Here is a 72,089-nt window from a genome sequence, read left to right as displayed (position 1 = left end):
TTGATATTTAGTGTTCTAGCAATCATGCATGTTTGGAGAAAGGCTGTAGTTCAGAGTTTTAGTGTATGCATTACATGCAAAAGATCCCAGGTTCAGTCTCTGTGAGAATCTGTGGCACAGAGGGTCAGTGCAACTCGCTATTAGCCAGTTTCAAAACCGTGCAGTTTCAAAACAGATCCTGTCAAAGGTGGGCAATGGGATCTGTACTGATCATTCACATCACACTCAGCACATGATATTTTCCAGTAATCACTTCTTGGGCTATGCACACTGTGGTGTGGTTAATGTGTTCAATGTTGTTGTTGTTGTTTAGTCGTTTAGTCGTGTCCGACTCTTCGTGACCCCATGGACCAGAGCACGCCAGGCACTCCTGTCTTCCACTGCCTCCCGCAGTTTGGTCAAACTCATGTTCGTAGCTTCGAGAACACTGTCCAACCATCTTGTCCTCTGACGTCCCCTTCTCCTAGTGCCCTCAATCTTTCCCAACATCAGGGTCTTTTCCAAGGATTCTTCTCTTCTCATGAGGTGGCCAAAGTATTGGAGCCTCAGCTTCACGATCTGTCCTTCCAGTGAGCACTCAGGGCTGATTTCCTTCAGAATGGATAGGTTTGATCTTCTTGCAGTCCATGGGACTCTCAAGAGTCTCCTCCAGCACCATACCTAGTTAGGTTTTGACAATCCGAGAATGACGTTTCCTCATCTGAGGAGATTAATCACCTATGGCAGACCATTATTTCTTCCCTGTTTCTATTGACATAAACAGGGCTGAGGAGTTTCTTTCAGCCAGAGGACTGCATTCTCTTTTGGAAAATCTTGGGCACATGTGTTCAGAGGCAAAAGTGGGCAGAGCAATGAATGCAAATGTAGCCTTTATTCAGTAATAATAATAATAATGATAATAATAATAATAATAATAATAATAATAATACAACATTTTAATAATAACAAAGCAAAAGAACAGATTACTTCCCAGCTGCACCCACAATTGTGTGGTCTGAGGAGTAATCAATGATGCCTCCCCAGCTGTTGCCATTGGCTGTGGATTGCCTGTGATGTCACAAAAGCACATGGCAACTGAGTGGATATAAACATGGTCCAAGGGGAAAGGCTTTCTCCCTTCCCTAACAGAGCACAATAGGTAACAGCTGTGGCATTCAGGACTCCTGGATTTCACATGGAATTCACAGGCAGAATGAGGAGATCATCCAACAGCAAGTTGCTATGGAGTGATAGAAAGCAAGTTTGCTTGCTGAGTGGGATTGCAACATGGAGGGGGCCGATAGCCATGGTTGGGAAGCTGCCAGGAGCCTGGCGGTGGACCTAGTGGAAGCTGGCAGATGTTGGTGGGTGGAAGCTGGTGGAGTTCACATTTGGAAGCTAGTGGGTGGCACGAAGCAGGTTGTTGCTTGCAGATGTAAGAGGGTTGGAATTTACCTTCGGAAGCTGGTTGACATAAACTGTGTGGATATTTGCGTATTGAACTGAGAGTGGCTGACGAGCGAATGTGTCTGCTGGCGTTCTTCCTGGAAGTCAGCTGGTGTGTGTCTGTGTGCATGACGGGGAGGTTTTGAATGTGGTCGAGGCAAATGGTGTGTGTCCGGGTGCGTTCATGGCAGGGGCGGAGGAAGGGGTGTGTGGTGGGGGCAGTCTGCCTTGGGTGTCACCACTGAGGGGGGGTGACAAAATGCCAGGTGGCCTGCAGTGTGCCTGAGCCACGCACCTCTCCTGGTAGTGACACGGTGGCTTGGGCGCCCACAGGTTCCGTGCTGCCCCAAACAGTCCGCCCGCCACCTCCCCCTCAGCTGTAGGGTGGCTGAGTGGGAGGAGGCAGGCAGATACCTTGGAGGCCCTCCAGAGTGTCCTGCCCTGGCTTGCCCCACCCTACAGCTGGCCCGCCCCACCCCTGGGCACCACGCCACCCCCAGGTGCCCAATTGGCTTGCTCCGCCACTGGTTCAGGGGGCGATGGAGGTCACCTTGCAGACACAAGATAAATGGATGAGGCTGTGGACATTCATGGGTGGAAGCTGGTGGGAGCAGGCAGGCAGAGGCTAGGGATGACGTTGCTAGTCAGAAGCCAGTGAAGATGTCTGAGCGACCCTGTTGGATAGTAGCCATCCCTCTCACTGTTCCTGTGTTTGCTTTCCAGGATGCCTGAAGATGGGAAGGCTTTCCTCGAGGCCACCTGTGGAAGTAATGAAGAGAACCACAGGGCTTAAGCCAGCCAGCTTCTATTTCTAAGGAAATGTCTTTCTAAATACACTGTTCATTACACCTTCCCCAACCCCCCACAAGATGAATACTGTACTGGGAGGCTGTTCAGGTGCTTCTCCAGGTGTTGCCATTGGCTCTGGACTGCCTGTGATGTCACAACAGGACATGGCGGCTGAGAAGAGACATGGCAGCTGAGGGAGGGAGAAGCTACAGGAGGAAGGGACTCAGGATAAGTTAGGTCACATGGCCATCTGGAGACACAGAAAGGAAATCTGGGTTGACTCCCTCCTGTCTACTTAGGTTGCCAAGACATTGCTCTCTCAGGGCTCCTGTATCCTGTCATTGGCTCCACCAACTGTTGGGTTCCTTGACTTCTGCTCCCATTAGGCATCAGCCACCACTGCTGGAAGGCCATGCCTGGCCTGAAGTAGCCCCTGTCTGATTTACAGTCATTTATATTCCACTCTTCAGGTTACAAATCTTTCTGAGGCAGCTTACAAATAATGTCAGAAACATCTGAAAAATGCAGTAATTGATATTGACATGTGTATACCAGTATCAGGATCCTTCCCACAGAGCAGTTGGTGATAGGTGGCCCTGTGGGTGAAGAGGGTGGCAGTTCAGCTGGAGTAAACCCTGAGGTCTTCTTCAACCGCTTGCCTGCCTCCCTCCTTCCCTCTCTCCTACAATCCTTACCAGTTTTTGAGTATTTAAGAAAGATTTGGTACAGCTCAGCTGTGAGAGAAAATAATTGTCAGCTCTCAAGTAACTAAGCAGGTGGCACATGAAGGGAACAGGTTTTGCACGTATTCTTGTGTGTATTAAGAAAAAGAGAGAGGGGGAGACAGAAGCTCTTTTCTAAAGGAAAGAAAACTGCACAGGTCCAAGTTCAAAGGGAAAAGTGAGATCTGGAAGAAAATTCTCACTGTGCTGTGACTATGTGCAGAAACTCCTATGGTAAGAACATGACAATAAAATTGTAGGTTCATGCTAGCATAGGCTACTCTAAGGCTATACCCAGGAGCTCTTTACAATGTATTTCCCTGTCACTTTCCTACCTGCAAAAGGTTGTTTTTTTAAAAAAAAAAAACTGGATTTAGGGCAACAGAGTGCTTTAGTCCACTTTAATTGCACAAATGCCAGTTTCCCAATACATGCTTGAATCCTTGCAAAATATTGAGAGACTGGAGATGTCAGTAGTTTATTAATAGAACCATGAATTGTAGAGTTGGAAGGGACCCTTAGGGTCATCTAGTCCAACCACCTGCAATGCTAGAATGCATCTCAAACAACATACTACCGTATGTCTGCTGAATACCTGATCCTATGCTTACTTATTGAAAATAGGGTAAGTTCCACTTATTTCAGTTGAGTTTACTTTCAAGGAAGTGTAATATATATGGTTTCCACCACTGTAATCCACCATTTGTTTAGTTATATCTCCTGTTAATCCCAGTTCACCCCATTGCTGTAACCCTGTTTAAAAATGACCTTCCCAAGTTCTAAATGCAATTTTCCAAGTGTTTGTGATGTCATGAGGGACAGGCAGACCTGCTGGCTTTAATCTGCCTGCCTCCCACAAATATGGGGTCTGCTATTAAGTGCTCTGCTGAACTGTGATATTTCCAGCAAAGTGATGGATGCAGAACTGGGGGCGTAATTTTCAGGAAAAGGTCCTTGTTTACATAGGTGTTTGGGCTGTGCAAGAATCTGTGGATTCCTCTTTTTAGTGACTCATGGAGACAAAATAGCCTTAAGTGTAATATTCTGCTGCTGTGCTCCCTGGGGATTGCCCAATAAATTGTTGGCTGATTCTTCATCTAGGCATTCCTGCCATAATTGGTAAGTCCTGGGTCTGTTTATTCTTCCTCTGTATTCTACTATGAAATGAAGTCAGGATAGGCTGAGTGTGGCACCCTACTCACATTAAGGGCAGCAACAAACTTCCTATTGATGTTAACAAAACTAATGAAACTCCAAGCTGCTTTTCAGTTAAAACAAATAAAGTAACCAGGGAGATAAATGCTGGGGAAGGTTCCACAGTGCTTTATGCAAACATTTGCCATTGTTTGACACTGCCATTTTTTCTTCCTACATCCCCCTTTTACTTGAACTTCTACCATCACTTTCCCCCTCTTGGGGCTCATTCATACTTCTGCTTGTCCCATGTCTAGAAAGTGTTGGTTCAAAAAAGAGAAGAGAAAAAAAATAAAGATTTCCTTGGATGCCAAGATCCAAGTTTGGGGCAACTACTGTTTGGTTATAGAACTCCAGCAGAGATTTTAAATCACAAAATATGCAGCAAAGTAAAGCATGGAAATATAGGCTGTAAAACCTTTAAGATATGCCCTTCCAAGTGAATTCCAAATTTGTCTCCTTTAAAAGTTCCTTCCAAAGTTTCCCTCTTCCCCCACCATAGGAACAGATCACGCATTTGGTAAGTTAAACAATAGTTTACTTACAAACTCTCTTAACAAAGGTCAGGTTGATGTGCTTTTCTATACATCAGTCAGAAAAAGCTGCACAGGCAGTAAAACATAGTTTGGTTACAAAGTGGTAATACTAGTTCCTAAACTATTAAAGGTAAAGGGACCCCTGACCATTAGGTCCAGTCGTGACCGAGTCTGGGGTTGCGCGCTCATCTCGCATTATTGGCTGAGGGAGCCGGCGTATAGCTTCCAGGTCATGTGGCCAGCATGACAAAGCCGCTTCTGGCAAACCAGAGCAGTGCAGGGAAACGCCGTTTACCTTCCCGCTGTAGCGGTTCCTATTTATCTACTTGCATTTTGACGTGCTTTCGAACTGCTAGGTTGGCAGGAGCTGGGACCAAGCAACGGGAGCTCACCCCGTCACAGGGATTCGAACCGCCGACCTTCTGATCAGCAAGCCCTAGGCTCAGTGGTTTAACCACAGCGCCACCTGGGTCCTAAACTATTGGTATATGTTAAAAAGCCATGTGGCCGAACTGGAGCAACCACCTCAGACCTCTTTCCATGGTGAATTTGCAGCTAGAGTGGGGGGCAGCAAAGGCTTGATTACCTATTTCCTCCCAAGGTAAGGGGAAGTGACATAGCTAAGCTTGACAGGACAGCTTACTCTATGGCATTAACCCTTTCATGCAATAGACTTAAGCATGTTAGTTGTACGAGGCTGGTTATCCTACAGAAAGCAGGTTGTCTTAGCAGTTTTCTGCTTGTCCCACACTTTCTAGGCATGGGTCTGTGTGGGTTTTGCATTTGCCCCACAGCTTTCCCCTAGATAGCATGCTCTTTACCGCTGAATCAGAACAAATGACAGTCTATGGAAAACTCGATTGCCGTTTGTTCCAATTCAGCAGTAAAGAGCGTGTTTTCCCAGGGGGAAGTGGCAGGGCAAATGGAGGTGTGGACGGGCCCTTAGTTTTCCTCCCTTCTCACTCGCATGCCATGGCCATTGCTGTTGTGCAACCCACCTTCTCTTTTGCTCCCCGCCCCCACCCAAATGTCATTCAAATCCAGGACTGTGATGAGGCATTACAAATTCTTAAGGGGGCTGTGTGGTGACAGGATGCTACACAGATATATACAAGGCCTTCTTCCACCTTAAGGGAGCTGTGCCTGGAGGAAGAACTGTGAGGGGAGAGACTTCATCAGGCAAGACCTTCTTCCACCTGCCTTGCCCCACCCTCCAGTCTCTGCTTCTCAATTTGTATTGCATTTTTTTTTAACTGTGGCTTGCCGTTGTTTTATTGATTGTAGTTTAGAAATTATTTATTGTGGATTTCTGTTTAATTTTTACATATTATTCTGATATTATTCTGTACTATTCTAATGGTTGTTGAATGTTACTTATTGGATGTAGGTTGCTTATTTTAAAGTTATGTTTTATTATCACATTTTTGTATTGCATTTGATTGCTATAAGGTGTACATTCTTTGTTTCTTCTGCTTGTAAACCGTCTTGGGTATTGTAAGATAGAAAGATGGCATACAAATTAAAAATTATGATGATAATACAGTATAGACCAGTGGGGTAACTCAGGATAAGGGAACATATCTGATACCCAGACACCTCTGTTATTCATAGGATTAAGCTTATGGCTTTTCATTTTATCTACACAGCTTTTATCACTCATGTGAAGCCTATTAATCACCTACATAATTTAGTAACTTTGTTCATCCTTATCTTGTGTAAAAGGTCCATTCTTTCATAGCAATGTTTTCTAAAATGCAGCCTGTCTCTGACATGTCCTTCCTTATGATCCAAAATATGAGACAAATAAGTTTGCTCAGGACAATTAACTTTGCTGGGTTAGCCACCTTGGTTGCAATGCCTTAAGGTTGCTTGGTTTTCCGAGGATGGAAGCTCTGAACCTTTTGAGGTGTATTGAACACCCACTAAACACTTAAGTAACTAATAATTATGTAATGGCTGCAATTGTCCTGAGGGTTTGTCAGTCCTTCCCCTTGCTTGGAAAGTACTTCCCAGTCACTGGGTGGGGTGAATTAATCTTAAATGGAAGTTCTCATGAACTGGGGGAGGGGGGATACTAGGGCTGCAATTTACATCCTACCGTACTTGTGTTGAACCACCTTCTGCTTTTTGTAAGCTTCCTCTATACTGTACTATATATGGGCTACTGCGGAAGGCCATTGTTTCCTACTCCCTAACCCATTTTATGAAGTAGAGCAGCGGCCAAATGGTGACCTCAAGGTGTTGTTAGCAAACAAGTTAATGCCTATTTTTGCTCTTTCAGTAGATAAAGGTCTAACAGGGTTTATTATTTTCAACCCTATGACCTCTTCAAATGAGCTTTACTACTTTAAAAAACAAAACAAAACGCTTGATTGATCATTCCTTTATTTTACTATGTCTATGGTTGTTTCCAGCTGAGGTGTATATTGGGCAATCGTCCTAAGTTGTTTTCACAAAATCTGCACCGAGGTTATATGACATTGCCGCCAAGTGATTGTTATCCTGCACTTTCCACTGTAGTTTTCCATTGCTGTTTTTGGTGCAAAATGTCTGTTTTGTTTTTGTTTTTGGAAGAGCATCTGGGTACTACTTAGCCACTGTTATTTATCACAATGCACCCGCATTCTTAGTGATGGGCTATGGAGAAGCACTCAAAGGGCATACATTGAACTGTAGGAAAGATCTTTGAAAACGTGTGACGGTTTGGAAGTGCCCTGAATTTTCAGTCTCCACACTTTTCAGGGGAGAAAAAAACTATCTGCAGCAACAACACAAAGAAGTATAAAAATTAGCCCAAGCTTTGATGTCTTCTAGGTAAAGGTAAAGGGACCCCTGACCATTAGGTCCAGTCGTGACCGACTCTGGGGTTGCGCGCTCATCTCGCATTATTGGCCGAGGGAGCCGGCGTATAGCTTCCAGGTCATGTGGCCAGCATGACAAAGCCACTTCTGGCAAACCAGAGCAGCACATGGAAACGCCGTTTACCTTCCCGCTGTTGCGGTTCCTATTTATCTACTTGCATTTTGACGTGCTTTCGAACTGCTAGGTTGGCAGGAACTGCTAGGTTGGCAGGAGGTTGATGTCTTCTAGAATCTGGATAAACATGGGCTTTGCAGAGCTCTATCGTAAAGGAGCAAAATGTTATTTGTTGAACTTTGGCTGATCTCTTCCATACTGTTTTTTCTTTTTTAGTGGTTTGCAGAGCAGCTCTAGAACAAGTGAAAGTTACTCTTTACCTTCTCTCACCCTTTTTATCTATGGTGATGCAAAGGTTAGCAATTTCAAAGCAGCTGCAATAAGTAGCTTAAGCCACAGTCTGTTGACATGGAATAACCATGATTACCTAGTAAAGCTGGCTTTGTGAAGAGGAGGAGAAGAGGCTGCCTGTGCCGCTTGGCCTAACGCCATGACAACCAGTGATGGCCAGTTACCTACTGTCTAACCCAGAAATCTCCCTAAATCCCTTTTGCTACTGCTGCTAATGGTTCCTGTGGCACTTATTGCAACCACTTACCTGTTGCTCTCATAAAAACAGTTAGTGCATATTGATGTGCTCTGTTGTAAATCAATGGTATTACTGGACAGGTTGTGCGGCACGATTGATGAAGTTGCCTTGCCAATACATTACATGATGATGTACAGGCACTGCAGTATGCCTGTGCACATTTACGGTTTACCATGAAACAGAGCTTAGTTTATCTTAAGGCACAGATGATCTGCAGCATTATACTGGTAATTTATATACTGGGTGAAGCAGGAGCTTTAAAGAGCATCCTTTCACATTGTTCTGCCTTTGCAATAAAGATATTTCGTGCATTGAGATGGTCTATCTGCTGGGAGAATGGACAAAACAATGAGGTCATGTGCATGCCTTTGTGTGTGGGGGGGTGTTTGTTTTGTGCAATTTCACAGTTTAAGCAGGAGCATGCAATCAATCATGTTGTTTCAGAGTGGTTGGAATGTGCAGTGGTGCATTTATCTGAGCGGTATTTGCAAATGCCAATCTAGGAAGGTGTCAGGCAAGCAAATAGCACACATTTATCCTGCATAAACCTGAGATATAATGAAATGCCAAGAACTTCTCAGGATGGAGTCAGAAAGTGCCTCAAAATACAAACAGGTCCATGTGCTCTAGACACGACTGGTATCAATCACTTTACTCTCTTTTTAATTGCAGCCCATTCTGGGGATTAGCAAGTGAGACCTCTTGTGCTCTGGGATAGTACCATTCAGCAACACAGAGGACAGGGGAGATCGTGAATAATAATAATCTCTTAAGCGTCTTCCATTGAGGAACAACATGTGCTTTATAAACATGAATGAGTTAAGCTTCTTGAATCCTCGTGACGAAGGAGAGAAACAACACGAGCCTTCTCCATATGCTGGGGCTGCGTGTGAGAACATGTGTGTGTGCCAGCTGCCTTGCCCAGCCCTTGTTGACATGACACCATTTTTCACATGACCTTCACTGCTCTGCATTGTGGGCTTCCAATCGAACCTTGCCTACAGGGTAATGAAGGGGCTGGGTTTGTAATCATAAGGATATTATGAATGGCCCAGATTAAGAGGGTGCCTGCTGATAGAACAGGGAAAAGAAATCTCCATCGTGCTACTAAATCTTTCTCCACAATTTTGCTGAATGGGTTTAATAGCTGCACGTGCTACCCTGTTTCTCCGAAAATAAGCCGTAGCCATAAAATAAGCCGTAGCAGGAGTTTTAAGCATTCAGGGAATATAAGCCACACCGCGAAAATAAGACATAGTAATGGGCGCAGCAGCAATGCCAGCTGCGGCAGGAGAAGGAGGATATAATAAGACATCCCCTGAAAATAAGTCATAGTGGGTTTTTTTGAGAAAAAATAAATATAAGACAGTGTCTTATTTTCGGAGAAACACGGTATTTCTCTGCTGAAAGCTCCAGGCCCTGATGAAAAACTTTGCCCTATATGGACATTGCCCTTTCGTTCCTGGCCCTGCTGCAAAACTCTTCTATAAGAGTGTTTCACATCTGGCCCAGATCCAGCTGCGAGAAACCTATTAGATCCCAGGCTTCCCATTGTTTGTCAAAGATGGTTCTTGGTGAATGCAGGTTTACAACTCTCAAGAAGTTATCTAGGATGAGTTGTGAAGATAAGCCAAACTAGATTTCACAATGAGTTCATTAGCTGTGCCCACATACCATTTTCTTTAACTGCAAGGGAGTAGGAACCCTGGGATGTTTTCTAACAGAAGGTAACTGATATAAATCTATGCATATCTTTCTTGCTACACAGACAAGTGGTTTTCCATCCATTGCCTCTTTCTCCTCTGTACTGTATGAACCATGCCTGGTTCCCAGTATTGAGCATATGATTGATTAAGTTTATAGACCACTTTTCAGCCAATAATGCCTGCCAAAGTGGTTTTACAGCAACATTTGAAACACCCTGGACAAATTAAATTCACAATTTAAAATTTAGACAGGCACTTATGGATGGCAACAACCTGGAATACACCAAAAGGCACTGAACAACAGAAAAACCCACAGAAACATAACTTTAGCTACAGCCAAACAAACCTGTTGTTGTTTAGTCGTGTCCGACTCTTCGTGACCCCATGTACCATAGCACGCCTACCTATGGCCTAATTTCACAACCCAAATGCAAACATTTTGGCTGATAAATTCCGATCAATGGGCCACGTGAGAAGAATCTTTCTCAGTCCTAGCTTTATTGCCCCCCCTCTCTCATAGGTGCCAGGTCTCTGGGGCCCTGGCTGCCCAAGCACCATAAAGGGGCCGAGCACCCACAAATTTCAGTGCCAGGGCCAAGCACGCTTCATGGCACCTATCACCCATCACCCGGGCCCCCATGGTCACAGGGCCAAGTTGGCACTCTTGCTCTCTCACTTACATGAGCCCAACTACATTATCACACTTCCTGTCTCTGAATCCTAAAAGAGCCCCAATCTCACTTTTTAAACCTCCTAATTACCACCCTTGCAATTCTGTGCAATATTATACAGTGGTACCTCGGGTTAAGAACTTAATTCATTCTGGAGGTCCATTCTTAACCTGAAACTATTCTTAACCTGAGTACCACTTTAGCTAATGGGGCCTCTCGCTGCCGCCGCCGCACAAATTCTGTTCTCATCCTGAAGCAAAGTTCTTGACCTGAGGTACTATTTCTGGGTTAGCGGAGTCTGTAACCTGAAGCGTCTGTAACCCGAGGTACCACTGTACTTTCCCAATCACCATTTCTCTCCTATCCCACCTGCCTGTCTCATCCTTCCCTCCCCCCCCCCACTCCTACCCTGGTCCCTGACACAGCTGAAGATTAGCATACAGTGTATTATTTACATCGTTGCTAAATATTTAATTTAATCCTGGCTAGATTTGTTCTGCTGAGCCCTTAACCATGACCTGCTTTACTCTGTACTTACACATAATCCAAACCCAAAACTTTCCACCTTGGGCAGCTGATTCAGCCTACCCTGGCTGCCACCCGAGTGCAGCACCTTCTCTTAAGGACACAGTGCTGCTGGGATGGGGAGCAAAGCTTGTGTCTGCACAAAACTACACTTGGTACTTGGGCTTGCACAGCATGACCTGGCCTTTCCCCTCTTGTTGCTGAATGATAGCATATTTAGGGGTAGTGGTAGTTTTATTACCTGCTTCGGTGATTTTTGTCACAGCCAGTTGCAGCCTGGATGTCTGTTGCTTGGAATCACAAGTGGGGAGAGAGCTGTTGCACTTCGGTTTGGCTTTGGGGTTTTCTAGAGCAGTGTTTTTCAACTTTTTTGGGCAAAGGCACACTTCTTTCATGAAAGAAATCACGAGGCACACCACCATTAGAAAATGTTAAAAAAATTAACTCTGTGCCTATATTGACTATATATAAAGTAATTCTCCCACGGCACACCAGGCAACATCTCGCGGCACACTAGTGTGCCGCGGAACAGTGGTTGAAAAACACTGTTCTAGAGGCACCTGGTTGGCCACTGTGAGACCAATGGGAGCTTTCTTTCTTTTTTCTGTGATGATTTTAATGTCTATCCCGTTCTTCATGCCAAAGAGCCCAGGATGGGGAGGAAAGGGTTCAATCACCCCTCTCTGCTCACTACCCCACCCCACCCCCATGCCCAGGATTAAATTTTTGAAATCCCCTGACATGTCAGATCTTCATAAAATTGTAACATGACAGGTAGTTAGACCTCCAGGGACAGAATCTAGTGCGCTGTGCAGACAAAGCAAAGCAGCCTTAGGCTGAGCAATCTCCCATTCCAAGGTCCACTGCAGGTTTTCTTACTTAGAAATAGAACAACGGGTGCCAGAGGGAGACACAGAGGATCCCAATCAAACTGGATCCAGTGAAAACAAATCTGAAAAAGTGATGCAAGATTATGCAAGCCACTTTTAACAGGATTACAGCAACAGGGGAGGAATGCCAAACATTCCCAGACGGACAACCTTCCCCTGGGCTTGCCCCAAAGTGAGTGAGGCTGCAATTCCCCAGCTTCCCCTAAACAAGGAAATGGTATCTTTTAAAACACACTGCACACGATGTCCCCAGAGCTATACAAATGGGCCCCTCAGTTAACTGGATTCCCAGGCACTCAGACATGGCATGAGAGCCTGCAGCTGGCATTCCGCAGGGGTCTCAGGTGACAGTGATAAGAAGCAGATTGCAAGAGCATTTCTCCTTTCCCTCTTTGGTGCCATACAGTGCTCTAAAATGACAGTAAGCAGTGTGCTCATACAATGATGTGAGTCAACCCCACAACCTCAGGCACAGGACTCTCATGCCCAGACAGTGTCATGCGAGCTTGCTTGGTGGCAGGAAGCACACCTGGCATGTGAAAGGTCTCAGGTTCAGTTCCCTGAAATCTCTAGATACTTCTGGGAAAAGTCCCCTGCCCGAAACTCTGGAGAGATGTTTCCAGCCAGGGTAGTGATCTAGGTGAACCCACAGTCTGACTTTGAACAAGGCGGCTCCCTACGAATAGTAATACTGTAGTCTGGGAATAGTAAGAGCCTGGCTCTGTCACTCAGTTTGCATCAGCCGTCTTTCTGTCCTGAGTTTTATTGGCTGGGATCCTGTAAAACAATAGCTTCTAGATTCTGCAGGGAAGATGGATGAAATGTAAACTGCGCAGGTAAGGATGTGCAATTCAAACAATGCCAGTTTCATTAGAGAGAGATGGAGCTGTCAAACAAAAAGATCTGGTGGCTATTAGGATTTGGTTTTTTGTGATTTCTTGTTCAGATGTTTTTAAAGGGTTGTGCTGTCTCATGGCTTTTCATCTGGTTGCCTAAGCCACCTACCACTTGTGCAAAGGGTGGCGTATAAATCATCTTCTTTCCCAATAGTCCCAGGCCACAGATCAAAATCTCGCCTCTCTCAAGGCAAATCTTAAAAAATATAGTACTGTATAAACACTGACAACTGGGAAACACTGGCCTGCAAGCGCTCCAGTTGGAGAACAGCCTTTAACAAAGGTGTCATGGGCTTTGAAGACACTCAAACTCAGGACGCAAGGGAGAAACGTGCTAAGAGGAAGGCACGCTTGGCAAATCCACACCGTGATCAACTCCTGGCTGGAAACCAATGTCCCCACTGTGGAAGGACGCGCAGATCCAGAATTGGCCTCCACAGTCACTTAGGGTCTCATTGTTAAAACAGTGTTTATGGATGATAATCTTACTCGGCTACGAGCGATTGCCAAAGAAGGAGGAGGAGGAATAAATCATCTAAATAATTAAATGAAAGCGAGAAAAGCTGGCTGGGGCCATTAAACAGGAGCAGTAAGAAGGTCTTGGTGGGAATCAAAAGGAATAAGATCTGGATGCAGCACAGGCTTAATGGATGTAGAATTTATTGTTCTGGCTCCTTTCTAGCATAACAGTGACAAACAACCCCCTATTTCTCCCCACTAGAATACCTCTTGTCTTCCCAGGTTCATATAAGTCCTGGGATTGCTCACCCTGGGGTTCACAAGGCATTCTGAAATACTTTTGAGAATTCAGGCTGCTTGAAGGAGGAATAGGAACTGCAAGTTCCATGGTCAATAAACTTGAATTTAGGGAGAAGGACAACTAAGTCTATTAGGGGGTGTTTTCTGTAGGGCAGGAATAGTAACATAGTTACCTAACCATGTGTGTTAAAATTAATAAATGTGGAAACAGGATGGAATGGACTTGTCAGGGAATACATGCAAAAGTGACATGAGCCAATAATATTCTGATTTATCTATCCTTGCTTTCAACATAATTGCTTATGTCACAAGTGACAGAGACATCAGGCAATGTTATATGCCCATGCATAATTCTCTGGCTTAAATGCATGTTTATAAAATCCCTGAAAGTTAATCAATAATCTTGAATAGTAGAAGATGTGGCATGCAGAGCTTTCCTGCCTCAATACAGGAGCGTGTGCATCAGTGACAAAGTGATATTGATGCAACCCTTAGCACCATTGCCCATCAAAGTGGATCAGTCTTATCTTATGGATAAATGCACTGACTTGCCCTTTGCTAGCTAGCCTAGCAGAGATGACTGTTTGTTTGTGTTTTTTTTTTTAAAAAAAGTCAGTCAACAAACAAACAATATTTCTGCTTTCCACACTCCCCCTTGCACTAACCACTACATGATGCCCCCTGTTTCTTTTGTGCATGACCGTGATAAATTGCTGACTTTATGTTACTCAGAGTGAAAGTCCTCTTTATTTAGCATTCTAGTTCCATTTGGTACATATCAAGATATTTGCAGTAAATGACTATATGCAAGTCAGGACAATCTGCCTGGTTATGTAATGCAAGCAACGCTGCACTAATAATAGAATGCGGAAGAAAGCCTGGAGCAGGAAGAGCAGCGGAGAAGGGATAAATCAAACAAATGAAGTGCACAAGAAAATGTCATTCTTGGACAAATGGTGACAGCGTTCATTCTCTCCTTTTGGCATTTCCCTCGGCGCTTTCATCAGTTCCCAGGAGGATCTGCATTCAGGAGTATATCCAGGCAATTCTGATCCGATGGCATCAAGGTCCAAAGGCCAAAAAGCAAACAAATGTGTGGAGAGAACCCACATTTCCTTGGCCCGTATTTGTTTCCTGGCTTATGCAAGAGGTGGCTGCAATGCTAACTTGTTGCTGATTTAGGCTGTGCAGTCATGAATGAGCAAATCCCCTCAAAAACTCTGGGCTATTGGTGAATGAAGGGCTGGAGTCCATCCCACTGTAGAAATAAGCTAAACCATAGGAATATAGGAAACAGCCTTAGACTCTTGGTCCATCTAGCTCAGTATTGTCTACACTCACTGGCAGCAACTCTGCAAGATTTCAGACTGGGGACATTTGCTGCTCTACCTGGAGACCCTGAGGATTGAATGTGCAACCTTCTGCATGCAAAGCAGATGCTCTGTCGCTGAGCCGTGGCCCCATAGGGCTGTTTCCCAGCATGGAATGACATGCTACATTCAACACAGAGCTCCTGTCAAAACTGACAACTGTAGATTGACTTTGTCCATGCAGGCCCCCATCGTCTTTCGGCAGAGCTATGACGTTACCACGTTGTGTGCCTCTCTGCCAACATCCAATGCACGCCACTGAGCGGGATGGGAGAGGACAATGCGCAATGTGCTGGTGACACTGCAGCATGGCCAGCATGCCAAGGGTGGGAGATCTTGACATGATGCTGCTGCCTTTCTCTGAGGCTTCCGAATGTGGGTCTGTGTGGCAGAACAAGAGAAACATGTGTGCTCCCAGCACACAAAGGTGCGCATGCAATTCTTTAATGCAGAACTGATGTTTGTACAGGAAATTGACTGAATGAATGAATGAATTTATGTATTGCATTTCTGCTGAGGTGCTCAAGGTGGTTTGACAATTTGAAACTGCATGAGGGGCCATGATTCATGAAAATAATTTGGGAGCACTGGAAGAAGAGATTGTTGTCTATATCTGTATCGTTAGCAGTATCAAAGGTGTGCCGTCAGTGTTTTGCTTTATTGCTCAGACACCCACAAGCACTCACAGAGCCTGCCCCTCTAGTAGGTTGAGTGAGGTGGGTGCCTCAGATGGCAGATTCCAGGGGGCACCAGCAGCGTCTTCCAGCCATTTCCCCTTCACCCTGGTTTTCCCCATCTGCCTGAGCTGGCGTTACTGCTTTCTTGTGTGCTTGTTGTTTCAAAGGTGCTGCATCTGTGTTCAAAGGTGCTGCATGTATATTTTTTCATTATATTGTTAGTTTAAATAGGGAACATTTTTTAAAATACTGCTCCAGTGATTGGTGATGTGGGGGACAGGAAGGAAAGTTTATTAGTTCCATTTTGACTGTTAACCAATCAGTGCTGTGTACAGCCAGCATCTGTTGCAAACTTACAAAACCATTTTTTCAGATCTGGGCCCTGGAGAGAAGTGTGTGTGTTTATGTGTCCCAGATTGGGCCCCCTGCTTCAGGAATATAACATTTGTCTTCACCTTTAATCATACAAGAATGCTAGTATTCTTTCATTACAATTTGCTGGACTCAGCATTTCCTTAATGTGGGGGTTGATCTACATATGGAGTCTTAATGGGTCATCAAGCCCAACTGATTTCAATAGACTCATTTCTGTAGACTGTGCTGTTAGCGTATGATAGATGTTTTGAAATGCTTGCTGATTTTTTACAAACGTGAATTCTTATCAATAATTGGGTTTAGTAAACTGCTGCAAGAATTAATTTGATTATTCAGCAGGGTATTGCCCTTTGGAGAGAAGCAAATTAAAGTGTACAAATATTTCTAAAGAATAATGGTGGAAATCTGGTACTAGTTATATTCCAAATGAGTTTCACAATGTCCTTCTTTTTTGGTTAGTAATAAAAACTAGAGTATAAGTTCATTGGGATACATGCAGTATCCAAAAGCAATTGACCCTACAATTCTCCTGCCGTTTACTCTGTGTGAACTCACTGGAAACATTTGAATTAAACAAGACTATAGCAGCCTAAAGGTACATAAAGGATCTGGGATAGTCACCTCTTTACCCTGAGCTTTGACACATAAAGTTTTTTAAGGACCTGCCCTATGCTTCTGATGGTACTTAATTTGTTGTAAACAGTTTTCAATACTGTATTTTTAATTACTACAACCTATACTAGGACCTTATGGTGATGGGTAGGTAATAAATCCTAATAATAGTAATAACAATAGCAATAGCAATAATAATAGTATCAGCTGACATAGAAAAGCTACATAATATATCTTTTAATTTGAGTTTAAGGGTTGGGTTTAAGAATAAATCTAAATAAACAGAGCAGGTGTTTCTTTCCATAAAGGTAACCTGAAAAGACGAACAAAGGCAATGTTGTTAACCTAATTTTGGAGAGAAGGAGCAATGAAATGCAAGCAGAAGCTACTTTCCATCTTGGGCAGAGTTAGAAGAGCTGATGTTTCGGATATACCAAATTCCATCGCTTATTATCAGTTTGCTAAGCCAGCCAGTCGTGGTGTAACTGATACCATACAGAGTGTACATTTCAAGCCTCCTAGCTTTTTCTGGATTGTAATTTAGAAAACAAATACCTCTTAAATTGCACATTACAGATTAATTAGGATTTGGTTGGATATGATTAGGCCAATTAAATTGAGCTTCGAATCAGGCAGTGATCATCCATTAATTACAGCCCTAGGCAAGAAAAGTACAAATTAATCACCTGTGATTCCCCCATTCCTGGCTTATTGGAAATGGCAGCTGCCCACCTACCCACCCACTATCTCCAAAGCTTTGGGGAAATCCCTAAAGAGAATTTTCATGGTAGCAAACAAAGCCCTGAGCTACAGACATTTTTCAACTGCTTAAGGACACAAGAGCCCTTTTGATCAGACCAGAGGCCTATCTAGTCATACAGTCACCGAGTTGGAAAGCTCCACGAGGGTCATGTAGCTGAACTCCCTGCAATGCAGGAATCTCAGCACCCTGTTCCCAGTGGCCAACTGGATTCCTCTGAGAAGCCCCAAACTGGGGCATGTGTGCAGCAGCACTCTCTCACTTGTGTTTCTCCATAACTGGTATTCAGAGGCATGCTGCCTTTGAGAGCCCTCATGCCTAGTAGCATCACCCACCAGGCATTTATTTAATCCCCTTTCGAAGCCATCCTAACTGGTGGTTCTCACACTACAACTTGTAGCAGCAAATTCCCTAGTTCAGCTACGTGCTGAGAGAAGAAATCTTTCGCCATGACTGCTCCAAAGCTTCAACTGTTCAGCCTCACTGGATGCTGGTTGACCCCGGGTTCAAGTATTATGAGGAAGAAAAACTTCTCCCTATCTGTTTCCTCCATACCATGAATGATTGCATACGCACCTCTCATGTTTCCCATCACTTGCCTTATTTCCTAAAGGTGGCAAGCATTTCAAGCTTTTTTCATAGAGAAGTTGCTCCACCCCCTGATAATTTGGGCTGCTCTTTTCTGCACCATTTCCAGGACTACAATATCCTCCTTGGGGCATGGAAGCCAGAAGTGCACAATATTCTAAGCGCAGATACATTTGTATAAAGGCATTGTGATAATTTTAGTTTTGTTCTTTATTCTTTTCCTAATGATCTTTCGCAACAGCTTAGTAAATGTGTCTAGCTGAGACCTAGCTCTGCCAAGCAGTCCTTTCAGAATAATAATAATAATAATAATAATAATGACAGCCACTCTGGGCAGCCTCAAACAAATTAGAACAGCAAGACAGAAATGCTCTGGGCTCACTGAAATGACAGGTTCAACAGGTGTATCTGAAGAAAGTGTGCATGCACACGAAAGCTCATACCAATGACAAATTTAGTTGGTCTCTAAGGTGCTACTGGAAGGAATTTTTTTATTTAGGTTCAACAAAGCCAGCTTTCTCCAAGCTAGCGCCTTCATCTAGAGATTTTGAACTACAACTCTCATCAGTCTCATTCAGCATAACCATTTGCAGTTGTTTACAGTCGTCAACAGCTATCAGTCAGTCAATCACCCATTTCCACCACCCTTCTGAGTGATACCCCCTCCCCACCCTTTCTCTACATAAGCACCTGGGGACTTCTGTTTCAGTGTATCTGAAGAAGTGTGCATGCACACAAAAGCTCATACCAAAATAAAAACTTAGTTGGTCTTTAAGGTGCTACTGGAAGGAATTTTTTTATTTTGATTCAGCATAACTGTGAGCTATAATCCAAAACATCTGGAGGAGGGCACCAGGCTGGGGAAGATGAACTAAGCCTTTTTAAACCCTTCCACTTTTCGAATGACTTTGCTCTAATTATTATTTCATGAGCTCTTCATGGACCACAGAGAGAATTTGGAGGACATAGCATTCAGTCCTAAAGCACTCTTTTCAGCACATCACTCTTAATGGCTTCAGCTACAAAGGCAGCCTGTGAAATCAGGGCCAGTTAACTCTTTCATCACTCACGCACACACACACACACACACACACAAAAAACCCCTGAAACATTATTGTTAATGCAAAGTCCTTCCAGGGCCCTTAGCTGGTATGCACAATGCATTGACTGTGATAAAATGGATTCTGAAGGCTCATATTGTTACAGGCTATCAAGTGACTGAACTGGATAGGCTCCAGTGAGTGGGTACATCCATTTTTTAGAATGGAAGCTTATGTTCAATGTCATTAAAAAAACAACAACAAACCACCTGTAGCTCCATAGTCACAAAAATAGCCTTCAAACAGCAAACATAATCCACTATTAATAATTAGTCTGGCTGCGCAAGTCATGTTTCCGCACTCATATAACTGAGCAGCAGTGTCTTTCAGAGCTGTGTCAAAAGGGCATTGTGATCCCGAAGCCCAGCCTTGTAACTGGCAACTTGCTTTGCCACCCTAGGCGACAAGGAATTCCATCCAGGCGAGTGGGTGGGTGGGTGGGTGGAAGAGGGATGGGACACTCCACCCATCCTCTACTTGCTCACTTGAGTGATGAAAGGTCCTTGCCATGGCTGTGGACCCTCCAAAGTGCTAGGCGCTAAGAGAAGAGCTCTGTGCCTTGTGTTTTGCAGTGGCTGCCAATGGTCAAGTCTTAGGCGCATCAGGTTGGTCATGGTGAGAGGAAAGTGCTGCGCTAGATGTGCCCCTGGCCTGATTCAGCAGGGCACTTCTTCTGTTCTTAAGGATATAGGGCTCAGACGAAAGGGCATTGTGGAAGCGCTGTGTTACTGAGGTCTCATTCTACACGCCATTCTTCAGATGAAATCTGGAATTGCTAAGTAACGACAGATCCGAGGATTCTTGGGGAAAGAGGCCAACCAACTGTTCTCAAAGGGAACATGAAATGCATCTGAGCCAAGGGCAGAAGGGCAAGTCCTGAGAGCCAAGGGATGAGGACCGAGAGGTGAGCCATAACATCACACCTGCCACACAGGTTCTGATCTCATCCTCTTATTACACTCTTCAGCTACAGCGGCCGGTAAGCTGATCATTGGCAAGGTGGGGGTGGGGGGGTGGGGTCAAGGCATCTAAATGACCTGTGTAAGCTGCAACCAAATCCCACCTAGCTAATTAAGAAAGGCCGGGTGCAGTGGAGGGGGGGAAGCAGTTAAGACTGAAGAAATCTAATATGACTATAATAATGTGATAATTACCCTAAACCACACGGGAGTGTAAGATAATCTCACATCTTCCAATAATAGCTTCAAAGGGCTGTACATCAGCAGTCACTTTCCACTAATTGTTGAATTACAAACAAAATGAGCACATTGGGACAATTACATAATTTATAGTTTCTGAATAAAGTGTTTCCAGAAGAAAAACCCGGGTTGAAGGCCTGATCCAGTTCATTAAGGGAATGCACATTTCAGCTTTTCACTAACAGTCCCAGAATTCAACCCTCACTTAAAACTAATAATCAGGGTAAATGTGCTCATAATCTTCAATATACAAATATGAGTCTCTTTTTTTTAAGAAAAAGAAAAATTTCATAAAACGGAAAGATGTTGCTGCATGGGGACAGTAGCCATTCTCTTGTCTGAAGGACTGGATTAACAGTTGATGGACAAATGCAAGGCTTCCCTTATTCCTTCTTATGGATCTTTATATTTAAATTTGACTTGGACTGGATAAATGGAGGACTCTTCCAGATATAGAATTATCCTCCGTAATGTAGGATGCATGGCTGCTGAAATAGGTGACAGTAGTTTGTCAATGTTCTAACCCTTTGAGACAAGATAAATTAAATATATTTGCCTTCTGTCCATTACAGCATACTCTGGTATCTTGGGGGAAGAATCACATGCAATAAATCTAAAAACAGAAATGATGCTCTCGGTACTATGAAACAAACGAGTAATTATTGAGAAGAAATTGTGTCTCCAAACACAAGAAGCTCACAGCATACCACTAACTAATGACACAAAACTAGCAGTTCCACAACTGAACTGTGTTCATCTGTCACAGAGCATGACCTATGCAAAAGACCAAGAGAACAGAAAGATCTTAAAATCTTTTTGAGCTGAGATGGGGTGTGATGAGAGAGACACACAGATGGATAGGTGGGGGCGGAAGCTTTGAAGATTAGAGCTGAAAATGATCTGCTTTGCAGAAGGATTCATCTGAGGATTTTTGAGAATCAGCCCCCAGTTGGCCTTGCAGTACCAAGCGGCAAGAATGCAGGCAGGGAGCTTGGATCAAAAGTATACATGCTGCTCAAATCTCAAGGCTGTTCTGCCAATAAGAATGAACATAGTGCCGGGACTGTACTCCTAGTTTTTATCAGCAAACTAGGTGGCTGAATGCTAACAAGAACCAAAATGAGGTGACAGCATGTACGGCTGAATATTTTGAAACAACAACCCCCCACCCCACAAGAGGGCACACGTCTTCACCTTCCCCAATGGTCAAATATAGACTTAGTGGTCTCCAGAAGCCATAGAATGCTGAGTGTCAAATGGGGGGTGGGAATAGTAAACTGCTTAGGGGCAGAGGAAACCTGCCTGCTTGAGCCCTTTATAGCTTATAGTACTCTAGGGGAGGACATAAGATGGCTCCCTGAATGGGGGCACCAATTAGAAAGCAAGGACATTCTGCAACATTTTTGTTGCAGGGCCCACTTCAGAATGCTAATAATGTACAAGGGGAGTAGATCAGTGTTAAGAGCACCTGCCTTGCATGCAGATGGTCCCAAGTTCAATCCCCAGGTAGGACTGGGAGAGACTGCCTGCCTGAAAGGAGAGCTGCTGCCTGTCAATCAATACTCAGCTAGATGAACCTATGGACTTGAGCTTCCTATGTTCCTGTGTACAAGCCTGACAAAATGAAAGACCTGCTATTATTTCTTTATTATTAAAATTTGTATTTTGCCCTCCGACCCAAAGGCTCTCATGGCAGTACGTAACAATTGATCAAAATGCACAAACCAATAGAGAAATCAAAATGTATAAAACAGGTATCAAAAAACGAATCAACAACACAAATCCAAGCTATCCAGCATCAGTTTACATCACTTTTAATTTACATTGTCTAACAGGATAGCCTTTTTACCCATTAGTAAACCCTCACACGGGGTAGTGTGGGGCAGTGGCTTCATTTGACTATGTTCAAGGAAAAGTCTCTGCAACCTTTCTGGCAATCCATTCCATCGCTGAGCTACCCTTTGTTCCTAACGTTTCCTAATGTAAATGAACCCCCTCTTTTTCCCTTTTTTGTTTCGCATTTTGCAGAGGAGCACAAATGCTGTCCCTCTCCCTTTTGACATCCCTTCAAATATTTGACAACTGTCAAGCAATCTAATCTCCTCTTTCCTCCTTAAATAAATATGCCCAGTTGCTTCAGCTGTTCCCCAGACAACTTTGTTCTGTTTATCCATTCTTCCCCTTGTAGCTTCTCACAGAATCATTTCCCCTGCTTGTCTGCAGCCTTATGGAACTCTGAACCTTTACTGAACTAAATACAGTATTGCAAATATGTTCTTTGCCACTGCTGAGCAGAGATATAATATGACTTTTGGGGTCGTGGATGTTTCTATTAGCACAGTCCAAAATGTGCTACAGCAACTCATTGTTGACTCTTACAGTTCTCTACAAATGCTGGGCGCATTGTACTGCTGTTGTACATACTGAGTTCTTTATTATATGTGTTGTTAGGAGAGGGGGTGTATTTGCTTTGGCCCCTTTTACCCGGCTGACCTTTCAGATGTTTAATATTAGCACAAAATGCTAGCAATTTGGAACTGTGCAGTACTGTCTCATTCCATGAATGTGATTAATTAGGTGGCACAGCACAACTACGTTAATTGTCAGAGAGCCTGTCACTTGGCAAATACACCAGCAATGATCTTTTGCAGCTGCTGTTATTTCAGAGATGACATCTCTATTACAGCTGGCTTATTTAGATGGCTTCAGGAAGGATGTAATTCATACACCTCCACAGCATATCTGGACCAAAGCATCGTTTGCAATAGGATCAGAGCATGGATACCAATAATAAAACAGTACATCAAGAACAAAAGAGGTGCACATAGTATTATGTGGAATTTGGAGGGGGGGGATTCAGCTGATGTAAAATAAATGAAATACATTCGTTTTATTCTGTCAGTCTGAAAAACTTTGACATTAAAAGCTTCAGCTTAATGCATTATATAGTTCAGACTAGAAAAAAATGGAGTCGTGACTAAGACCATTGCTGTATTTAAACACTTTCATTTTTCGGGGGGGGGGGCAGAAAGACTTTACGATAACTTCCAGATAACTTGTTTATTGATCCTGCTGTGCTTGCACAGAGTTTGTGGGGAGGTTAGGTGATATTGACTATTTACTGAGCGTTCTTTCTTATTTGTTTGTGAGAAGGTTGCATCAAACAATTATTATCCCACAATTTCCAGTGCATTTTCCTGTTGTGTACCTTATTAAAAAAAACAACTAGGGGGAAGCAGGTTTGCTGCATAACCAGCATCAAACCAGTATGTGATTAAATCTCACAAAAAAATAGTGACAGCCTGGAAGTGTCTCAACAAAAGGCAGAAGGGTCACCAGGAAAATAAAGAATGCCAATAGCTGGATGATGGTGTTGTGTGGAAGTAACTGAAGCAGGGCATAACAATTCTACACTAATCACACACGTGGAAGCTTTTTGTGCTACTAATTCAAAGCCTAGGTTATGCACCTATGAAATGCACAAGATGGATAAGAACAATGATTTTGATTTCAGAAGCTTTGGCCACTTAAAATGAACACTTTCCTTAAATAAGCAAACCCTTTAGGCAAAAGGCTAGATTTGCAAATGAGTTTATGCAAGCTGTATGAAGGTCAAATGTAATGGGAAGTTAATGATCAATGTAATTAATTAAATTACATGGTTATTCTTGTTACATAAGAATTAAGGAAGTTATTAGTAATTACCTTGAGTCATCACTGTCATTCTTAAACAAGTTTTAACCCTTGCCAAACCTTTTAGCCACTCAGTCATCAGTTGAACTAGGTACAGGTGCTTAAAGGGGGTCAGGAGTGGGATAACATTTTGGGTAAAATCTAGCGTTACTCTTCTGCAAACAGAAATTCTTCTTCCATTTGTGGAAGGAAACACAATCCAGTGGAGACTCCAGACGGATAATTTTTCACCAGTTCCCTTCACAGTCCCCTGCACCATCTTCCACCTGATTTTCAAGGGGCATAGGAGGCATCTACAAAATCCCCTTTCCTCCAGCAGGAACATCCCATAAGCGAGAGGAGTTTATAAGTGTGGTTATTTTTATTGGGAACCAGCTGTGAGGGCCAGCCCATCCATAAGCCAGACTGAGAAAACTGCCTCAGGTGGCAGAATCCAAGGGGCACCTCCGTAGGCTGCCTTGCGAAATCTTGCCAGAAAACCCCAAAACCACAGCCTTGCAACCCCAGTGAGGCTTCAGCAGAGGCAGCAAGGGTGGGTAGGTGGGTGGCACATGTGCAGTGCAGCACCTTCACATTTTGCCTCAGGCGGCCAAATGTGACAAGCGGTTCCTGTCTATGGTTACCTTTTATAAAAAAGAAGGAAAAAAAGAACTGGTTCTCCTACTGTTAAACGGAAGCGATCTTGTCGCAAATAAAATACGCTGCTTTTCACAACCTTGTTAGGTGGGTTGAACCAGTGTCCAATCTCCATCCCACCCCACAAACCCTTGTTGCTCAGGGACCGTCGGCCTTTACGTCTGTGTAAAGATACTGGAGGTCTGTGCTGCACAGACGGTGTGATTCCTAACCAACAAGAAAGGCATATGGTGAGGAACCCAAACCGGCCCACGGCAGTCCATGCTAGCGACCGCCATACAGAGTATGGTATGATGCTGCTCCTCCCGTGTTGCTGAGAGAAGACCCACCACAAGCTCGTTGTGGAGAAAGTCCTTTAACGCACGACAACCAGGACGGCCGTCGCCCAAAGCTGGACAGGTTGCCGGATCAAAACCGCGCGGAAGAAAGGCGCGTGCTAAGTTCTGTGACGCCTTGATGTTCTGGAGCGGCTCGGGAAGCGCCTTCCACAACTCAAGGGACCCCAAGTAAAGCTGGCACATAAGCTGAGCTTAAGCGAGGTTTCCGTTCCGCCTATTATTTATAAGGAGGACCTCCTCGCCACCCGCTGCCTTTTGGTGGTCTCTGCCCACATTTGGCTCCCCGCTCGCTGCCCACTCCGCGCTCTCCCCCCCCCATCCATGTCCCCATCCTAACCGCCCCCCCCCCCACGAGTGCCCATCATCACGCGGCGCACGATGCCTTGCCGCCCGCCTCGGCTCCCTTAGCAACAGAGCCTGGCTCCCTTAACTCCCCCAATCAGCGGAGGCTTGCTCCGTCAGAGCCAATGGAGATGCACGGGGCGGAGCCTACCCTCTGCCAGCGGGGGAAGGGCCGCCCCGCTCGGCGCCGCCATTTTGGCCTCTGAGAAACAAAAGAGTCGAAGCCGCTGCTGGCGGGGAGCTATTTGGCAGGTAACCGCATCTCTCGGTTTTTATTACTGTATTATTGTTATTATTATCTCCACCACCATTATCGTTCCCACCCTTGGGTGTCTCAAGGTGTGAGAAGGAACCGAGGAGTCTCATCCCGTCTCGGGATAAGAGCCCAAAGGTCCCTTCCATGCCGGCTTGAGAAGAGCCGGCGGCTGGGTCGCAGGGCCACCATCTTCCGCCCTTCTTGGTGGTGCCGGTTGCCACATCCGCATCCCCTCGCCCTCCCCCGGCACCACGTTGCTTTCTCCCGTCGTCCTCAGGCAGCCCGCCTGAGGTAAACGGCTCCTGTAGCCGTTGAAACCCCCAAAGCCGCTGCCGTGGCAGCGACGTTGGAGGCAGCGGACTTAGAGGGAGGCTTGCTGTTTGCAAGGGATGCTTCTAGGAGAGGGGTAGGATGAGGAAACGAAGCCTTTGATGTGCCCCCCTACCTTCCCCCCCCAAAAAAACACCACACATCCCAGTACCAGCCAGTTATCAGTGCATATGATGGGGGGTCCCCTCGTTTGTGCAACCCCCCTCCCCACTTTCTACCCGGCAGGAATTGGTTTGCCGCTTGGTATATCTGAGCACCGCTCTCTAGCGCTCTGTGTTGCGTTTGGCTTGTGATGTGGGCCCGCATCATCGGGCATCCAAACTGAAAATGGTCGGGTGGGGGTGGGGAGGAGAAAATTGCTGCGAACATTTCACCCCCCCCTTTATTGCGTTTTTATTATACATGCACTTTTATGTTTTAACACTTGACTCGTCATCCTTCTCTCGTTGGGTGAGATTTCTCTTTCCTTTATCTTTCCCTTATCGGAAGCTCTACGCAGGGTTAGAAAACCTTGCGCATAGGGCCAGGAGGTCATAAAATGGTGAGGTACTTTGAACTTCTGGGTGGGTGTGGTTTAAAGCTTTTATTGTGATGAGAAATGCATGACTCATTGTTACTCTGCAATTTTGAAATAGGGCTGGATGACTAACCAGGTACTTGTATATGCCCTCCTGTTTTGTTTTTTTCTTTCTCCACATGTTGCACCTGCCTGGTGTATTTGTATGAGATTTGTATCATGAATTTGGAACATCTTGATCTTACATTGTAGTAACCTATTACTGTAGTTATTTAATTGAATGTCTAATTGACTTCTTCCCAGGCAGTACAATGTGTGTTGAAAGGCATTTTATTGCCCTGAAAAATATTAGCAGCAGCCTGAGGTACTGTGGTTGTTTTGACATGCACATGACACAATCTTGAGTTCTACCGGTATATTCCTGATTTAATTTTCTTCTGTTTTGGTCTGATTTTATAGCACACCATGCCCTACAGACTTGCTGTGGCTGGCATATTATTAACATGGCAAAAAATAAGTCAGTATCTACCCAAATAACTTCCTCCAACAGCTCTTAGCATTTAATTAGAATGCTTTTTCAGAGCAAATTGCTCAAAAGTGTGCAAAAATCTAGGTAAAAGAAAATAAACACGTGGAAGAAGTTCAATGATTGCTAGTAGTCATGTTGAAAGTTGAAATGTTATGTGAACAAAATTGTAACCAGAAGGCAACCAGTGAAGTAGCTTGCCAGGAGACTGCAGGAAGCTTTGGAGATTCTGGAATGTTGATAGAAAATGCATATGGTGGTCCATGGCCTCTTGAGGGGATGTGGATTATTATCTGTACCACATCCACCTTAATAGCTTTCAAAAGCATCCCAGTTTACAGCCTGGTACAGAATTTGGATAATTCTTTACCTTTACAGAATTATCCAAATTATTCAAAATACATGAAGATGGCTACCATATCTTAATCACCAACAAAAGATTTCAGCCTTCTGGCCAGATGGTTATAGTGAAAACGGCTTAACTCACCAGTGAGTACTTCAAGGCTCCATTGTGCAGTGAGCAGGAGTTGTTATTTCCCATCAGTTATGAGTCTCTCTGATCCTTCAGTTTCTAGACAACAGACTGTCAACCGTCATTACATTGGCCTTGTCACCATATTTTCCACATTCTTCTGATATGTGATAAGGTATGGTATAGAAGGACAAGCTGGACATAAATTGGCTTACTTAGGATAGGGGTATGTTGTACTACAACTTCTGTCATCCCTAACCATTGACTGTGCTGGCTTGAGCTGATGGAAGTTGAAGTTCCAACATCTGGAGGGCCACAGGTTCTCAGTCCCTGATTTAGGATTTATAAATGAAATTAATGGAGATACATTGCATGTAGTCAGTTTACAATAAATGCTATTGACAGTTAAAGTGGATTATTTTGGTTGTTTATCAGTAAGGGGCAGTACTCTGTTGCTTGAGGTGAAGTATTTACATAATCCAAATTTACTTATGTGAGTCTTCCCCACAGTCATTGGGGATGTTTGGCATGTGAGAGCCAAGATCTTATAGCTGTCTGCCAGTCACTTCACAGCCACCAGTGATCCTTCCCTTGCATGTTTAAGGGAGTGAAGGTGGAGGTCTTGTTGATGGATGGGGTGAAACTACCATCTTCTAACCATTGTCTTCACTAGGAAGCAAAAAGTAGTAGTTTCTACAAATAGGGGTATTATTAAAAGTGGGATTTGGGCAGTGTTAGGAAACTCAGATATATAAGCTAATCGCCAAATGGCACCTTGAACCTAGGTTACTGTTGTCAAAATGGAATGTCTAGATGCCTTTTTCCCCAATGTGGTTTTTTAAAATAATTTTTATTCATTTCATTTCGATACTGCTTTATATTTTAAAGAGTAAATCTCAAAGTGGTTAACAACACATTAAAACATCAAATAATACAATCCAGAACAAAACAAATTCAAGCTTCAATGAAAATATTTCAGATTGTTTCCCCCATATTTATTTATTTACCTACTTAATTTATATAGCTTCCCCATAGTAGAAGTACTCTAGGAAGCCAGTGTGGTGTAGTGATTAGTGTGTAGGGCTTGGGCGATCAGGGTTCAAATCCCCACTCAGTCATGAAGCTTCCTGGATGATCTTGGGCCAGTCATAGCCTCTTAACCTATCTTACAAAGTGATTGGGGGTATTAACTGAGGAGGGGAGTAAACCATGTACACCTTGGAGGAAAAGGTGGGGTATAAATGCAATAAATAAGCTTTTCTGCTTACCTTCTTAAGAAAGCTGGAGGGGTCAGCCAGAGGGAGATGCCAGTTGTGAGTCTGGTATTCAGAGATTTATATGTAGTTGCAACTGGACCTATGCCAGTCACAAAACGCACACGGCTGATTTTGAACACTGATGGCCAATGAAGGGATCCCTCATACCTCTCACACAGCATAGAGCCCATTGGAGGTGGTGGTGATGACACAGGTGGCTGTATGACCCCCTTGCATTTTCATAATCCATTTAGCTAACTTATTTGGATTGGAGAGACTAATGCCTCTGCTATCCATTGCAACAAGCTTGCTAAGTAAATAAATAAATAAATAAATAAATAAATAAAATGATGCTTATCTGTTTTGACTAGGGTGCCATATTTCAACTAGAGACCACTTTAGCACCCCTTTACAGTCGTACCTCGGAAGTCGAACGGAATCTGTTCAGGAAGTCTGTTCAACTTCCGAAATGTTCAGAAACCTGCAGCCAGTTGGGAGCTGCGGAAGCCGCGTCAGATGTTCGGCTTCCAAAAGAGCATTCAAAAACCAGAACACTCATGAGGTATGACTGTATATTTATTTGGAATGGGAAAGGTAGTAATATAGATGTCTGTATAAAAAGTTTCACAGAATCCAGAGTGAGATGAAGTAGAGTCTGTCCAATCTCCCCAGGAGGGTATTTTTGAACTGGCATCATCAGTGAGAAGGCCCTGTACCTGATACCCAGCAACCATACAGTGGTGCCTCGCTTAACGAATGCCCTGCTTAACGAAATGATTTTTTGAGCGGAGGTTGCCTCGCTAGACGAATTCGTTTTATGAAAAATTCGTCTAGCGAATCGTGGTTTCCCATAGGAATGCATTGAAATTCAAGTAATGCGTTCCTATGGGCAAAAAAAATAATCAAAAAAATTTCAATGCATTCCTATGGGATTCGCTAGACGAATTTTTCGTTATAAGAAAAGACCCGTGGAATGAATTACATTCGTCTCGCGAGGCACCACTGTATTTCCAATGAAGATGGACTGGAGAGTAGAGCCCCTGAAACCATTCTTAAGGCATCAGCGCATTCATGTAGATGGAAGTGGTCACATGCCACTGAGGGTTTTTAAGACTAAAAGCAACACTTTAATTTGAGGCCAGAAAAAAATGTAGTTGATATAATATCAGTGTGTTATGTCCCACACACTAACTAAAGGTAAAGGGACCCCTGACCATTAGGTCCACTCGTGACCGACTATGGGGTTGTGGCGCTCATCTCGCGTTATTGGCCGAGGGAGCCGGCATACAGCTTCCAAGTCATGTGGCCAGCATGACTAAGCCGCTTCTGGCGAACCAGAGCAGCACACGGAAATGCTGTTTACCTTCCCGCTTGGAGCAGTAGCTATTTATCTACTTGCACTTTGACGTGCTTTCGAACTGCTAGGTTGGCAGGAGCTGGGACCGAGCAACAGGAGCTCATCCTGTCGTGGAGATTCGAACCACTGACCTTCTGATCCGCAAGCCCTAGGCCCTGTGATTTAACCCACAGTGCCACCTGCGTCCATAGCTGCCAAGTTTTCCCTTTTCTCGCGAGGAAGCCTATTCAGCATAAGGGAAAATCCCTGTAAAAAAGAGATAACTTGGCAGCTCTGCCTGCGTCCTACTCACACACTTACTAACATTCTGGCAAATACACTTTGTACCAATTGCACTTTTAAAACTTTGAAAGCAGCCACACATAGACAACTTTGCACCAGTCCAGATGATTACTATGATTTATGGATATGACTAGTGCATGAGTAACGAGTCAAATCCATGCTTTCGAAGTAAGACCACAGCTGGTGAACTAGACAAAACTGGTAAAAGGCACTCTTACCTGCTCACATACTCTGATTAGTTCCAGGAGTACCCCCAGACTGCATACTTAGTCCTTCAGATGGAGTTCTGTCATTGCCTGGATTAAGGGTTATTTTGTTTGCTACCATCCATGCCAAGACTGACTCCGGATACCAATTCAGAGTTTTCACAACTTCCCTGTGGTTAGAGGATGGAACTGAGAGATAGAGCTGTGTGTCATCAGCATACCAATTGCACTACATTTCAGAACTCCCCCCCAAAAAAAAATGTCTTCCAGTGGTGCCATTTATAGAATAAACAATGCTGAATCAGAAAGCATTGAAGTCGTTATTCTAAGTACTCCTTGTTCTGCAGCCCCATCCCAAGAAGCAGGAAATTCAAGAACTTGTATTTGATATTGGTGGGAAGACCTGGCAGTGGTATGGCTGGTCACAAATTACAGCAGTGGCAACTTTTTGGGAAACGAGACATTGAGCTTATGTGTTACGCCCATTGAAAAGCATCCAGAGTAGATTTAAAAGATGATGCACACACATTCCATTCCAGCAGGCTGCAACAGTGAGAGATAATGGGAAGCAGGGCCATTCCATCAGTTATGCCTGAAAAACCCAGCTCCACCAGACCTACTCTCCTTTAACTGGCAGCAGCCATTCTAGCAGCAAGAGAAAAAACACTGTCTTTCTGCCATCTCTGCTGAAAGGACCAGCTTCATCAAGTTTCTCCTTTCCCTAAACTCTTTTTCCAGCTAGTCAATATAAGAACTACATACCACGGAGAAGTGTGGGTTTAGTTCCAGACCACCAAAATAAAGTGAATATCACAATAAAGCAAGACACACAATGCTTTTTGAAAGTTAGGCTTACATTATACAGTCATACCTCATGTTTTGTCCACTTCGGGATGCGTCTTTTCGGGATACGGACGCGCCGAACCTGGACGTGCTGGAATGGGTTACTTCCTGGTTCGGTGCATGCGCAGAAGTGCTAAATCGTGCTTTGCGCATGTGCCGAAGCACCGAATTACGTCATGTGCCTGCACAGACGCGGCACTTCAGGATGTGGCCTTTTCAGGTTGCGAACAAGCCTCCAGAACGGATCCCGTTTGCAACCAGGCCCCCCTGTACTGTACTGTACTGTAATCTATTAAGCCAGGTCCACCTGGCTGCAGGGGGGGAGGGGGAAAACCTACACGAATAGGATCTCCTCTACAGATGTTCCCCCTCAATATGCATATGGCAAAGAGTAGGTGGCATGATGGCAGAGGTAATAAGCTTCTCACATGTCGAATTTCATGAGGGAATCACCCAACTATGGCTGTGAAGATAGCCTGGAACACAAAATAGAGTTTTATTAGAGTCCTTTGCAGTTCTCTTTATAAGAAGGTCTGACAGTGTCATTATTTTTTCAGGAAAATTAGAACTTTTTTCTTAAGCAGATGGCTCTGTAACTGGTGTTAAAAGGTAAAGGTAAAGGGACCCCTGACCATTAGGTCCAGTCGTGACCGACTCTGGGGTTGCGCGCTCATCTCGCATTATTGGCCGAGGGAGCCGGCGTATAGCTTCCAGGTCATGTGGCCAGCATGACAAAGCCGCTTCTGGCAAACCAGAGCAGCACATGGAAACGCCGTTTACCTTCCCGCTGTAGCGGTTCCTATTTAACTACTTGCATTTTGACGTGCTTTTGAACTGCTAGGTTGGCAGGAGCTGGGACCAAGCAACGGGAGCTCACCCCGTCACAGGGATTTGAACTGCCGACCTTCTGATCAGCAAGCCCTAGGCTCAGTGGTTTAACCACAGCGCCACCTGGGTCCCTGTAACTGGTGTTACAAGCCACTTTTTGTACTGTTTTCCATTAGTTGCAAATCTCTATACAGTAGGCCTGCCACTTACATGAGGGTTTGGTTCCAGGGGTCCATATGCAAAGGCAAAATCACATAAAGCCAGGAACCCCTGGAACTACCCTGCTGTGTGACCATCCCTGCCTGTCTGGAGCAGACCTTGCCCTCTGCCTTGCTAACCGGGCCCTGGGATGCTTCAAGAGCCTTCCTGCCTCCTTCCTAGAGACTGGAGGGCTCAAAAAGCTATTTCCATAATGGGTTTCTCCTGCTCCCCATTTACTGTATTTCCCCGTGTATAAGACAATGTTTTTTGCTGATTTTTTTCAGTGAAGAATTGGGGGTCATCTTATACACAGAATGTGAATGTGGAGCGGGGCTGCAAAGCTTGACTGCTTTCAGGCTACGTTGTGGGAAAAGGCACTTTGCTCATGCTCAGAGGCACTATTTTCCCCTCAGCCAGGAGTGAGCCTGGTGCATGGAGCTCAAGCTTCACGAGGTACCCTGTAGAAGCCCCTCTAGTGCGACACTGAAGAGGATGCCTGTTGCCCTGTGTGGAAGGCTCTACTCTGCCTGCCTTCCTAATCTTTCACCTGACCTTCCAAAGGTTCCTTAAGCGGGGGTGCGGCTGCCAATCCGCACTGAAGGTGTTATTTTGGAGAGAGAAGGGGGTGGTTACTCTGGCTCCAGTGCCCGCCTGCTTCACCTTGCCCCCTGTCCATAGAGATGCGTTGGCTGCGAGCACTCCTGGATTGCTCCCAGCTCTGGTGGCTCTGAATCCGGGACCTGGGCACTGCTGCTGTGGTCTTCTTGCAGAGCAGGATCGGGCAGGTTGTGGGTTAGGCTGCAAAGAGCGGGAGGGCAATGGACGGGCCCCCTCTCTTCCACCTGCCCGCCTGTTTTGATCCTGTGTGCTTTCTGCCTGGGCTTGAAGGTAATCTCCCCCCCCAAAATTCTCCCTGGCACTCTAAATGGAAAAAAAATCATGGGGGCATCTCATACATGGAAAAATACAGTACAGTCAAACCTCGGTTTTCGAACGTCTTGGCTGCCGAACATTTCGGAAGCTGAACACCAAAAACCCAGAAATTGTGTCCAAGCTGTGTTGTTTAAGCAAATTACAGTACAGACAATTTTAACCAAGTCATTTGTGTCTTGGTATTTTGTATAGTTTGTGATAGAAGAGGAAAGCAAATTTTTGAAGAAATATTTTGCTAGAGAAATCGAAATTGATTAGATGTTACTAAATAAAACCTAGTATAGTATGTTTTAAAATGTATAATTTATTCAGTGACAAACTACTGACATTCCGTTCAGATATGGAGAAATGAAAGAGAACCTGGGAACAGTGGAAAAAACCTTACCCTGCAATGGAAAATTTTAATCTCTCATGCAAGATGCAGAGATGCTAAACTGGATCTTCTACAGAGTATTATTATTTTTTTAGTCAGCTACACAATGTGCATTGGCTTGCAATGCAATTAAGAAATCAGCTATATCACAGAGGAGCTTTTACTTTATTTTTCCCTGATCTTTTACAACAGGTGCATGGGAAATCTGCAGCCCTTTAAATAGTTGTTGGACTATAACTCCAATTAGCCATGCTGTCTGAAGGTTGCAATCCAACAATATCTGGAAGGTCAGAGCTCCCCCCTCCCCCTCTGTATCATTGTTCATTTAACTGCTCTGTGCATGCATGGATTCGTGTGCAACAGTTAAAGCTTCATCATAACCCTAACAAATGTCACAGAATTGTGACATTACCTGTGTATGTCAGAAATGTGAAATACTATTTATCTGTTCTCACATTTTCACAAAATTCATCTGAGATTGTCTTGTCAGAACTCACATGCTTGTTGGCATTTACCAAAAATGGTCGGTTCTTGTAATATGTACATGTAAGGTTTATAAATTAGATATTAGAGGAGGCATTGCCCTCTTGGTTTTAATGTGAACTTGCAGTTTTCTAGACTGATACACTGGTCTTTAAAGGTTTCACCTTACATTTACTTAACTGTGTTGTTTGCATGTCCTTTGCTGACTGCAGGTGTCCTATGAGAGTACAATGGAAATAAAAGCTGAGCAGCGTAATCATGATAGAGTCATAGATCTCCTGAAATTACTTTTTAAAGTTTTAACAAGGAAAACGTTTGACTGCTTTTGTCAGTGTTATTTTTAATAATTCATCTTTCTTTATACTGCATAAGAGGGGATCGTTTTGTAATTAAAACGATAGTGTATTAAATCTTAGGTGCCATTTGGTTGTTGAAGAAGTTAAGGAGCTGATTTCTCCCCCTCCCTTGCCCCAATTATGAGTCCAGCAATCAGCATGACGAAGCCCTTCCTCTTTTTGCCCCTCTCCATTTGTACAGCTAATGATGCATGAAGCCTAATTATTATTAACCCCAGTGTAGGTTTTATTTCTACCATACTTTCAGAGGCAATCAGCTCTATCTACTGTGACTTTTATTTTGATTTATATCAGTGGTTCCCAACAGGTGGTCCACGGACCCCCAGGGGTCCGCGAGCTATGCCAGAGGGGTCCGCAAGATGCTATTAGAATAAAAAATATATTAAATATATTTCGTATGATAACAGATTTTTTGTTTTGGCCACTTCCTGGATGAGCAGAGTCTAGCGCAAAACTAGAATTAGATGAGGCAGTAGTTCTGCTGTATGCTGTTAGGTGGCGCTTTACAAACACTACTGTTTTGCAAAGAGGTAGCACGTGCATTCTACTAACGCTCACCTCCCCAAGATGCCTTGCGCGCGTCGGCTTCATTTGTGCGCTACTGCGCAGGTACCCTGTCTTCTCCATTCCCCTCCCTCCTCCCTGGACTCTTATAAAAAGACTCTTAATTTGGCTCTCACTTTTTAATTTTAGGATTAGGAATTAATGGGGGTCCTTGTCACAATAGTGGCTCGATGAGGGGTCCTTGAGAAAAAAAAATGGGAACCCCTGATTTATATTATGCAAAAAATAGACTTGCGTTTTTGCTGATCTTGTTCTTTTGAATTGCAAGCCACCAAACATCATTAATCCGTACTGTAACATTTTATTTCAGATGTGTGTGTTCTAGACTGATAATAAAACTTTCACCATTTTCCATGGTTAAGATGTGATGCTTAATTTTAGATTTAACTTCATCAAGGAGATTTAAGGATCACATGCTTTTAAATAGTTGAAATAGTCCCTACACGTCCTGTCTCAGAAATAAGCTTTTTTGGCAAATACGTAATAATATGTAATAAACGGTTCTATTTTCTCTTGTCCTCTTTTTGTTCTCTGCACTGTTCCATCATTGTGTTCTTGCTTTACTTGTTTGGATTTTTCTTTCTCAAGAGAAACTTTGCTTCCATCCCTGCTGCTGCTGCTGATTTCTTATGGGAGCTCTGCTTTTGAAAATTTTCCATTCATACATAATGCTGCTGGTACTGACGTAATGAATGCAGTAATAGGACTTGAAGTAGGATTTCCATCCAGTTATGAAAGCCAGTGTTGGAAGTCTGTTGGTATTTAGCATAGATTTTTATCTCTAAAACTAGAAAAACTAAACTTTCTGAAACAAAATATATCTAGATAACGTGGACTCCATGTTAAGTCAGTCTTGACTTTTTGCTCCTTGTGAAGCTAGGAATGGAGACATGTTCTCCTGTTCTTGGTATCCCTTGGAGGTGACTAGAGATGTGTTCCGGGGACTGGGGCAGCTGTGAGGCTATTCACTTCTACTGCCCTGATCCTTTGGACAAAAGGATAGATAAAAGTATTATGGATGGATTTCTCGCCTCTCCCAAAGCAGGTTTATGTGTGGAATGGTAATTCTAGCAATTGTGAGTGTAAAGCCGGAGTTTTATTCCTGGTTCATATGAAATGAAAGGGAATGACTTTGGGAATAAACTGCATTCTCAGCTTCTCAGGAGGAACTTCCATGTTTAGAGAAAAACCAGAACATATTAGTCTAGTAGGGCAAGAAAATCATTGTAAGAAGTAGCTGGAAAATATTTATTGTAGGTGTCCCAAGTAGCAGGGAACTTTCTGATCCTCAACATCCAGTCTCTTCCTTGATGAGAAGTAGGTAGTCTGTTCATTTAAGCAAAATAATTGAGTGGGGGAGGGGAGATAGGCAATTTGGTATTGTGAAGATTCTGCCAACAAAGAGAGGGAAGGAAGGAGACTGATGTGAGGGAGTTTCACTCACGTGGCTTGTGACTTGCTCATTGGGAAAGCAAGAGTTTTGCAAATTTTAAACTTTAAAATTTCCCACCTCAATTCAGATTACCTTTACTTTTTTAAAGTGGTGACTATTAATGCTCCATTCATATCACCGCCCAATGTTTATTTTAAGTTTTGTATTTCAAGGATGCATTTAGTTAAATGCTGAATGCTTGAGACTGTGCATAGCCAGTATTTTGGATAATTTTGTAGATAGTTTAATAAATACTTGAGATTTTTTTCATTAAGGGGATAACTTGTAGTTAGGCAAAAATGAGAGAGCAGAAATAATGAAAATGAAGTAGAGAGAGTTAGCCATTTTGAAAAAAGGAAGGCTTTTAGAAAGGTTATTGCCAAAACAAAAGCATTTGTTGTATTTCAGTAATTGAACTCCATGTTCCCAGGCACATAGGTCATTTTCTACATCTCAATATTTAAGTAGGATATTATGTTCTTGGGGGAGGTTGTTCATAATTAAATTACTTTATGTTTTATACTCAGAAGATTTAGCAGGAGTTAAAACGCTTTTCCTTTAGAGTTATATGAATGTTATTATGTGGGAAAAGATATAAAATCTTGTTTGGGGTGGAAGTGTGAATAATAAAGATGCTGTTGTTACCTTGATCTAAAGCAGGAATGGATCATTGTAAAGCTGTACATAACAAAACTTTGCCTAGGGATATCTAGTAGCTTAGGATTGCCTTGAACTGCATTCAGACAGGTTTTTTAAATGTTAAGTATGCTGCAAGCCCCACAGGGACTGTTTTTAATCCCTCTTAGTTTACACATGGACTTGTTACCAGCAAGATCAGTATAGGTAACACAGTCTCTAGACTGAAGATGTGCAGTAAATAAAACCATGAACCATGAAAACCTAGTGAAGTGGTTAAACACACAAGTTATGAATTGTGAAGCCTCTGATTTAGATATCTGCTCCACTATATGCTCACTATGAGGCATCATGGTCTGGTATGGGAACAATAATGTAATCACAAGTAAAATTTCAGGGAAGGGAGGCAAAGACTACTTCAGGGCCTGCTCCAGCTGCTTTCCCCCTCTCCCTCCCAGGTGTGTGTGATCATCTGTCATCTACCCAGTGGGAAGGATTCAAGGAAGAGAGGTGATGGTGATGTCTGCTCTCCCAGAGAAGACTACACTGGTACCTCCAATTAAGAACTTAATTCGTTCCGGAGGTCCGTTCTTAACCTGAAGCACCACTTTAGCTAATGGGGCCTCCTGCTGCCGCCATGCCGCCGGAGCACGATTTCTGTTCTTATCCTAAAGCAAAGTTCTTAACCTGAGGTACTATTTCTGGGTTAGCGGAGTTTGTAACCTGAAGCGTTTGTAACCTGAAGCGTTTGTAACCTGAGGTACCACTGTATTCCAAAGAGGAGATGCCAGAGAAGGACCAGCTCTACTTCTAGATCTTGACAGCACATGAAAAGGTGTAGAGCCCATGCCAGATACCCTGTTTCTCATATTTTAAGACATACCCATAAAATAAGCCATAGCAGGATTTTTAAGCATTCAATGAATATAAGCCATACCCCGAAAATAAGACATAGTGATAGGCGCAGCAGCAATGCCGGCCGCAGCAGGAGGAGGAGGAAAAAAATAAGACATCCCTTGAAAATAAGCCATAGTGTGTTTTTTTGAGGAAAAAATAAATATAAGACATGTCTTATAATATGAGAAACACGGTATTATGTGAGGAAGTATGTATGAGAAGATGCTCTGTGGTATGGTATGCAAGACACAGGCTGTTTAGGACTTCAAAGTAAAAAAAAAGCACCTATGAGTTGTGCTTTGAAGTAAAAAGACAACCAATGAAGTCACAACTGCTTTAATGCACATCAGTCAATAAGGGATTGCAACATCTGGACTAATTGTGATGCTTTTCAAATCCATTTCCAAGGGCATGTTAATAGGAAATGTTTTTCTGTAGTGTAAGCAGGAGGTTACCAATGCTTGACGAACAAAAGCAAGATTCTGTTGCATAATAGTGGAATATTATGCATGTCCCTATATGAGAGACAGCCTTTATGCTCATTTTGAAGGTGGGGCCTGTTGAATCATGTCCTGAGTGATACCCAAGTGGGTGCAGTTTTGCAAATACACACAGTTCAGCATTCTATGTGGACTGCTCTGAACATATACGAAAGAAAACAAGTTGTGAAAGCGTTTGAAAAATTAATGAGCTCGCTGGGGAAGAGTGGAGAGTGGCATACGTTTGCGTATCAGGTGAAATTTGTAGCAAATACATTTTTCTGTGAGGATCAGAGGCTGTAGAGATTATTTTGACAAAGTCTTTATGTGTTTGCACACATGCATGCATTTTCTGTTATGATGACAGAATGTTGAATGTATTGTCATGATTTCAATAGTTTGTTTATTTGGAAGTAAGCTAGGGTTGCCATATGTCAAAAATAGACTCAGAGTCTATTCTGAGCAGGAACACAACCCAATGCATCTTACCCGAGTAGATGATCATTGGATGCATCTTTATCTGAGGGTATTGCTATTGTAGAGTAATTCATTGGAACTGGAAAAATAGTGCCATCTTCTGGATAGACGTGTGTTGCAGAAATGGACTGGATCCAATAGTAGTTAGGTAGTCAAAATGTGCTTCACACCAGTAAGCCATTAAGAGTAAACGTTAGGTATACTCATTGCTTATCTTTTGTAGTATCACAGGTATGAAGTTATTGAGCTCAAGATATTTTGTTAAGTGTGGATTACATTGTATTTTCACCGGGTAGTGTTCCTGATGATAATGTTGTTATGCTCCAGCAAGTATTTGTTAAATTTCTGTTCATCCTACCGAGGGCAGCAAACAACAAAACAACGCACAAAATTTGAAAATGATCTAAAATGTTTCTTTAAAATAATTAAGTATCCTCAGAAGTTCAATATTATCAATATCACATACACATCTATTGTTTAAAATCCCTCTGTGTGTCTAGAAATTTATCTATTTTCATAGAAAAGGGTTATTTGTTTCTGCAATCCATTGCCATTTAATTTTAAGATAAATTTTGTGCTCACCTACTTGGGAGCAAGCATCTTTGAATTCTGGGATTTATTTCTAAGATGACATGCTTTGCACAGCTTTGCACTGTGATCCTATACTTGGGTCTATCTAAAAATAGGTCTGCGACCTAGAACACTTTGTGGTCTCTCAGAATTAGCTGCATGATTGTTCATGTAACACGTTTTATGGCAGAACCAGTGGTCACATTATTTTTGGCTACAAATCTTAAAGATTAAACTATATCAGACCTTTGCTATATTTGCTAATAGGATTTAGCTCATCTCTGCTTTACTTTCTCAAGATGATCAAAATAGACCATTGGGCTTCTAAATGTGTGATCCTCAGTCTTGAAGACCACTATAATTCTGTACAGTATAATGTTTGTCATCTTATAAGGAGAAAAACACATGTAGAGACAGAGTAAACTTTTAAGATTATTCTCCTATTTAAGTTGGAGATAAGGTTGCTAAGAATAAAACAAGCAATGCTGAACATACTACTTTTATGGAAATATGCACGATAGGTATTGATGTGTTTTTAAAATTAGGGGGATTGTGATTTTCTGTCTATTTGTGTGATCTATGTATGCACAATTTTTTGAACATGAATTCTTTTCAGTTCTCTTTTTGGAAACTGCTCTCACAGAAGTCTAAAGCTTTTCTTTAAACTCTTGAGTTCAAAAAGTAGGCTGTGGTTGGCCCAAGAGCTTTTAAAAGCTAATTTGACATTCTGATTAATTTTATATTTGCTGTTTATATGTTTTTAAATGGATTTGTATATTTTAATGTATTGTACGCCGGCTCCCTCGGCCAATAACGCGAGATGAGCGCCACAACTCCAGAGTCGGTCACGACTGGACCTAATGGTCAGGGGTCCCTTTACCTTTTTACCTTCCTGAGAACCTTTGAGTTAAAGTGCAAAATACAAACTCACTAAATAATAATTAAATGGAAAATGCTTGTGTGTATTCTTCTGGGACCCCTCTTTTAAAAGCTCAAAAAGCTAACTTGCAAACTCCTTTATTACCTGGGGAGTTCAAAGTGGTGATGAAGGAACTCTTTTCAAAGGCTAGTTTAGGTTGTGGCCAGGCTCTTTCTTTATAAAATGAATAATATTAAATAGCGTGTATATGTATGCATGCAGACTAAAAGAAAGTAAGCATCAAATGGAAACACTGGTTTACAGTGTCATTTGCATGTTCTACCTACAGCAGGCTTTAGAAGGCTAGATTGGTATCCGTAATATGATATAGAGAAAAGAGTGGAAATGCGTCATTTATCTACAGTTTTGCCCTGTAGACTATTGTGTTGATAATAAAATGCTGCAAGGGTTAGCAGATTTGAACAGCCAAGAGCAACAGTTCAAGTGCTTCTCCCCCTTCCACTTTCTGCATTGACATTCTGCCTGCTCCTTCGTAATAGGCATGCCGAGTAGCTGTGTGCTAATCCCAATTGGCTAAAATTGTGAGAGGCGTGGTATGCAGATTATGGTATGACCTCACTCCTGTTTGTCTCAGTGCTTGGGCTTGTTGCCTCTTTTCAGTTTCTGCTTCAGAGCGGAGAGTTTCACTTCTCTTTTTCTCGCTCTCGGTTACGAAAGAATCTGTTAATTGTGCTTTTTCAAACAACGTTGCTAAACGAAAAGGGATTTTCTTCTGTTTCCATAGACTTTCTAGCGGGAATAAACATATACTGGAGAAGCAATCTCTGTGTGAGCTGCCTTCACAACTGCCACATTGGTGTGTCTAATGTGCTACAAGGATGAGCCCGGCATTTGGAGCTATGGAAGTGGAGCACTATTCCAAAGGCGTTCTGCTAGAGCCTTTTGTTCATCAGGTTGGGGGTCACTCCTGTGTCCTCCGGTTTAATGACAAGACCATCTGTAAGCCCCTTATCCAGCGAGAACACCTGTTCTATGAGACCCTTCCTACAGAAATGCGTAAATTCACTCCTCAGTATGAAGGTACGTTACCAACCTTAGAAGGGGGTTGGGCTTTTTTATTCCTTTTGTAAATCCAAATGTGCTGTTTTGTCTCTAAAGTCTCTTATGCTGGAGAGATTTTAGGGGGTTTCTTTTCATGCATTTTGATATTGTCTGAGCCAGGCTGTGGAGATACAGGGTGGAGATGCTTGCCAGTGGGTCTTTGGGCTGACTAACAGCATTAGAGTAGAACAACTCTGCTGATGATAACCTATATATCGGCCTTAAGCACAGGTAGGTAAGTATATTGATAACAGCTTGTAAATGTTTTCAGTAATAATGTGCTGCTGCTTTCTGATTTGTATGTGTGTGCACTTTTTTAAAAAAAACTGGATAAGATTTGCTTGTCTTACAGAAGTTTATTGTGGCTCTTTGGATTCTTTTCTACCTCTAACAATTTGGTCAGCATAGCAAGGAACTTAAAATTTACTGTTAAAACATATTCAGCTTGTTTTTGCCCTTAAGGAGATGGGGAAAAAATGCGGTCATTAGGTAGGCAAAAGGTGAAATACCGTTGAAGAGACTGTCTCAGATGGTATGTGGGAGTAGATATTCCAGTTCTCAGCATTGCATTAGTTGACCAAAACTTTTAACTTTGAATGAGGTACTACTGGAATTTAATTAAAGATACCCGAATTTTAAAAATCTGATTACCTTTTTACATTGTATTATATTTATTAACTGAATAATGCAACCACTATTTAACCAATTAAAACACTAAGAGATGTCTCTTAGTTGTATTGCTTATGATGTGCACGCTTACTGAAACATTTGAAAACTTCTCATTACAAGCTTTTGGAATGAATAGATGAAAATGTACTTTATAAATGTTTGATAGAATGTAATAAATTGTACTAGCATATGTGGTTTTTCTCTTTTGGAGATGTGTGGGTGGGATTCAGGGGCAAGGGGGGCCTCATTTGGTCCATCTCTGTTGTTTTTTCCAGGATAAAGTCAAAGGCCATTTTCTAGCTGGCTTCCCCCCCTTTCCTGTAGCTCTTTCCTGTGTAGGCAGCAGGACTGTCAGTCAGAGCTTCCGCACTCCCTACCCTTGCTACTGTAGGTCCCAGAGCTGCCTGCCTTCTCAGAAGTGCCAGTCTCTCGCCAAGAACTCTAGTGATGAGCGGCAAGAATGTACAGATTGATTGATTTCAGGATAAAGAGAGAGGACTGAGGAAAAAAAGCCCCATTCAGCCAGTTGTTACAACTTCTGCCATAGCATTCCTATATGGCACTGTCAGAACTTTCCTCTAAGACTCTCAAAATATAAGACAATGCTCTAGAGACTTTGAGATGAGGAAGCAAAAATGCTTTCAAAGTTCACCATGTCTTGATGTATCTCAGTCAAATTTGTTTTGTACTTCATTTTGTTATTTCCTTTGCAAGACTGCTACATAACTGAAATCAATAAAATATATTCCCCCAAGGAAAATAAAAATTGTAAAATTAAAAGTGGTGATTCTAAGGAACCCTTTGAATTAGTTGTCTGTTGTAATGTGTGATGTTGTTCTTGTTTTGCTCTGCTCTTGCAAGCCTTTCCTTTCCCCTGGAATCTATTAACCCTCCTGAAAGCCGTTTGTTTGGATAAGTGCTTTTAGTTTTGCTGTTATGCAAAACTTAAAGCTTTTGGTGTTTCTGTGCAGGGCACATTTCACTGCAAGATGTAAATATACAATGTTTTACATCTCTTCTAGGGACAGATAAGTCAGATTTTTTAAAAAAGAAAATAATAAAAATTTTCAATAATTGAAAACGTCTCCTGTTATTATTTGATTCCTATGTGATTCTGCTCACGAGAAGAATCTCCTGTATCATTAATGTGTTGTCTTCATGATAAATTGTCTTCTCTGTGAGGTGTCACTTTGTCTAGATGTTTTGATATTTGTTAGGTTGACAGATGAGTTTTGGCCTGTGGCACGATAAAAAACTAAGGACTGGGGTAAGAGAAAAACCAAAGTTGCTATATTCTTAGTGCAAAATTATGTTGTGTTGTAAGCTGTATATGCTTCTCATTTCTTTAATTTTAACTGTATATCTTATTTTTCCTCTGAAGGTGTGGTATCAGTAAGCTTTGAAGAGGATGAAGATGGAAACCTGTGTCTAATAGCATATCCATTAAATGGGGACCATGATAACTTGGAAAGCCTAGATAATTCTGAATGTGAACCTAAAAATAAATTGTTACGATGGACTAATAAAAAGACTCTATTGCTAGAAAATGAAAAGTTAACTAAGGAGTGGGTTCGACAGCACCGAAAAGAAGAGAAAATGAAAAGGTAACTAAAAAAAGAGTAAGCAAAGCAAAAGCTACTATCATAATTCATCTGTGTATACTCAAATCTCATGGATTACAAAACAAAAAGGAATGCAATCCTAAGCATTTTTACTTTGAAGCAGTGCTCGTTGTATTTAATGGGGTTTCCTTATAGATAACTCTATAAAACTACAGCCTTAGTGTGGTAAAACTAGATAGGGTTGCATTCTGTACATTTTTGTGCCTAGAAAGTCATTTTTTCCTATTTAAGTAAGGAGCTCTGAAGTTCTAGTTTTTCAAGCCTTCTACAACATATTTTATTGATTTCAGAACATAGTGTCATTTGAATCTTGAAAGTTACAAACTGTGGCAACTGTTAAATAGTGCTCTTTAAAAATATATGTAAGAGGCCGTGTTAGGCTGATGCTTCAAAAGCAATCAAAAATATTGTGGCACCTTGAAAACAAGGCACTTATTTATTTAGCTTTTGTGGACTAGAATCGGTGCTCATTGGATGCCAGTACTCTTTTAAAAACATAGGTGAAGGCTTGACTGAGAAACCTTGGGACAAATTACTTGGTTAATATAAGAAAGATAGTGGATATCACTTGTCAGTTTAAAAATCATTGTGAAATAGGCTAGTTGTAAGCAATGCACGAGTGAAGGCTAGCAGAGCACAAATATTTTCAAATTATTTTTGAAAGGCTAGGATACTTCCACTTGACCACTAATACTAAGGTTTGGTTCTTATTTTTCAGCCATAAGTTAGAGGAAGAATTCGAATTGCTGAAGAAATCTGAAGTGCTGTATTACAGTGTGGAGAAAAAAGGAAATGTCAGTTCTCAGTTTAAACACCATAATCCTTGGAGTATGAAATGTCATCAGCAGCAGTTAAAGCGAATGAAGGAAAATGCAAAACATCGGAATCAATATAGTATCCTCTGTGCAAATAAATGTATGGCAACTGAACAAGAACCACATTATCATAGGAACCGAAGAGTTAAATCTCAAATGTGACAAGTCACTCACAGGGGAACTTTTAGACTAAATTTGAGTTTCTCAGCATTGGCGGATGGAAGTGACTACAATGTACTATTTTCTGCTGTTGGAATTCAGGCTCTCACATAGTTCTTAGGCTGATGCTACATAAATCTGCAGACCATTTACCTTTACAGTAGCCCACAATTGATGTGTAATCTCTGCAGTTGGTGGAGGACATTGATGGTAGTGCTGTTGTCTGCATTATGTAAGGAACCATGTTGGTCATGCTGAAGTCCAAGCCAATCTATTCCCCTAAGCCAGTACATTCTGTTGAGGAGTGATCTGTGCTGACAGTGGTATGAGTACAGATGTGCCTTTAAACCAAAGTATGCCTTAGTGCACATCTAATTTTTATAAATGGAACCTCGTGCTTTAATTAGTGAAGTAAAGTTCTGCTGTTTCTTTATGTTGGAACCACCAGCATTCTTTCCTCAAATGGCACCAGAGGGCTTAATCTCTACCTCTCATGATCACAAGTTCAAATGTGTCTTGGTTTGCTTTTTTAATCGGCCTAAAGAAGTATGTAGGTTTTTTTGTTCAGTTGTATGTAAAAATAATAATGCTATCTTAAGTGACAGAGCCAGCAGCTTACTGTCTCTTCTCTATTTTGTATTTCCAGTAGAGTATCTGATATAGGGAGATCATGTTTAACACATATTCTTTGTGTATATACACAAAGAGCTCATGTGCTACATGTAAACCCACTTCCCTAAATCATATAGATACAGTCTATAGGGAGTGGCTTGTAGACACCCTGACATTCTGTGATTGCCATCGGAGGCAAATAGATAAAGGGGTCTGTGTGCCGAAAATAATAAATGTGCTGCTGGTTCTCTGATGTGGCACAAAGATTATGATTGGCTGTATTTTGCCTTTAAGTAGCCTATTTACTGGAAATAAATGTATAAGAACTGTTAATGGTTTTTTCAGGGGGACATTAAACCCTTAGAACACTGAAAAATGTTCAGTGAAAATATGTAGGTTCTCTGCACAAGCCTTGTAGAGAAATTTTCTGAGTTGTCTGAAATATTGATAACTTTTCATCAATATCTGATTGAGATAGTTTATAATATTTTTATACAGTTGAGAAGAGCAGCTGAATAGTTTATCCAAGGTTATACCAGAGTTATGTGTCAGACCAAAAGCTTGCTGAAGCCAAATTGATTGTTTCATAGGTTCTGTCCTAAATCTCCACCATCTCAGAGAACAATGCTTTTCCTTGGTTTGTGGAAAACAAGGCATTTTATGATACAGACCTGCCTGACTGTTAAAATCAGCAGGGGAGGCCTTGCTGGGGGAGCACTGCTATTTGAGGCCGGAGAGGCAGTGGTATTGTGGGGACCTTCTCTGTAGTTACCCCCTCCCCCCAATATGCCCAGTTATGGAACTCCTTCCCCATGGCAAAGGGGCCATCACTCTACTTGGCACCATCATCAGACTCTTTTCATTGGTCATCTGGGAGCAGATGAGTTCCAAGTGTTCCAAGTAAGGTATTTAATATGTTTAATTGAATGTTCATATCCTGCCCCAAGAACTTGTAGTGAAAGGTGGATAACAATAAGTTTTAAATGCCAGTCATTAATAGTGAAGTTAAGTTGTACAAGTTCTAATAATAGGGACAATATTGAGAATTTTAATTATTGGTTGGAACATTTCTTTATTTTGGCTTCAAGTGTAAGAGGAATTTTGGTCACAGTTCTTCTGAGCTTTCCTTAACTAAACAGAATTTATCTTACTGGAAAACCTAACCTCACGTTATGAGGTGCCTTGTGTATTAGATCTCAAGATGGGAACCCGGCAGCATGGAGATGATGCATCTGAAGAAAAGAAGGCTAATCAGATCCGGAAGTGTCAGCAGAGCACTTCAGCAGTTATAGGAGTCCGAGTTTGTGGTATGCAGGTGAGTTTCAGAAAGAGTAGGAGCAGAATGAGGTGTTTGGAATGAATAATTTCTGCTTATTAGACTGAGTGAAACCAATTTCTATTTGCGTTTTCTTCAAGTGGAAAAATTCTGGCTTTCCTTAGGCAAGCATTGCACTGTTCTGAATTTTGTGAGCTACTGATTACAGTTGTCATCAAATAGTAGAATTAAGTGCAGTGGTGCTGGCTGTACATTTTTCATTATATATTTCAGGCAATTTAAGAATGGTGTCTTTATTTTCTCTAATTCAAAATAATTCAGTGGTGTTACTCATTTTAGGCAATTTTGTAACCTTCACACTTCCTACTTTTCTAGCTGAGAGATTTTACATTTTATTCACCATCTTGCTGAAGAAAGCCCCAGAACGTGGCAGTATCACTGTAATCAGGCGGATGGGCCACTTGAGAGCAATGCTCTTCCTTATCAAGAGCGGAGAAAGTGAGCCGTTGTGCCTTTCTCTCACCATGCATGGAATTTGCTATTTAACCATCAGGCTGTCCTTAATTTGATTAAGAAATCCAATATGGGAGATGATCACAGAGAGTTCGTTTCCACATGCATGTGCATGGAGTGAAGCATGCACTCAAAAATCCTCTCTAGCAATGCATTCTCTTCCCTCCCATACTAGCAGTTTTGTTTTATTTTTTTTAAATGCAGGTTCTGCCCTGGAGTCTTGAAAGACTCAATTTGAATCCAGATAAACTGCAAATTATTAACAATACTAATAAGCTGCACCCTTGCTTTTTAAAAAATGAGTTTTATTGAGGATTTTTTGTGTTACTCTGCACTAAGTCTTCGTAGTGTGTGCACTTCATAAAACAGCCAAAGGAAGGCTCCTTTCACAAATAACATGATTGTAACTGTGAGGCAACTTTTACTATTTATTTGGGTGTTTGTTTGTTTCACCTTTCATTCTGGACTAAGACACCTTGCAGTTTAAAAGTAAATACAGTGATCCCTCGACGTACGAATTTAATCCGTTCCAAATGCACATTCGTAGGTCGAAAAATTTGTAAGTTGAAAAAAGCGGTTTCCCATAGGAATGCATTGGAAACGGAAAAATTCGTAAGTCAAGTAAACTGCATCTAAAATTCGTAAGTCGAAAAAACCCCATCTAAACTGCAACGGTTTTCCTTTTGGATGTCGAAAAAAACATACGCGTGCGGCCATTTTTTTCATTCGTAGCTCGAATTTTCGTAAGTCGAGGGACCACAATTACATTGAGGCTGCTTCTTTTCCCTTTGGATCATTGTGGCTGGTCACATTGACTTTGATCGCAGCATATTGCTCAAAAGGGCTGACAGCTGGGTGGAAGTTGCCTAGCCATGTGCACTTTATTGCCTTCACTGCAGGCGTTTTCACTGTCCAGAGGCAGAGTAGGTGATAGCAGTTATCTGTTCTGCTGCCTGGCTGTTTAGCTATTCCCTGTAAGTGAAAGATGCAAGTGAATGGGGCAATATGGACAATAAAAATAGAGCTCCTTGCTTCTCTGCTGGCTCTTTGCATGCTTTCATGCAAGCTTGGTTTGAATGGAATGACTACTATCAGAGGAACTTTTCACCTTCCTGTACAATTAGAAGTGGTCATCTACCCCACTTTCCCTTTTCTTTGTTACTTTTAGTGGGAAACCTCTCTGTGCTTTCCCTTTAATAGCAGCATCTCCTTTGCAAATGATGCTTGGAAGGTATAAACGTATTCATAGCCCCTTTCCTTATTTCAGGCTGCAGGATATTGCTCCAGTAGTTTCTTAATTAATTGTTTCTGCTTTTAGAGATCCAAGTTTTAGTCAGCATGCTTAATTTTTATCCGTTTGAGGGCCAGCTGGTACTGTCATTTCAGTTTAGTCTTCAAGGACTGACTCATTAATCTTTGCTACCATTTTAGTAGATACTAATATGATTTGTTATATAAAAGATATTTTCATTGTCTCAGTTATATGCTTCAAGCTATTGATTTCTTCTTCAAGCTATTGTGTATGTAGACATACACAATAATTTTATTTAAAGGGTCATTTCCCCCTTCATAAGATTGCCACCAGTAGCTTTTCAAAATGAGTTAACAAGCATAGGCATGATACTGCTGTTATTGGGCTGAGTTACCAAATGCCATTATGCATGTTGTAACTTGACTTTTGAAATAGTGGCCAAGTAAATTTCTAATCCTACTTAAATTCCATGGTCTTACATATTTCATCAATGGAAAAACAATAATATACACCTTAAGAATCTGCTTTGGAATTAAAATGTGTTATATATGAATGATTCGGCAGTTAGAATATTCTACCTTTGACTTCCTTCAGCTATATCAGAAGACACTTGAAAAGTTTTCCTTCTCTTCTGAAGCATATTTCTTGAGGGTTTTAATTCAAAGTTACTGTTTTATTCAGTGCTAACAAGTCCATTTCTTATTTTCTACAGGTTTATCAGCCAGGTTCTGGCCAGTTAATGTTTATGAATAAATACCATGGAAGGAAGCTTTCGGTCCAAGGATTTAAAGAAGCACTTTACCAGTTCTTTCATAATGGGAAATACCTGCGAAGAGAACTCTTTGAATCTGTTCTAAAGAAACTGACTGAATTAAAATCAGTCTTGGAGAAACAGGAATCTTACCGCTTTTACTCCAGTTCTTTGCTCATCATTTATGATGGAAAGGAATTACAAGAGGTAGCTGTGGACTCTGATCCAGAAGACCTTGAAGGCCTTTCAGAGGAGTCTTCAGATGAATCGGCAGGTGCATATGCCTATAAGCCTACTGCTAGCTCAGTTGATGTTCGAATGATAGACTTTGCCCATACAACTTGCAGGTATTACGGAGAAGATAGCGTGGTGCATGAGGGCCAAGACACGGGTTATGTTTTTGGACTTCAAAACTTAATAGTTATTATTAAAGAAATAAGGGATGAAAGCAGTGAATAAACATTTAGAATGCAAAGCAGTAGAAAGCACTATAGTGACTCTTTGTATTCCAGGAATATTGACCACTTTCTGGTGGTAGAAACCTGTACAGACTCTGTTGGGATGGCCCCATCAGAGTCAAAGCTGTTTGGGCATTTCCTTTTAGTGGTGCTAGAGTTAGCACTGACACATCTGGGTATCTTTATTATTTATTTTAACTCTCGTGAACATTCCATATTCGATTATTCAAATACCTCTGTTATTCCTGTGTGTATATATACCAATAAAATTCTTTTTGTTCATTGTAAGTGATAATGTTGTCTTTCCAAGGACCTGGGGTGTTTTTGGTCATTTTGTTACAACAAGCAGACTATTATCCCTTGGTTAAGGTGAACAGACCTTCTCTTCACATCTTTTTCATACAGTGAAATATTTATTTTTAGGATGCTATCCTAATGTATTCCTAGTATTAGACTCACCCACAAACAGTAGAACCAGAACAAGTTGGAACTACCTACAAATAGGATTTCTTTGGTGGAGAGTAGGTGTTGGAGGAACTCATCACGAAGCCCATGTTGCTGGAGTCTGCACTACTCTCTTCAAAAGCGATTGGTGGCCTTTTTGGAGGAGTCCATAAGTCTTGCCTGCAAGTGGTGAAGCCTTTTGCGGAGCCTTAATAAACTATTTGAAAGCACCCAGTTGATCCCAACAATCAACAGATATATGAGATGTCTCATGCCTGCTTTAAGATACCAAACACACAGCTCTTGGCAGCTACAGTTATTCCCAGCTCTTAAAGGTAAAGGGACCCCTGACCATTAGATCCAGTTGCGGACGACCCTGGTTGCGGTGCTCATCTCGCTTTATTGGCCGAGGGAGCCGGCGTACAGCTTCCAGGTCATGTGGCCAGCATGACTAAGCCACTTCTGGCGAACCAGAGCAGCACATGGAAACACCGTTTACCTTCCTGCTGGAGCAGTACCTATTTATCTACTTGCATTTCGTGCTTTCAAACTGCTAGGTGGGCAGGAGCAGGGACCGAGCAACGGGAGCTCATCCCATTGCGGGGATTCGAACCGCCGACCTGATTGGCAAGCCCAGCTCTTGATTGGCAATTCCCAGCTCTTACCTATCCTCGTTTCTTGGTCTTTCTAATGTTGTGGAGCCGGGCATTTGTTGTTTTTCCTCTTTGACTATTGCATTATCTGCTTCTTGGTCCCCGTCGCACACCCCCCCCCTGCCCTACTGGAGCCAAGCTGGGGGTCAACTCAAATGTAAGCATTTTAACTCTTACCCTTGGAGCTGTATGGTATGGCTTTTAAGTTGTGCCTGCTGAGAATTCACATAAATTGTCCTGTGTGAGATCTCTTGCTTGTGTCCTGGGGATGTGTTCGGCTTCAGTGTTTATTTTTCACCATGTTATCAGAACATGCAATTGCATTTTAAGTCCTGAGCCAAGTCACACACAGTTTTCCAAGGCAATAAATAAAATGTTTATATTCTATTTCAAATAAGAATATTTTTTATTATTATTTCTAGCCCACCTATCTGACCAGGCTTCAAAGGGCTTAATCCTATAAAAAAAAAAGACATTTATGACCAACGCAATCTGTGAATAAGCAGTACAAACCTAGGACAGCTATACATCTTTTCATAATAACTGAAATATCAAAGAATTCCTGCAAATGAAAATGTGGATTCTGCAATAATCAGCAAGCCCGTCTCCCCCATATGATTATGCTCTGCTAACCAATATAAGCCTCTTAGTGAGGTCTGCTATATGATGCACTGATGCTGTTAATGAAACTGCACCTTTGCATAGGCACCTAGCTCTAAAGCACGGCCTTTCCCCACATTTTCCTTAGTTCTCTTTGATGCTTGCTCGTCTTTGCCCATGGATGTCATTTGCCCTTTCACTGCTGGGTCAGCCAGTTGGTGTGAGCTGGGATGAAACTATAGAGCGCCAGATCAAGAACTACCCTTTCTGCCAGTCATGTGATTGCCCTTCATCAAAATGCTTGTGTTGGAACAAACATTCAATTGGAAGAGTGCCCAGCATGAAATGTTGGAGTAAAAATTAACATACTGTTGAGCATTAGGTGAATACCTTTAAAAAGTCATGGTTGAATTCCACACAAATACCATACTTCGTTGTGGGTCTGATCCCTATGCTGTTAGTCCCGTCGAACAAACCAGCCACTGCTAGCATAGCACTCAACCACACACACACACACATTCACTCATGTTCACTCTTGCACGATGGCTCCTGCACATGCTCGACATGTGCACACAGCTTCACTGGTCCTGAGCTCCACCTGTCTGGAGGAATGAAGTTGTAGCTGCCCTTTCCACCTCCAGTGCTAGATTCAGATGGCCAGCTACGTAGGTCAAGCTTGCCTTAGTTCTCTCTTGTCTGCTTTTTAATGGATGCAGCTGCTGAAAAGAGGTGGATGCTTAGAAATGTACTTTCTGTATAGCTGAACATGTGAACTATAGGGCGGCTGGATGAGTGCATCTTTGCTGCTTCAGCACTCCGTTAAATACACTATAATAGTATAAGCATTGCAAGATCTGCAAATGTTGGCTTTCCAGGGGTGAGACAAGTAGGGTGAAAGGTGATTTCCCCCCATGACCTTATAAAAAAATGTAAGCAATAACTTTTTTGATCAAGCTGTACTGTGGTCCTATTCAAACAGTGCATCATTGAGCTGTCTCATGCCTTTAGGTACCCTCTTTATTCATCCATCATCTCTGCCCTTCAAACGGTTTTAAAATTATTAATATGTATTTGGGAAATCTGTTCCTAGCATAGTACTGCAAGCATATAATACCGTATATGCTGGCGTATAAGGCGACTGGGCGTATAAGACGACCCCTTACTTTTCAAGTTAAAATATAGAATTTGGGATGTACTCCAGCCCTTTTTTGGCGGGGAGGGGAGGCTGTCTTCTCCAGCACTCAAGTCTGCAGCCGGGGAAATGGTGGTTTGTTTGTTTGCTTGCTTGCTTGCTTAGTTATTGAGAGGGGGAAAGAAGCCAGAGAGCGGAGAGAGAGACAACGAGGCTGGCTCAGTGAGCAAAAGGGGAATAGAAGCCAGGGAGAGGGAGAGAAACCATAGAGAGGATAGCGATAGAGGGGCAGAGACATCGGAGGCTCACACAGCCAGCGAAAGACGCTGAGCAGCAGTGAAAGAGAGAGCGGAGAGAGAGAGAGAGACGGAGAGATCCCTTTGCTTTGCGCTGACAAAAAAAGAAGAGGCAGCAGCTTGACACCAATGAAATACACAAAACTGTATCTCTGCGCTGATCCAGGTCACAAAGCCAGGAGGGAGCCATTCTCCCTGGCGGGGAGCAGCCCCCTCCCGAGCGCGCTTCTTTGCGTTCATATGGTCACTGCATACAGTGGGGATGCGGCCGTTTTGGAGCTCCCCCCACCGTATGCGGTGACTGCAGATTCTTGGACCCGGTGTATAAGACGGGCCCCCAACTTTTGAAAAAAATTTCCTGGGTTCAAAAGCCGTCTAATACGCCAGTATATACGGTAATTGAAAAGCTATCAAACATTCAAATTGTGAAAGCTCAATTTAAAAAAAGAAATTAAATCACAAACAATTCATAAATATGGTTTTCTGGAAACGGGGAGATGTTGAAAATAGCAAAGGAGAGAAGTCCCTTTCAGTTAACACAGAATAATAATTTCTAATAATAATTCATTATTTGTACCCCGCCCATCTGGCTGGGTTTCCCCAGCCACTCTGGGCAGCTTCCAACAAAGATTAAAGATTTAATTCTTTGTAATTGCCAATTGATTGTGCCAAACTCTTCGTCTCGTACCATTTTGTAGCTGGTTTTGTCCCTTACACTCCCACTTTGTGACTGGTGGGCCCACATAAATTTTGGCCCTGGTAGTAGAAAGTTTGAGAATCCCTGGTTTAAAGCTTTATAGGTAAGCAGCAGTACTCTGAATTGGGCCTGGATACAAGCCATAAACCAGGGCAATTGATATCAAGGCAAGCATAATATGGCCTGGAAAATATACAACAGAAAGTAATCCTGCTGCCGCATTATGCTATGCTCTATGATAGCTTCTTTTGTGGATGGCACTCCCTCCAGCATTTAGAATGAGTCACAGTGTTTCTAAAGGACTTGTCAAACTGCAGGAACTCCACTGGTATAGCATCCCAAAGAAGATGTCCATCTAGCCTCTCCTTACAAGCTTCTAACCAAGGAGAGGCTGCCACCAGTCTGCTCCTTCAACTTCTGATAGAATCTGGTTGTGGTTTATTACCAGCCATAAGGAAATTTAAGATTACTTTGCATACAGGTGGGCTGCCAAAGTAAATCCAGGTGCACATAAATACTTCCAAAATGACCTGTGTGGGACCTTGAAAATTCCAGGAAACCGCACCTAAATTTCTAAACGGGATACCTCTTGTTCTTTCCTTGTACATTACAGTAAACATGACCCAGTGAAATCAGTATTAATGGTGGGAACCATGTAGATAAGTGATACACAGACCATTTCAACCATTCATCTCTATCATTTGATCCGTCTTCACTCATAGAATCACAGTATGCAAAAAAAAGAGGTGCTGGGGTTGCTGCAGGAAAAGAATGTGTCACTCTTTCCTACGAAATACTCATTGGTGCTGCTTCCTTATTTTGATCAACATATTCGGATAACAGCACAGCTGAAAGGGAAGGGCAGGTTTCCTGCGTATCCAGATTTGATGCAAACCCAGTTTTGTTTTAAGCATGCCAAATTAAGATGTAACTTAACAATGTGATTCATATCTGAGGCTGAGAATTGCTGCTTAATGTCAGAACATCCTCACTCTGGAGTCTAAAATAGAAAGAAAAGTGGGGCGGGGGGGGGAGCCATCTCTACCCAAGTAGAACTTGGAGAGAGTTGAATGACGTTAATGGAGTGGCTATTGTGAGAGCAAGACTTGTTTTCCTTCCTTGCTTCTTGTCCCGGAATTCGTTCGAGCGGCTCCTATGTTTGCAGAATGCCAGTTACATAACTGCTTCTTCTGAGTTTGCCAGCGCTGAGCACCATTAGTCTGTGGGTGGAAGTACAGAGTGTGATTGTTTAAACAAAGTCTGGCTTTTATTGCACAAGTATCCAGGTGGCACAGATTGTCTCTAGGGCCGGCACTAGCTATTGGAAAGCTTTGGTAGGTAGGAGGGATGGAGGTTGGCCTGAACCGTGGAAGCCAGTTCCCTTCCCACCACCTCAAGAATCTGGGTTCAGAGCAGACAGCGTGAGCGCCCTGCAGTTCTGGGAAACGGCACTGTGGTTTTAAAAAGAGCCTCTCAAAGCCTAAAAAGAGAGCCTCCTTTGAGAGCCTCTCAAAGGGTTTGCATCGGAAGAATGCGAAGGAGTGGGTGCAATTTGCTTTAAATTATTTTAATCCGAATTGCTGTGTAGGATCAAAATTAGTACTTGGTTTGCGGGTGGCAGGAGCAGATTTTGTTTCCTGAGGTTGATTTCTGCTTCACTCTCTCGCTGTCTCATCCATACTCAAGAACAGAGGCTGCAGCGGTGATGCAGATGCGCCAGTCACATTTTTGCGCCAAAGACGCACCATCATCTTCTGAAAGCACCGGGAAATGTGATTGCAGTAGCAGCAACAGCCCGAGTTGTGTGCCAGGACAGAAAGCCAGGCTGGAAAAGGAAACATTGGAGGAATGCATAATAGAGAGAGACGTCCTATTTTAGTCCTTGGTGTCCTTCTGCTGACAAGCACCCCCATCCGATTTGCATCTCCATCCTCCGTATGTCATCCTCAAACGCAGGTTTAAAATTACTGCCCTTCATTGGATAATTCATGAGACACTTGAGCCTGCAGTGAGTGAGGATCAGCTGTCAGCACGTGGGTGGCTACGATGGGAAATTCCACCACAGGGAGCAGCAACTCACATCCAAGCATGACTGTGAACAAAGGAAGTCATGAGACGCAACCGTAGCCCACAAGAGGGTCAAACAGCTCCCCCCCAGCCTGCTGTCTTCTGGGTACTTTGGAATCCAACTAAGGATGGGGAGAACATAGATTCAGTTCACATTTAAATAGCAAACTAAATGATAGGCGCTTTGTGAAACAATGCACAGGCCAAAACACAGCCATTCTTCAGCTTTCGCAGTTGTGTTGCAGTTCTCTGGCACAGTTAAGGGTCCAAAAATGCACATGCTGGGGTAAAGTGACCCTAAAAATGCATATATTTGTGGAAATGGCGTACAAAAATTCATTATGTGAGGGCAAATTGCCTTGCAAAAGTGTGTCTATTAGGCAAATTTGCATACACAGATGTGCATATCAGAAGATATTCACACTAAAATGTTGGTCAATTTTCATTAGGACTTTTAAAAAAATGTGGAAAACTGAAGACTGCAAAAGTGAGAACCCGAGAGAAACTGAAATCGATGTATTCACTCCAGTTCCATCAGCCGCAACCAACAATGGTCTACAGTCAGGGATAATGAGCTACAGTATACTCCAACCACATATTGGGGGTGGGAGGAGAAACAGATTGGGAAAAGTTGGGTTAGTGTTCCTGTTTTCTTAACTGATAGATTGGGACGGAGTGGGGAAAAGAATTCAGAATATTTCCCTCCTGGCAGGAACGCAGGATTTAGGGTGATTGACAGGAATGAGCCAGTGATAAATCATACCAAGGAAGTTGGAGTAAACTCTTTATTAGCAAAAACAGGATCTGCACAGGAGTGTCTGGCCTAATGAGCACAGCAACTCATCTCTGGCAGGTCTTGCCTCCCCCCATGAGGCAGTTGTGGAGGCTGAAGATCCCTGCCTAAGTCCTCTCCTCTCCAGAGTTTTCCCCAAGCAATATGAGATTGCCCCTGCATGAAGCCAACCTCTCCTCTGCCCTTTTCATGCCTCTCCTGGTTCTGGGAGACCAGCCGGGAGGGGAGCTTGTGGCAGCAGGAGGGGGAGACACCTGTGCCTCTTCACTAGCCAGATTCACCTCTGCCTCTTGGCCTCCCTCCTCTCCTGCTTCAGCTTCTGCCTCTGATTCTGGACTTCTCTCTGCCATAGACTCTCCCAGCTCACTAAGCCCTGTTTCCTCTTCAGCTTCCGACGCCTCCTCTTCCCAGTCTTCTCTCACTTCTCCCTCTGACCACTCCTTGTTGTCCCACCACTCCCTGGGCTCTGAGCCTTCTTCCCTTGCAGTTCCCCAGCTGGTTCCTCCCACCATTCCTCTGCGTCCAACCAGTCCATGACAGTGGTGCAGGAAGTTCCACTGCACAGGGTGCCAAGCTGAGGGGGCAGAAAATAATAGTGATGATGATTATGATGATGATGACGATGTCTATATTTATACGGTGACCTGCTGAGAAGATCTATAAAAAACAACTGTACCAAAATGAATTATTGGGAAAATTAGAAATATTTAAAGCAGGGGTGCCAAATTTTGTCTTTGCCTGTTCACCCCTGCCTGCAGTTTTGCAATCCTCACAATTCTGACATCCATGCAGAGTTTTCTCTCTCTCTGAGAGGTCAGTTTGTACTGTGAGAAAGAGCCTAAAACTGCTGTGTAAGGCGCGTATCAGTTGCAAAAGAAAGAAAGAAGAAACGCTGCAAAAAGAGGCTCATTATCTGGGTAGAGGTGAAGTCAGGCAACTGCCTCGACAACAACAGGCAGAAGTGCCCATCGATAAGGCTGTCTGGGAGACGGAAAGTTTGCACAGGGACTTTGAAATGCTGAGCGCATAGCTGGGCGGTGTCTGCAAGGATTTTTCCGAGGTGGTGTTGGTGGCAAAGCAAATACTTAAGGCAAACAAATAAACATGCAGAATCCCCTGCTACCCTTTCTAGATAATGTCAACACCTCATCCTAGGAAACTCTTCTTTGGCAGGGACAGATATCCCAAGGTTTTTTTTCACTATTCTGGACCTCAGAAGAGATCATTTTGAGAAGATTTGGACCCCAGGGGAAGCTACCGTGTGACTGTCATGCTCCTTGCAGAGGTGATCTATGTGTGGATGAAGCTGGCTAGCCTGCCAAAAGCAATTCCTGTCAGTGGTCTGGGTCATATGAGCCCTGTCATGTTGGGACAGCAGTGGCACAGTGGTGAATTCACTTCATGACAACCCCAACCAGCAAGCTCCTTCAAAAATCTGTCTGTCTCAGGAGACAAGAGAGGAGTCCACCTTTGGGGCCGAAGTCAAATTGTTGGAAGGTTACATCATCCGCTGTGGCTGCAGAGACCAATGCAGGAGAGACATGCTTGGTTGCAACTGGGGCAAATGAAGGCGTCTGGTTGTGCTACTGCAAATGCACCATGGAATTTCTTCTCTCTGCACGCCTCCCAGTGGTCATTCCTTCTCCGGTCACAGCTATGAAGTCAGTCTGTCTGTCTGTCTCCAGGCTCTGTGGTCATCTGCAAGGGATTCCCACCCAGCAGGGTTGATGTTGCCAACCTTCATGTCACATTTCCAGACATCTTTGTAACACAGAGTTGGTCTGCCAACAGGCCTGGTACACGAGGGCAGCTCCCCAAAGCTAAGAAACAACTGCTGATGGTGCAGCATCCCTTGTAGATGGAGTGCTTCGAAATCATCCTGCCTGACTCCTGCCTTCTTTGACAAGGGTGTGATTAGCATGACTGTGCTTTCCCTCCTTGCTGTGTTGGACTCCCTGCTAACTGCCTTGTTTGGCTTTGTGCATTGTCAGCTCAAGCTTCTGTGCTTGGCTTTGTTCCCTTGGTCCCCTCATTGAGCAAGCTAAAACAGCAGGAAATACTTGAGCTCCTGGGCTCAGGGTGGAGTTAGGTGGAGATGGCCTTTCTAACTTGGCCACAACAAAAGCCTGCTTTTATGACAAGGGATAGAAATATAGGAAACTGCCTTATACTACATCAGTACTGTTTGCTCTGACTGGCAGTGACTCTCCAGGGTTTCAGGCAGACCTCTAGCCCAGCCCTAGCTGGAGATGCCGGAAACTGAACCTGTAACCCTCTGCATGCAAAGCAGAGGGGCCCTTTCAGGTGACTCCAGAAGTGCTAATCACAACGTAATGCTAACACTTGCAAATTGGACTTGTCCTTGCATCCTGCAGTCGCTGCTGACATTGGAAGCTTGTATGTGTATACTGTATGTGAGACTTGTTCTTGCTCCTCTTAAGTCTTGGTCACACTATAAACTCTGAAGTCCTACATTTTGCTCAGCTGCTAAGCATGTCTAAAATGCCTTTTAAAAATGCAGACAGTCCAAGAACAGGAGAATCCATGAACAAATCTGGTTGAAATGCTCTGTCTCTCTCTCTCTCCTTGTGTTGGTGGTTACATCAGGCATCCCCAAACTTCGTCCCTCCAGATGTTTTGGACTACAATTCCCATCTTCCCCGACCACTGGTCTTGTTAGCTAGGGATCATGGGGGTTGTAGGCCAAAACATCTGGAGGGCCGCAGTTTGAGGGTGCCTGGGTTACATCCTTATTTTCCTGCCTGCGAGGGAGCAGGATGACAAGCCAACTGCAAATGAGATTCGGCTCTGAGGACACTTTGAGTCTCCTCTAAGGGGTTATGTACACAAATATACTCTACTTTGCAACATTTGTGCTCCTAGTTTTCATAGGAGATAGAATGACATGAAAGCCAAAGCTGACATGAAAGACAAAGCTGTGTGCGTTGCGCTCCAGCTTTTCAAAAGACAAATATTTTAAGGGTGGAAATGGGCCCATGAAAAGAGCTTAGTGCAGAATAGGTGGAGCAGAGTTTATAGGACTGCCCGTGATTATCCTGGGAATCAAAATAATAATCAGGATCTCTCTAAACTTGGCTTCCAGTCTCTGTGTGCAGACCAAGAGGCACTGGCTCCTTTTTCAGTGCACATAACAGAGGACAAGGTTTGCAAGAATGCCTGGTGATTCTTTGAGGCAGGGCCAACTCTCCTGTTAGGCAGAGAGAGGCAGCTGTCTCAGGCAGCTGCAGGGCACAGAGTGTTGCAGGACAGATCTTCATGTGCTACACTGGTCCCAGGTAACTGATTAGTGACTCTTCCACTAATTGTGCATTGGAGGAGGATGTTGACCCATGAAAGAGATACCAGGCAGTTAGTATCAGGATTTTGTACCACACCAGCAGCGTCACCCATATTGATCCTACAAGTCTGTTTGGAGCAGCTGTGAGCAGCATGGATACTGCTCCCATTCCTGTGTATAGACTAGACATACCAATTTGGCACACTCAGGAAACGTCCCCTCTGGAAGCATGTTGTGTTTCATAAGGGCTGCTTACTGAATTGCAAGACAAGGAGGCTTAGTCCCAGAAGTCAACCTAGGCAATGGGTGGCTCTCTAACGGTTGCTGGACCCCAACTCCCACCAGCCTCAGCCAGAATGATCAATGGTCAGGTATGATGGTCAGCCCCCATCATCCTAACGTCCACCTCGCCAAGCACAGGGAGCAGCAGTGGGTCTGAAGCAGCCAGGGGGAGGGGAGAGACTCAGAGGGAGAGGGAAGCCAGTGTGCGGAACGATGGGAAAGCTCAGGGGAGGAGAGACGTAGGCAAGGGCTCCAGGAGGAGGCTGAGAGGGCATTGCTCCTTCCGGTGCAAGAGTTAAGGAAAGCACCGCGATGCAGGTCAAGGGGGAGGCGTTTTGGGGTGCCCCGACTACTTTGCTGGCGTAGAAACAGACGTACACCATTGCCGGATTCTGATTCGGACTGAGAGGTCATGTTTTAAGCTGTCTCTGCACTGTAAATACTATGCGCAATAAAAGTCTTTTAAAGACAAACTGGACTCAAGCGGAGTTACTCTAGAGCAGTGTTTCCCAACCTTGTGCCTCCAGATGTTTTGGGACTACAACTCCCATCATCCCTAGCTAGCAAGACCAGTGGTCAGGAATGATGGGAATTGTAGCCTGAAAACAGCTGGAGGCACAAGGTTGGGAAACACTGCTCTAGAGTAGCCACGGCGACCCTCTGACAATGGGGAATGTAGTCTGGCAACATCTGGAGGGACACAGGGTCCGTAGGCATTTGTGGAAGATTGACTCATGGGTAAGTGATCAAAATGGATTGCTTACTTATTACCTACGTATTGCACCCTTCTTCTTCCATTAAACATCATATGGCAGCAAACGTGAAGGGTTTTAAATTTTATTCTTGCACCCATCCTGTGATGTAGAGTCCTTTGAGCGACAGTTGTTTTCTCGAGAGCAAGGCCCAGCCGATAAGTTTCATGGCTTGAGCAGGTATTTGAGCTGAGATCACTCTGTTCCCCTCCCCGGACCATGACCAATATCCCCACTGAGTCACACTGGACTAGATAAGCAGGGTTTGGATCAGGGCAAGTACGTGCACACCAACAGGGTGAGCAGTGATCTGTTAAAGGCATGATTTAAATCAGAAGAAACAGGATAATATAAAATGGCCTGTTAATACAAAGCCTCATTTACAGCTGAAAAGGAAGCAGAGGTGGATAAATGTTAAGTAGAATCCCATGGATAGAATCCTGTGTTGGCTAGTAGGTCTGCTAAACCAAGACCTGGTCCCTTTCGTTAGCCTACATCCAAGTCCAATAAAGCTTTATTACCAACTGCCAAATCAATCATAGAGCTGGGTGCGTATGTGTTGTAAGCAACGTAGTCCAACCTCTTGCTCAGTGCAGACAATCCAGGGCTACAGCATCCCCAAATGCTGCTTGTGGAGCTCCAGTGCATAAGATGCTTTCACCATCATAAAGTCTTTCCTAATTTTCAACTGAAATCCGCCCTTCTGTAACTTAAGCCCAGTACATTTAGTCCTGCCCTCTGGGGCAGCAGAGAATAAAACTTTGCCCTAGTCCAGGCTTGCCCAAACTAAGGCCTGGGGGCCGGATGTGGCCCACAAGACTCTTTTATGTGGCCCCTGGTGACCCCCACCACCCACTGCTGCCATCTGCTCTTAACATCACAGCGCAGCTGCCCACTTCCGGGTTGCCGGGGCATCGGAAATAGCGTGTGCGCCTGCCCATTGTCATTTCTGGTGCACCTCCGGGCCGGAGGAGGCCCATGCGCATGCACACAAGCTATTTCCAGTGTTCCGCCGACCCAGAAGTGTACTGGAAATCACATGTGCACACGTGTATGGGCGTGCGCTCTCTCTCGCTTCAGTCTGCGGTGCGATCAGCACTGGCGGCACCGGCCCTCGGCAAGATAAGTTTGGGGACCCCTGCCCTAGTCTGTGTTATACATCTTCAGGTATTTGAAGAGTACTATCCTGTCAATGTCCCCCACCCTAGCCTTCCCTTCTCCAGGCTAGACATCTTGTTCAACTCTGCGCCTCAAAACTTAGATAACTTTGGAATACAGTGGTACCTTGACTTACGAATGACTCGACAACCGGATTTTTTGACTTACGAATGGGGGTAATGGTCGCATGCTTACAAATGTCTTGCTTGGTCCCAGCTCCTGCCAACCTAGCAGTTCGAAAGCATGTCAAAATGCAAGTAGATAAATAGGAACCGCTACAGCGGGAAGGTAAACGGCGTTTCCATGTGCTGCTCTGGTTTGCCAGAAGCGGCTTTGTCATGCTGGCCACATGACCTGGAAGCTATACGCCGGCTCCCTCGGCCAATAATGCGAGATGAGCGCGCAACCCCAGAGTCGGTCACGACTGGACCTAATGGTCAGGGGTCCCTTTACCTTTTTATCCTGTCAATGTCCCCCACCCTAGCCTTCCCTTCTCCAGGCTAGACATCTTGTTCAACTCTGCGCCTCAAAACTTAGATAACTTTGGAATACAGTGGTACCTTGACTTACGAATGACTCGACAACCGGATTTTTTGACTTACGAATGGGGGTAATGGTCGCATGCTTACAAATGTCTTGCTTGGTCCCAGCTCCTGCCAACCTAGCAGTTCGAAAGCATGTCAAAATGCAAGTAGATAAATAGGAACCGCTACAGCGGGAAGGTAAACGGCGTTTCCATGTGCTGCTCTGGTTTGCCAGAAGCGGCTTTGTCATGCTGGCCACATGACCTGGAAGCTATACGCCGGCTCCCTCGGCCAATAATGCGAGATGAGCGCGCAACCCCAGAGTCGGTCACGACTGGACCTAATGGTCAGGGGTCCCTTTACCTTTTTATCCTGTCAATGTCCCCCACCCTAGCCTTCCCTTCTCCAGGCTAGACATCTTGTTCAACTCTGCGCCTCAAAACTTAGATAACTTTGGAATACAGTGGTACCTTGACTTACGAATGACTCGACAACCGGATTTTTTGACTTACGAATGGGGGTAATGGTCGCATGCTTACAAATGTCTCGACATCCGGGGGAAAACCGAGGCAGTTTTAGATGGGGATTTTTCGACTTACGAATTTTTCCGTTTTCAATGCATTCCTATGGGAAATCGCGTTTCCAATGGCATTTTTCGACTTATGAATTTTTTTACTTATGAAGGTGCCTTCAGAATGGATTAAATTCGTAAGTCGAGGCACCACTGTAGTTCTTAGTCAATTTTTTTGTGGGGCTATTTCTGTCTTGACCAACCTGCTGCCCTCCTGAGGTTTCGGCCTACAACTGCCACCATCCCCAGCTGGAATGGTTCTACGAGCTTGAGCTGATGGGAGTTGTCCACCCAAACTGACCATGGCTGAGGTATTCTATTGTATCCACTGAAATTGCTCCTTAAAAAACCTGACTTGGCTGGTCCAGGCCAGGACGAAATGTGGGCTTGTACATGGTCTTAGCCTGACAAGAGCTGGCCCTTAAAACAGTGTGTGATTGAGCAGAGGGAGGAAGCATGTTAATAAATATCTGCAAGCTGCTATGCTGAGAGAGCTAATATGAACTAATATGAGCTTCTGCTTGGCAACTGCTGCTAGTGCTAAGATCCTGGGAATGGCTGGGCCTGGCTAGGCGCCCTAGTCTCCCAGCCCTTCTTGGTATTTAACCTTCTGAGCCGACAGGAGCAGTGGAAAGTTCCTCTTGGCTCCGAACCCACCTTTTCTCACCCATTTACAGCTGACAAGCTTTCCTTTCTGGTGCAGCTTTGTCTCACCTGACCTTGCTAAAGCCAGCGCCTGCAAGTCTAGTCTCAGCTGGCCATGGTTTCCCATAAGAAATAGCTGGATTCCCAGAGAAAGAGATGGAGGCTGAGATGGTCCCTTGCAGCAGGACTACGCAAGTGGGTAGATTAGGGTCTACAGGCAGATCTCTGGGTGATTTGTGATAGATCAGCAAGGGTTGTCTGCTCCCAACTGTTTAACAATAGCAAGAGTAAAATAGCTTCCCTTCTCACACACCTAAATGAGACTGCTGGAATGAAGAAAGCTAACCAGGAGTGGTGTTTTTTTGTTTTGCTTTGTTTTGTTTTGTTTTGTTTTGAGTGAAAGGACTCTTGAGCTCAACACACTTCAGTTTTATTTATTTTATTTTGCAAGATTTACATGCCAATTAAGGCATGTGGCTTGTCTCCAATGTTAGTCCTGCTCAGAGTAGATCTATTGAAAAGCATGGAGGTGACTCACTTCAGTCCTTTAATTTCAGTGGGTCCGCTCCAAGTATAATTTAGTCAGCTACAACCCAATGGATGGGATTAGGCAAATTATATTATTAGTATGATTTATCATATTTGTTAGCTATTTTATCTTGCCCAGGTCAACTCAAAGTAACATACAAAGAAAAAAACAAACCCCCACATAGATACATTAAAATCAAGGAGGGAAAACAATACATTAAAAACATCCCACCCACCTCTTAACGGCCACAGTTAGTTAAAGTCCAGATGCATGGTTATAGAGGAAAGCTTTTGCCTGACATCTAAAGATACATAATGATGGCACCAAGCGAGCTTCCTTGCGGAGACCATTCTACAAATGGGGGAGCCACCACAGAACAAATCCTGCCAGCGGAACTCTTACACAAGGACTTCTGCCTTGTGCAATGTAGCTCCTCCAACACATCCCAAAATTGGCCCAGGAGAAGAGAGGAGGGATTGTTCCATCTGATAGGCTGAGATGCGCAACATCGGAATTCCTCCCTATAGCTCTAAGCAGTTTACATAGAATACCATGAAGTATTAATTAAAAATAGCAATAAAAGCAGACATAATAAAATAGCCTCAAGATAATAGGATTAGAATATAGGCAAAAGCAACACAACAAATGTACATTATAACATTTCATGTCCAGGTAACGGTAAAGGTAAAGGTACCCCTGACTATTTGGTCCAGTCATGACCGACTCTGGGGTTGCGGCGCTCATCTCGCGTTATTGGCAGAGGGAGCTGGCGTACAGATTCCAGGTCATGTGGCCAGCATGGCAAAGCCGCTTCTGGCGAACCAGAGCAGCACACGGAAATGCCGTTTACCTTCCCGCTTTACCTATTTATCTACTTGCACTTTGACGTGCTTTCGAACTGCTAGGTTGGCAGGAGCTGGGACCGAGCAATGGGAGCTCACCCCGTCGCAGGGATTTGAACCGCCGACCTTCTGATCGGCAAGCCCTAGGCTCTGTGGTTTAACCCACAGCACCACCTGCATCCAGGTAGGTTTGCCTAAACAAGAAAAGTTTTTGGCGGACTTCCCAAATAGTACAATGAAGGCATCTATCTGCCTAACATCAATAGGCAGTGAGTTTCACACAGTACAGTACTGGTACTGTAAACAAATCCATCAGCGCAGAAACACATTGTTCTTTGGTTCTAATTGTGTGTGTTTTGCACCTGGCTCTGATAGGCAGCTCCTGAGGTTCAGGTCTATCCAACTCTGCCTTATAGTGGCCACACAGCCATCTGACAGCAACAAGAAACCGAGTCTTTCGCATCAGCCCAGTCCTGTGGAACACTCTGCAGAAATCCAGCAGGCACCTTCTGTTTCATCCTTTAGACACCTGCTGAAAACTTTCCTGTGCCACCAGGCTTAAGCAGGCAATTAAGAAAATATATTGCTGTAATAGTTAGTTGATGACCTCTGGTTGTAAACATTTACGTTTTTTTAAAACATAGATAGATAGATGATAGATAGATAGATAGATGATAGATAGATAGATAGATAGATAGATAGATAGATAGATAGATAGATAGATATTGTAAATTGCTTCAATATTTTTAGGATATAGCGATACACACACACACACACACACACACACACACACACACACACCCCAAATAGCTGGCTACTGTAGCTGTAGAAATTTAGCAGGGATGCTTATACATTTAGCTTTTCAGATGACAATAATAATCTATTGCCAGGTTAACTTTAAAAAGAATGTACAGTGGTACCTCAACTTACGAATTTAATGCGTTCCGAAAGCACATTTGTAAGTCGAAAAAAATTGTAAGTCGAATCCCATAGGAATGCATTGGAAGAAAAAAATCGTAAGTAGAAGCAACCCTATCTAAAAATTCGTAAGTAGAAAAAATCCTATCTAAACTGCATCCAAGATGGCGGACGGAACTCCATTCGTAAGTAGAAACATTCGTAAATAGAGGTACCACTGTATGTCTTTTCCTTATCCCCCACCCCCCACCCCGGTCTTCTTCCAGGGGGTTTGATCAGCTTATCTGTGCTTTCCCACCCAGGCAGCCTCCAGGGCTAAATGTGCTTAGCTTTAACCGTACATCATGTGCCCCACTCCGCCCCAATGCCAGCAAGCAAGCACTTGCCTTTTGTAATTGTTTGCATGGCCTCTTCAGGGAGGGTAGGTTTTATTTAGTTCCCATGTTTCAAAAAAGCAGGAACCAGAATAGCCACCTCATATTTCTGTGAATCTGAAGGAGGCAGTCATGACCCCAGAGTCCAGCAGCAATTGAGGTTAGAGGTGCAGTGCTCCAGGGCTGAAGACCTGCCACTATTTCTGCAGCAGGGCCCCTGTCTCTAGCATCCTAGAGCTGCCCAATCAGCATGAAAGGGGAGCTTTTTAGACACTGAAAATCCTCCTCAGCCTTTGTGCTGATTGGGGAAAATCAGAGTGAAAGGAGGTGAGTCAGCTACTGAGGATTGGCTCCAAGGGTCACTCTGGGGAAGGGATATGGGACATGTTCTGTGTGTTTCAAAGGTGGGTGCTTGGCAAAAATGAAAAGACAAGGTGCTTCAGTTTCAAGAGAATGGTGTGCAAGCTCTCATACATGCAATGGAACTTCAAGGAAAACACAACTTAAGCCACGCCAAAAGGAGATATTGGAGCACTCCAAATCATTCGCCCATGTATATGCAGAGAAAACAGTAGATCTAGTTGAAAGGCAGCACATAAAGATCTCCATTGATTGTTGCAGTGCATCCCTAATTATTATTGTTGTCTAACTGCAAGATTATTGTGTAAGGGTGTAGAAGTTCAGAAGGGGGTGTGGTTGTGATTATTATGAAGAGACCCCAGACTTCTGAATTTACCACTACACCACTGATCTAGACTTGGAGTCCAATCAGGTACAGGGCTCTTTGAGCCTTCTGCTAGAGATCAGGGAACAACTGAGGCAGAGGAGCATGAGCCTCCAGAGGAACCTCCTGTACTTGTAGGGCCAGAGCCTGGACTCTCAGGGACACCTTTCCCTGATACCGATGAACTAAATGCATCCCCAAGGATGTCACCAGTCCAGCGGAGCAAAGAATGCAGCAGATTGGAGACTAGGCAATGGGGGAAGAGTGCCTGTCTTCAGGCCAAAGGACAGAGTCAATTCAATTCAACACCTTTATTGGCATATAAGGACAGAGTCTATAGTTGCAAGCGGATGGAGCCTGAGAGAGGGAGCCTGAGAGTGAGACCTTTAAAAGGTGCAGCCTGCCTTCAACTTTCGTAGGAGCAAGTTGCTCGCTTGGAGCTATCCGTAGTCCTGCAACTTCTGATCAGCTGTGCCTCTTTCTCTGTGGGACATGGTAACAGGCAGCTTTTGGGAAGGGCACTCTATCCAACTTGCTTTCTTTTCTTTTCTTTTTTTGCCCAGGATAATAACTCTTAACTTAGCTTACTGTCTCTAGCAAGCACCACAGAAGACCTGAAACTGCAGTTGGGCAAATGTGACTCATGCAGTGATAAGGAGGGAAACTCCTATGTGTAGCTCTAGCTGGAAGTAGCCCACTGAACTAATCCAACATGCTGTCGAATTAGGCTCAGACTGACCAACATGGTTCCCTTCAGGTGTTGCTGGATTGCAGCTCCTGTCACTACTGATCACCGGCATTGCTGGCTGGGGCTGATGGAAGTTGGAGTCCAACCATTTCTGATTGATTGATTCGATTCTATTTCTATGCCACATTTTATTCAAATAAATCCCAAAGTGGCTTACAAACAAAAGATAAAAATAACATAGTGGAACATCGAGAATACAGCACAAATCATTTAGAATACTTAACAAATCATCAGTAAAACGATCACAAATCACAAACAAAACAATTGCCATCTATGTAACACTATTAACAAAACAACTAAAAAATAAATAAGGTAAACACCACAGGTACACCCAAAATCATATTATAAGGATTTACAAAGTACTATAGCATTCATATCTATAAAATAATCTTAACATTAACAAAACAGCAGCAAAAGAAACAAAGCCCTGTTGAATTTGTACACATGGTCTCCCCACTGCCATGACTCATAAACTTTCATTCTATTCAATGCATGTTCTATTCAACCTGCACGTAATGCTCCTGGCAGGGCGATCTCCTACATTCGGGTCTAACCAGAGCCCTATTCAGGCCTTCATTTGGTAAGTGGTGAGCATGGAATGTGAGCAGTTAGAACATGTGGACCAGCCCTGCCCTTGGAGGCCAACTTTCCCATTGATCAGACCCTGCTGCTGCCAGATATTTTGCATCAGTCTGAAGGGCAGCTGTGCTGAATGCAGATACGTGCACTTCCTCCATAGCGACGGCAATATTGGTTGAGTACCTACATACTCAAATAGGTTTCCTTCAGAAGGATGGAGGGGGTTGTGCTCTTGTGCTCAGGTCCTGCTTGTGGGTTTCCCAGCAGGCTCATCCTCTGTTCTTAGGCTGAACATGTGGCAGCAGGATCCTTGGCTAGCATGCACATTATAGCATCCAGGGGCAGGGCTAGTTCAGGTGTTCTCGCTACCTGCTTCACACATTTGGTACCCATGAGTATCACACACCTGAATAGGGCTTAGATGCTACAATGGGTGAGTGGATACTACATGTATTAACGTCATGGATTCTGCCAGAGATACTGCAGGGAAATCTGCACACAAAGGAGTCTTCCCCCTCTCCCCTTGGTATTGCGGATGAGGTTTTGCGGGTGAGTCATAATTTAATTTGAACAGTCCAGGCTCAGCTGTAGGAAGGACGTTCGGTAAGGAACATACATTCCCCCTGGGAGAAGAATTCAGGCAGAGCTAACACGAACAGGAAGCAGAGAGAGAGAGACCAAAGTGCTAACAGAGGTCAGGGCTGGCTGCAAGCACAGCCACACATCGCAGCCCAGCAATTTCCCAGTGCGATCCTCTGTGGCTGTGCGAGACCCAGGGAAGTAGCCGCTTCATTTCAGTTTGGACAGCTGACATGTGGAAAAAATAAAGAAAAACCTGCTTTTGCCTGGAATTCAACAGCCATCACAAGGAGTCACACGTGCACAGCCTGGTGGCTCTTGCAAAGGTTTGTTGCATCCACTTTGAAATAATTTTTATTATTTGATTTTACAAGTGTAGAGTTACAATACAAAATACATATCCATATTTAGAGATTTCTCTGAATCTCCAGGCTTCCCACCATCCCCTCCATGGGTCCTATTGTTGACCTTTTCAACTGCATATTATTTCATAATCCATATTTTATATATTTCCATATTAACCATAATATTTGCTACATTACAAGTGTTGTTAAAATCCTGCCAATGTTTTCATCGGCTTAAAGTGGCCTCCTAAATAAATTATATTTCCCCCCCATTATTTATCGAAGTTTTTGTCTTCTTGGTTCCTGAGCCTTCCAGTCAATTTTGCCATTTTGGCATATTCCAACAGCTTGGTTTAACCGTAGCTTTCTATGCATTTTGATCAAATAAAAAAATAAGGATGCTGCTTTATACATCATTCAGCCCAGTGCTGCTGTGCCTAATGAAGTCTCTCCAAGGCCTCAGGCAGAGGTCTTTCCAGATTCTTGAAGTCTTTTAACTAACTGAAGCTGAGGTAGAGTGCTACATCTGCTATTCCAACCATACACATTAAAAAAACTTTTTGGTCATTCATATCCTGCCATTCTAAGGCATGAATGACCATGACAAGCTCTGGTTTCATACGGCCTCGGTCCTGTACACCTGAAGGAGCGTCTCCACCCCCATCATTCAGCCCGGACACTGAGATCCAGCGCCGAGGGACTTCTGGCAGTTCCCTCATTGCAAGAAGTGAGGTTACAGGGAACCAGACAGAGGGCCTTCTCGGTAGTGGCACCCGCCCTGTGGAACGCCCTTCCAACAGATGTCAAGGAAATAAGCAGCTATCCTATTTTTAAAAGACATTTGAAGGCAGCCCTCTTTAGGGAAGTTTTTAATATTTAATGCTGTATTGTTTTAATATTCTATTGGGAGCCGCCCAGAGTGGCTGGGAGACTCAGCCAGATAGGCGGGGTACAAATAAATATAATAATAATAATAATAATAATAATAATAATAATAATAATAATAATAAATCCTGGTGGATCAGGCCAGGGGCCCATCAAGTGCATTTCTCAGAGCAGCCAGCCAGATGCCTATGGGAAGCCTGCAAGCAGGATCTGAAGGAAACGGGATTCTCCCCACCTACGGTTTCTAGCAATGGATAGTCAGAAGTGTACGGCCTCCAACAGAAAAGCAGCTTTTTTTCTTCTTCTTCTTTTAAGGCACACCTTGCAAACCAGATAGGGCCACATCTCCAAAATCTAAATCTCATACCCTCAAATATTCTGCAGATGAAGATGTGGGTGTGCTTCCAATATCTTCTCATAGTAAGGATCACTTCCTGAATGGCACTCCCTTTGTTGTTACGCATTGTTGACATCTCTTCACTGCCTGCTATAGTCATTTACTGTGTGATAGCACCTGTTTCCCCAGTGATTTAAAAGCAATGTCACGATGGCTGGCCCATGCCCTGCCTGTCCTTGCAGAAGGGCCCTAGCTCAGCAGCAGAGGATCTGTTTTGCTTTGCAGAAGTCCCCAGTTCAATTAAACACTTTTCTGAACAAAACATACTGTCAAAAACTTGTCTGGCAGTGATATGGGGATCTTCTGCATCCTAGAAATACTGTATATTTCTGTCTATAAGATGCCCCCATGTATATGATGCCCCCTATTTTTGGGGACTCAGATTTAAGAAAATGGGGGAGATGTATCCGTGTATAAGACACCCCCTAATTTTTGACATTATTTTTTAAGGAAAAAACCCTAGTCTTATATAGTGGTACCTCTGGATGCGAACGGGATCCGTTCCAGAGCCCCATTCGCAACCGGAGCAGTGCGCAACCTGAAGTGTCGAATCTGTACATGCTCGCCGTGCGATTCGGTGCTTCTGCGCATGCACGAATCGCCAAACCCGGAAGTAACCTGTTCTGGTACTTCCGGCTTTGGAGCGTTCATATCCCGTGGTGTATGCAACCCACAGCGAACGTAACCAGAGGTATGACTGTACACGGAAAAATACGGTATGTCTCCTTTGCAATGAACCTGAAAGTGCAACACATCATATTAACCAGGCTACAATTTCCCAGTTCCTAAGATGAGAGCCTGAAGGCTATGGGTGCCCCTGTAACCTACTAGCTTAGACGCTCATAAACAAGGTGGTGGCAACACTACCTAAGGTTGCAAGCTTGATGTCTGCAGGAGATGGCTCCTCATCGTGGAGCTTTATGTTGCTGGTTTCCTGCTCTTGCCTGCAGGGCACCTATACCTTCCACCTTTAATTTTTGGTCTCCTATACTCAGTTACTCATGCTGAGCCTCAGAGAATTCAGTTTGATCAAGGACATGCAACTGGAAGAAGGTCTTGTTTGTGTTGGTCAATATAATGTGGGCTGTTTGATTTTGTAACCTGCAGCTTTGCTAACGTGACAAAATGGCAAGATTTGGAAAACATGCAGTGTGTGTGTGTGTGTGTGACAGAGGTGCCGAATTGCACCCAACATTGGAAGGTGGGGCATCGCACATGTGTGACATTGCATGCACAACACATGATGTGTGTGCATGATGTCACGCATGTCACGACATCGTGCGACTGTCACAGACTTCCTAAATATCTGTGTGGTTTCTCCCAATGGTGAGTGGGCTGGGGCAACTTCCCACCAGGCCACATCAGTTGCACAGCCCATCTCCCAAGGCAGCAGAGGACAGTGGACAAAGGTAGGAGAGAGGGGGGAGGGAGAGGACTGGTGGGCAAGGAAGTGCTCGGCCTCCTTCACCCCCTCAAGATTGTGGGGGCTCAGCCTCGTTCCAACAGATGGGTGTGTGTGAAGATGCTTCAGCTCCATAGAGTTGGTGCCTATGGTGCATGAGAGACAG

At 43.5% G+C, this 72,089-nt stretch overlaps 1 protein-coding gene across 1 annotated transcript; it reads left to right on the top strand.

The window, feature by feature from the left end:
- Nucleotides 1-25,472: 25,472 nt before the first annotated feature.
- On the top strand, nt 25,473-49,978 carry IP6K2 (inositol hexakisphosphate kinase 2). The gene is made up of 6 exons (XM_035106414.2): nt 25,473-25,560; nt 41,247-41,542; nt 43,614-43,836; nt 44,573-44,748; nt 46,580-46,755; nt 49,194-49,978. The coding sequence occupies exons 2-6, from the start codon at nt 41,341-41,343 to the stop codon at nt 49,689-49,691; spliced, it is 1,275 nt and encodes a 424-aa protein (XP_034962305.1). The 5' UTR covers nt 25,473-25,560; nt 41,247-41,340; the 3' UTR covers nt 49,692-49,978.
- Nucleotides 49,979-72,089: the final 22,111 nt, after the last annotated feature.

Source organism: Zootoca vivipara, chromosome 2, assembly GCF_963506605.1.
Source record: "Zootoca vivipara chromosome 2, rZooViv1.1, whole genome shotgun sequence".
In the NCBI taxonomy this organism is placed as follows: Eukaryota; Metazoa; Chordata; class Lepidosauria; order Squamata; family Lacertidae; genus Zootoca; species Zootoca vivipara.
Note: the sequence above shows the minus strand (reverse complement) of the source record. Positions and strands in the feature narration are given on the sequence as shown.

Coding starts and splice junctions, on each gene's coding strand:
- IP6K2 (XM_035106414.2), top strand. CDS start 41,341: ATGAGCCCGGCATTTGGAGCTATGGAAGTGGAGCACTATTCCAAAGGC. Junction 41,543..43,613: donor ATTCACTCCTCAGTATGAAG/GTACGTTACCAA, acceptor TTTCCTCTGAAG/GTGTGGTATCAGTAAGCTTT. Junction 44,749..46,579: donor AAAACATCGGAATCAATATA/GTATCCTCTGTG, acceptor TTAACTAAACAG/AATTTATCTTACTGGAAAAC.